The 72089-nt window shown below is 38.3% G+C and overlaps 1 long non-coding RNA gene across 2 annotated transcripts; it reads right to left on the reverse strand.

Moving 5' to 3' along the window:
- Nucleotides 1-22522: 22522 nt before the first annotated feature.
- LOC131279608 (uncharacterized) lies at nt 22523-53551 on the reverse strand. Of its 2 annotated transcripts, XR_009187004.1 has the most exons (5): nt 53381-53551; nt 27106-27208; nt 26933-27018; nt 25327-25450; nt 22523-23274 (listed from the first exon to the last, which is right to left on the reverse strand). It is a non-coding gene; the product is annotated as an uncharacterized lncRNA (long non-coding RNA). The 2 variants fall into 2 exon arrangements; XR_009187003.1 differs by lacking the exon at nt 22523-23274 and having other exon boundaries at nt 25208-25450.
- Nucleotides 53552-72089: the final 18538 nt, after the last annotated feature.

The raw sequence follows: 72089 nt of genomic DNA on the forward strand, positions 1-72089 counted from the left end.
ACCTCTTATATTTTTTAATGTAGCTTTTTTTGTGTGTAATGTGTGTGATCTTCAAAAATAAACCAGTTTACAAAAATGATGGGGTGGGAGGTGTGGAGTCAGGTATATGGGAACCTCTTATGTTTTTTATGTTTTTTAATGTGTTTTTAAAAAAAGATTTATTTATTTATTTCTCTACCCTTCCCTCCTCGCCCCGGTTGTCTGTTCTCTGTGTCTATTTGCTGCATCTTCTTTGTCTGCTTCTGTTGTTGTCAGCAGCACGGGAATCTGTGTTTCTTTTTGTTGCGTCATCTTGTTGTGTCAGCTCTCCCTGTCTGTGGCACCATTCCTGGGCAGCTGCACTTTCTTTCGCGCTGTGTGGCTCTCCTTACGAGGCACACTCCTTGCCCGTGGGGCTCCCTTACACAGGGGACACCCCTGCATGGCATGGCACTCCTTGCATGCATCAGCACTGTGCATGGGCCAGCTGCACATGGGTCAAGGAGGCCTGGGGTTTGAACCGCAGACCTCTCATGTGGTAGACGGACGCCCTAACCACTGGGCCAAGTCTGCTTCCCATTTTTATGTTTTTTTAATGTAACGTTTTTTGTGATCTATTAACTTTAATTTAAAAAGTGTAAAAAAAAAATGAATTTAGGGATTTCTAACCAGCATAAATATATTCTTTTACAAAAACAAAAAACAATAGCATCTAAAGAACAAATATCTAGGAATAGATTTAACCAAGGATGTAAGGGACCTCTACTCAGAAAACTACAAATGTTACTATTAAAGAAGACCTAAACAAATGGAAGGACATCCCTTGTGCATGGATTGGAAGACTAAATATCTTTAAGATGTCAATTCAACCCGAATTGATTTTCAGACTCAATGCAATCCAAGTCAAAATTCCAATAACCTACTTTGCAGGAATGAAAAAGTCAATTACCAAATTCATTTGGAAGGTAAAGAAACCCTGAATAGCCAAAAATATCTTTAAAAAGGAGAACGGAGTTCAAAGACTTTCCTGACTGTCTACAGTTGTCAAAACAGCATGGTATTGACCTAAAGATAGACATATTGATCAGTGGAATCTAATTGAGAGTTCAGAAATAGACCCTCATCCTTACAGTCAATGAATTTTCTTAATCCCCCACCCTTGTGGCTTTTTTTTTTTTTGCTTGCTGTCTGCTCTCTGTGTCCATTCACTGTGCATTCTTCTGTGTCTGTATTTCTTTTTTATTTGTTCCCCCTCCTTGAGGCTTGCTTCTTGTCTACTCTCTGAGGTAACAAGCATGCTACCATCGTTGGGCAGGCCCAGCACGTTGAGATGAGGCCTCGGCCTCGTCTCCTGCTGGGTGAGTGCTTGGCTCGGGTAGATTGTCGCCCCCCTGCTACTCTTGCCCGTAAGGGCTGCCTCCTCTATCTCCACCCAGCATCCGGTCTCCATAGGGGCCGCCCTAGGGTAATCGGCCTGCCTCTCCCGCGCCTCACCAGAACCCAACCCACAACTTCCCCTTATCTTCTGCCCCAGCCCCCATATACCCCCCCGCCAGAATGATAACCTCACCTCTGCCCCTTTACCTAGCAACAGCCTCCAACAACCAATCGGAGGTCACCTTCAGCTTAAGCCAATCCGCACCCCACACGTCGCCCCTTACCCTCGTACCTTACCCCCAACAGTCCCCCAGCCAATTAGCAGCCTCCCCTCACATACATTGCCTTATTTGGCTTAGCCTTGCTACTGCCAGCACCCTAGCCTATATAAACGCTTGTCTTCCTCAATAAAGCAGACGCGTTGCCACCACTCTTCGTCTCCGCAGCATTCTTCGCGCCGCTGTGCGTCTGCCCTTGACACCGCCCGCTGTCCGCCGTGCGCCCTCACTCTCTGTGTCCATTCACTGTGTGTTCTTCTGTGTTTTTGCTTGTCTCCCTTTTTGTTGCATCACCTGGCTGAGTTGGCTCTCCGCAGTGCTTGCAGGTCAGTGGCATGCCGAGGTGCCCGGGCTGGCGGCTCTCTGCAGTGTGCAGGCGAGCCTGCCTTCACAAGGAGGCCCTGGGTTACAAACCCAGGGCTTCCCATGTGGTAGACGGGAGCCCAACTAATTGAGCCACAGCTGCTTCCAGTCAACTGATTTTGACAAGCCTGTGAGCCACCTCAACTGGGACAGAACAGTCTTTTCAATAAATAGTCCTGGGAGAACTGGTTACCCTTATCCAAAAGAATTAAAGTGGACTTCTATCTCACGCCTTACACAAAAATTAACTCAAAATGAATCAAGACCTAAATATAAAAGCCAAGACCATACAAAGTCTAGAAAAAAATATAGGAAAATTCTTCATGATCTTGTGTTAGCTGCTGTTTACTTAAACCCTACACCTAAAGCATAAGCAATGAAAAAAAATGTTGAATGGGACCTTCTCAAATTAAAAATGTTGTGCTTCAAAGAACTTTCTTAAGAAGGCAAAATGGCAGCTTACTCAATGGAAGAAAATCGTTGGAAACCACATTTCTGATAGGGGCTTAATATCCAAGATATAAAATGAGATTCTACAGATCAGCAACAAAAAAGACGAACAACTCAATTTAAAAATGGGCAAAAGATTTGAACATTTGTTTTTGCAAAGAGAAAACACAAATGGCAATCCAGCACATGAGAAGATGTTCAACATCACCATTAGGGAAATGCAAATCAAAACTACAATGAGGGAAGCAGACTTGGCCCTGTGGTTAGGGTGTCTGTCTACTACATGGGAGGTCTGTGGTTCAAACCCCGGGCCTCCTTGACCCATGTGCAGCTGGCCCATGCATACTGCTGATATGCTGCAAGGAGTGCCGTGCCATGCAGGGGTGTCCCCCACGTAGGGGAGCCCCATGTGCAAGGAGTGCGCCCTGTAAGGAGAGCCGCCCAGCACGAAAGAAAGTGCAGCCTGCCCAGGAATGGTGCCACACACATGGAGAGCTGATACAACAAGATGATGCAACAAAAAGAAACACAGATTCCCGTGCTGCTGACAGCAACAGAAGCGGACAAAAAAGAACATGCAGTGAACAGACAACTGGGGCGGGGACGGGGAGAGAAATAAATAAATAAATCTTTAAAAAAAAAAACTACAATGAAATATTTCACACCTAGTACAATGGCCATTATTAAAAAAACAAAACAAAACAAGAAAATAGAAATACTAGGATGTGGAGACATAGGAATGCTTTTTCACTGTTGTTGGTGTAACCACTGTGGAAGACTGGTATTTCCTCTGGAAGATAAATATAGAGCTGCCATACATTCCGGCAATCCCACTCCTACGTAGATACTGAGAAAAACTGAAAGCAGGGACGCAAATAGACATTTGTACACTGGTGTTCATAATGGCATTATTCACAATTGCCAAAATATGGAAACAACCCAGGTGTCTATCAATGAATGAATGGATAAACAGAAGTGGTATACACGTATGATGGCATATTATTCAGCTGTATGAAGAAATGAAGTTGTGATGCATATGACCATTTGGATGAACCTTGAGGACATTATGTTGAGTGAAATAAACCAGACACAAAAGGACAAATATTGTATGATTTCACTAATATGAACTAAATAGAATGAGCAAAGTCATGGAGTTAACAGAAGATTGGTCACCAGAAGATAGAATGAGGATAGAGAATGGGCAGCAGAGGCTTAATTTGTGCAGAATTTGTAACAAAGTTGATTATAAATGTTTGACATGTGATAAAGGTGATTTTAGCACATTAGAGTGAATGTGATTAGCAACACCCATGTGACAGTATGATTGTGGTTGAAATGGAAAGTTTAGGGTTGTATTTGTCACTGGAAGGAAAGCTAGAGGATGGAACAAGGGAATGTATAGCACAGTGAACCCTGTAGTGGACCATGAGTGTGGGTAATAGTACAAATATAAGAATGTTCTACCATGAATCAAGACAAATGCACATTAATATTACAAGATGTTAATAATAGGGTAGTATTGGGGCAAAAATATACCTAAAGCAAACTATGGACTGTAGTGAAGAGTAATGTAGTAATATTTTTTCAATTGTAAAAGAAGAGAATTATCCTAAGTGAGAGAAACCAGACATAAAATACTGCATATTGTTTGACTCCATTTATATAAATTGTAAATATAAATAAATGTTTAGAGATGGAAATAGATTAGCGGATAGGTATGGCAGGGGAAGGATAGAGAGATTGATAGGTGACTGCTAAGGGTTAGGGAGTTTTCTTTTTGGAGTAGCTGAAAGTGCTCTAATATTGATTGTGGAGATGAATACACAATTCTATGATTACACCAAAATTCATTTAATGTACACTTTGGATTGATTGTATAGTATGTGAATAATCTCAATAAAATTACTTTAAAAATTAGAAACATCTGAAAGTAGAGTTTAACTATTCATTGAATATAAGTAGAAGTTCTTTTATATGTTTTTGTTGTGGAAAGATTTTTTATTACAAAGTTGATTAATGTTTATAGAATCATTCAGGTTTTCTAGTTCTGGTCAGTTGTGGTGATATATATTTTTCTAGGAATTTGTACATTTCAACTACATTTTATAATTTCTTGGCATAATATTTTGATAACATAAAAGTTTCTTTTTTTAAATATCTGGTCTGTTTATGAACACTTTTTATTCCTAATCTAGTTTATTTATACTTTTTCTTTATTTGTATTCATCAATTTTATCAATCTCTTCAAAGAATCAACCATTTATTGATTCTCGCTAGATTCCATTATATCTTTATTTTCTATTTTGTTAGTTTTTAAAGATTTATTTAATTAATTTATTTCTACACCCTCCTCCCCCCCCCAGTTATTTGTACTCACTGTCTACTCTCTGTGTCTGTTCATTGTGTGCTTGTCTTTTTTTTTAGGAGGCACTGTTAACTGAACCTGGGACCTCCAATGTGGGAGGGAGGCACTCAGTGGCTTGAGCCATCTTTGCTCCCTGCTTGTGTCTTTCCTTGTGTTTCCTTGTTGTGTCTCTTCATTGTGTCATCTTGTTGCTTCAGTTCACCATGCCATCCTGCTGTGTCAGCTTGCTGTCTTGCTTGTCTTCTTTAGGAGGTACCGGGAACCAACCCAGGATCTCCCATGTGGTAGGCAGGTGTCCAACTGCTTGAGCCATATCCGCTTCCCTGTTTTGTTACTTTTTATCTTTATCATTTTCTTCTTTCTATACACTTTAGCTTGATTCAGGATTTTCCCTAATAATTTTTCAAATTAAGGCTAGGTCATTGTATTTTAGACTTTTTCTTCTTTAATATATGCATTTAAGCCTGTAAGATTTCCTTAAAATGACATTTAGCTGCAGTCCATAAGTTTTGATATATGGTATTGTCATTAGCTTTCATTTGTAAGTATTTTTTTCATCATGTCTTTTTTAAACCATGGTTTACTTAGCATGTTTTTACATTTCTAAATATGTGTTCTTTAACTATTTTTTGTTAATTTATATTAAATAATTATTTTGAAATTGTTATTAGATACATACAAATTTAATATATTTTAACTTGTTGGTATATTGAAAATTTTATCAGTATGCAATGACCTTCTTTAACTCTAATAACACTATCTTCCTTGAAGAGTATAGTATCTATTATTAAATTAGCTAGCCTAGCTTTTTCCATTGGAATTTACCCAGTATGTCTTCTCCTATTATTTTACATTCAAGCTTTCTGAGTCTTCATGTTTTAGGGATGTCTCTTTTAAAGAGTTTTTAACTTGATTTCATTGAGGTCTTAACTGGATTTCATTTTTAAAACCCATCTGACAACCTTTGTCTTTGAACTTTGAAAGCAAATACATTTACATTGATTATGGTTACAAAAATTCTTTATTATTTTTAACATCTTATTTTGTAATTTGTGGTGCTTTTCTGTTTCTTTCTCCCTTTTTTGATATTTTTTGAATCTTGTTTTTCTCCTCTCATTCCCTTTTTAACTCAACTAGTGTGGTGGTTATGCATGAATTTAACATGCAGTGTTATTATTAATCTTATATTTGATTTTTTTTTTAAAGATTTATTTTTATTTATTTAATTCCCCTCCCCTCCCCCGGTTGTCTGTTTTCTGTGTCTTTTTGCTGCGTCTTGTTTCTTTGTCCGCTTCTGCTGCCTTCAGCGGCAAAGGGAAGTGTGGGCGGCGCCATTCCTGGGCAGGCTGCACTTTCTTTGGTGCTGGGAGGCTCTCCTTATGGGTGCACTCCTTGCACGTGGGGCTCCCCTACGCGGGGGACACCCCTGCGTGGCAGGGCACTCCTTGCGCACATCAGCACTGCGCATGGGCCAGCTCCACACGGGTCAAGGAGGCCTGGGGCTTGAACCGCGGGCCTCCCATGTGGTAGACGGACGCCCTAACCACTGGGCCAAAGTCCGTTTCCCATATTTGATTTTTTAACTAAACTCTTTAGTATGCATATTTACTTAAGAAAGTCTAAATTCAGTTTGGATCTTTACTCTCTGTCTGAACATTACAGGAAGCTTAAAATCCTTTAAACTTTAATCACCTCCCTTTCACATATACTATTATTGTCCAGGTTTTCTTCTGCCTCAATTTTTGGAAATCTCCCTATGTTAGCCAGATTGTTATGTTTTAGTTGGTCAATATTTATTTAGATTCTCTCATACTTTTACCATCTTTTTCTTGTTATTCATTCTGCATTTCAGGCCTTCCTTCTGGTCTGAACTCCTGAAGTTCATCCTTTAGAAGTCCCTTTAGTAAGTTACTGTTAGGAACAAATTCTATTTTGGTTGCTCTGAAAACATCTTTATTTCATTTCATTCCTTACCAAGAGTGTTTCACCAGAAATGGAAGTCCAAGTCTGAGTGTTTGAACATATTGTTCCACTGACTTTTATCTTCCAGTGTTGCTGTGGTAGGATACGATGCACCCCCACCTAAAACATCCACGTCCTAAGCCCTGAAACATGTGAACATATTACCTTACATAGTGAAAGGTATTTTACAGGTATGATTAATTTACAGATCTTAAGATAGGGAGATTAGCCTGGATTATCTAGGTGTGCCCAGTCCTAAGGATCTTTATGAGAGATAGGTGAGAGGATCAGGGTCAATGGCAGGAGGCAGATGCAGAGACTGGAGTGACACAATAATGTACCAAGGAATGCTGGCTGCCTCTAGAGACTGGAACGGTCAAGGGACAGATTCTCCCCTAGAGCCTCCAGAAGGAACTAGCCCTGCCAGCCACCTTGATTTTAGCCCTGCGAGACTCATCCCAGACTTCTGAACTCCAGAGCTGTAAGAGAATAGACGTGCATTGTTTTAAGCCATCAAACTAATTGTAATTTGTTACAGCAACCACAGGAAATGGGTACGTTGCTTTTAAGGCATATGCTGTCAATTTAATTATAGTTAATTATAGTTAAGTATAGTTATTTATCATATTAATATAATATTAATTATATACTAATTATAGTTTTTTCTCTTTGGCTACTTGTAAATTTCTCAATTTTTCTTTAGTTATTATATAATTTTACTTTGATACCTAAATTTCAATACCTTTCTATTTATCCTACGTGAGATAGTGTTTCTTATCTGGTGTCTTTGGGGTTGCTAGAAAATTCTCACCCATTGCCTCTTCTAACATCATCTTTCCTCCAATGTCTCTGTTATCTTCTCCTGAAACCCCAGTTAGGTTTACAGTTCTTTCTTACTCTCTCTTCTGTGCTATATCCCCTGTAATTTCTCACATCCACTTTTATATTCCCTCTTCAGCTGTGTTTAATTTTGTTTAATCTACCCATTGATTTTCTAATGGAAATTTCTATATTTCATTTCTAAAACTTCTATTTGGTCCTTTTTCAAACATATCTGGTCAGTTTTTGATAGTCTATTATTTGTTCATCATACTTTCAACATGTTTTTTTAATGTCTGTAAGCATATAAAACACACTGGTTTTAGAGTCTGTGTTTGGTCATGTCATATCTTCAGTTTTTGTGGATGTACTAATATGCTTTGTTGTTTCTCCTGACTCTTGCTCAAGATGGTTTGTTCTCTTCTGTGTTTAGTGAGTTTGTGAAATCCTGTGCCTTGGAACTTTAATCTGTGGAAATTATTTGAGTCTTGTGTATCAAATGTGTTCCTCCAGAAATAATCTGCATTTGCTTCTTTAGAGAATTATAATCTAGAGGAAAGTTTAAACTAAATTTTAGTTTAGACATTTTTGTATCACATAGTTAATATGAATTCACGTCCCAAACCTCTGTGTTTTATGAGTAGCTATTTTAATGAAGGCCTTATTTTCTTTTTTGCTTCTCTCTCAGGGTCAAAGCAGAGACATATCACTACTATCTCCTTCTGTATGGTAGACTTTTTTCTAGGTTATCCACTGAGCATGTCACATTTTCGGTGACTTATGATGGGGAACGGGCCTTCAATCAGACCTCCCACCATTCTCAGGCCTAAAAGGCTTGTGTCCTGTCCTGTCAATCCATTGAAACCCAGGACATTACCCACCAGGAACTCACAGATATCTCCAGAGCAAATTAGGCTCTAGTACTTGCTTATCTTATACTAACTTTTCACTTCTTGTCATTTCTAACCTCTGAGGATACCTTGATTTTCCTGGAAGCTCACCTATACGTTTAGAAATATGTCATCTATATCTTTTGCAGCATTTTAGGTGGGAGGTCTCTAAAACTGTAGAACATCATATTGCTGTAAAACTCCTTGCATTAGTTACCTACTTCTGTGTAAAACGTTATTCCAGTACTTTGTGTCTCAAAGAAAAAAACAGTAATTAAGTCATATTTTCTGCAGGTCAGGAATCTGTGGGCAGCTTAGCTGGGTGCCTCTGACTCCAAGGTCTCTCACACAGCTGCTATCAAGGGGTCAGGCAGGGCCTCAGTTATTTCAAGGCTTGCCTGGGAAAGGATACACTTCTAAGCTCTTGAACATGACTGTTGGAAGATCTCAGAATAGCCTTATCCATTCACATAGCTGTTGGCAAGGCTCAGGTCCTTGCTGGCTTTTGGCAGGTCCTTGCCACATGGGTCTCTCCATAGAGGTACTTTCAACATGGCAGCTTGCTTTTCCCTGTGAGAGTTCTGAGAGAGCAACAGAGAGAGAAAATGAGAGAGGGCAATCACAATGGAAGTCATGCAGTGTTGTGGTAACCTAATCTCAGAAGTGACATCCCATGACTTTTACTATATTTTTATTAGAAGCAAGTCACTGAATCCAACCTATATTCAAGAGATGGGGATTATACAAGTGCACAAAAACCAGGAGGCAGGGATCATTGGGACCCATTTTAGAGTCCACCTACCTCACTTCTATAAGTCAAACTTATTTTAATGAAGTCAAAATAGAAAAAAAAGCTAAGGAAAAGAACAGGGAAGTTTTCAAAGAAATTTAAATGTCTGATAAATATAAGAAAATCATAAATCTCTCTAGTAATCAAAGGAATGCTATTTAAAACAACAGAGCACAATCTTTTACAATCAGATTGACAAAGTTTTCTTTTTCTTTTTTTTAAAATGTCATCCAGTGTAAATGAGAATATATGGAAACTAACAACCCTGTGTAACACCAATGGGAGTGTAAATTATTATCTACTTGGCCATTTAATTTGATACTATGTCTTAAATCCTTAAAAAACTTACATATCCTTAAATTTTTATATATAAAATCTATATAAAAATGTATTGTCTAAAGACAATGCACATTTTTAAGGAAATGTGTAAAAAGATAGGGTTATATATCATTACTTTACATGAGAAATAAAACTAAAAATTAATAAATACTTAGATTAAGTAAAATAAAAACTTGATTTTACCTCTACTGAGAAGAGTCCATGGCCTAATGCGATGGTGGGAGGAGAGTGGTGTGGAGGAGAGGTCACATGGAGTGTTGTTTGGAAGGAGAGTTCCCCTCCAATAGAATGTTGGGCACTTGCACTTCAGGGGTTCTTTCTCTTTTCTGCCTTTTTTCAACTTGCACCACAGGCTCTGACACACTCTTTGTCACCTTCACTAAAAACGTATCCAGTGAGGACTGCTTTCTGCTTCTTTTCAAAATTCCTCAAAAGTGTGAAATTGTTTGGTCATTCAATAAATTCACGTTTCTGCTTGTCAGAGCCTTGTCTGGATTTTACTTCTCCACAAAGTTTTGAACTTCTGCCCACTTTGCACACATTTCTTTTATCAAGGAACTGGGGACATCCTCCCTTATATCCTCCTCACCTGAAGAAATTTCTTCAGCCACCTCTTGTTGCAGCTTCTTTTGTAGTTCCTGCCGCTTCTCCGTGCTGAGCTCTTCATGATGTTCCTTCACTACTCCTTGACATCAGCAGCACTGACCTCCAGACCCAGGGATTAGACCAAAGATACAATATCCTGCACAACTCTACTCTCTGGACCAGCAGACTTGGGGTCAGCCTGAAATCCTTCAAGCCTCTCTGAGTCGCAGCTTCTGGCCACATATTCTTCCATGCTGAATTCATTGTCCTGTAAGAGACTTCATTCCAGGTCTTATCAATAATGTTAAGGCAGTGCAGGATATTGAAATGCTCCTTCCAAAATTCTGTGAGGCTCAACTGCATGTCAGAGGTGATCTCAAAGCACCTCTGGAAAAGAGCCTTGATGTACAACTTTTGAAATTTGAAATGACCTGCTGGTCCATGGGCTGGATGAAAAGAATAGTGTTGGAGGGCAGGAACCTTGCAGTGATGAAGCTGAACTCCTCCAGTAAGACATCTTCCAAGTTTGGAGGGGTAGGCAGGAGCATTGTTCAAAAGTAGGAGATCTCTCAGAGGCAAATCTTTCTCCAGCAAACATTTTTTCACTGAGGGAGCAAACACTACTTCATCTATCCCCCCGTGAAAAATTACCTCGTGACCCAGGCTTGGCTGTTTGCCCTCACATCCTGTGGAGTTTGCTTTTTATGACATTGTGCTTCTTGAAAACTCATGGGCTTTCACTATGATAGACAAGTAGAGGCTTAAGTTTTAAGTCTCCACTAACATTTCCACACAACAGAGTGAGCCTTTATTGGTTTGTGGCTTGGTAATGCCTTCTCCTCTTTGGTGATGTAGGTCCTACTTGGTATTTATTTCAAAAATACTCTGGTCTCATCAGTTTAAAACTTGGTGGGGAATAAAACTCTCAACCTCTACATAGTCTTGAAATTCACTAACAAATTCATTAGCAGCCTTTTTATTAGTACACGCTGCCTTGCCATGACTCACTATGGACGCTGGTCCTCTTTTTAAAATTATCGAACCTGTGTGCCTGGCCATAAAAACTTCAACACTGTCATTACTTGGATCTGGTTTGTTTTTCAAAGGATCGGCGTGCAACACTTTTGCTTTTTCACATATTATGGTTTCTGATACACTGTCCCCCTATAACTGTTCCTTGTTTATCCATATTAATAACAACTATTCAGCTTCTTCCTGTCACAACATCAGCCTTTTTCATCACTTGTTTATTCTTAATGATGATGGAGACCATTGTTGTAGGCATACCGTATTCTCTATCAAGATCAGTAATGCGAATATCGCTCCCTTATTTACCTATTATTTCTTTTTTTGCTCAATGGTGGTGTAAAGTAATTTTCTTTTCTGCTCAGTGCTATCACTGCTCATTTTCTTAAGATCCCTGATGAGAATAAAACGCAAAGATACACAAAATGACCACAGAAGCTAAGATAAGACCACAACAGGATGTGCACAAGGCAAGAACTACAACATGACTAATGTGTGACCCTTTGTTTTGGCTGGAAAGGATAGCAAGTCACGAGGAAACTGACACCAACAAATTCTAACTTATGCATTGGGTACCAAACAAACGATGAGTACCCAGACAAAATTTTCCCATCAAAATTCATCAAGTACCAAATTCGATGAGTTTCAAAGCAGTCAAGTACTACCAAGGTATGACTGTATATGTAAACAAAACATAACAGGTCATAGCTAAAGCTGTTCATGAGGTTGTGTCTCTGGGTAATGGAATTATAGGTGATTTTTATTTCTATTTTCTTGCTTATCTTTATTGTCTAAATTCTCAACAATAAGCATGAATTACTGAAATTACAAAACAAAATTTAAATATTGTTTATAAAATAAAAACAAAAATTATAATCCAAGCAACCTCCTATATTATTTCCTAATTTATTTAGCAATTTCTTTCTGATATTTTTATGAAAGATAAAGAAATACAAATTTGTCACTGCATTTAAGATAAATGTGAAATGCTGGTATTTATTTTGTACCCAGGGTCCATAGATAATTATGGAGTTAATCTAACTTTAACACTGGAGCCCATTTCAGAACTAATAATAGAAATCATCAAGCTTTTCATAATGCGATGTACAATGTGCAAAGCAGTTTTTCCATCACCAGTACATTTATTCATCAACATCCTTCCATGATATGGGTATCACGATCATTATCCATTTAACAAATAAGGAGATTGAGACTCAGAAAGGCCAAATAATTTGCTAAGGACACAATTACTAGCACATGGAAGAATTGAATCTAAGATTCCTGCACCACTGTTCACCAATACGTGATGCTTTTTCAGCTTCTAACACTTGTGTGTCCCTGCTTCATGCTGAGGTGCTCTGCTAGGCTCAGGGAGCACTGAGATGCATAGGACACTACTCCATCAAGAGAGGTTTGCATTAAGGCCTGCAGTGCCCCTTCTTCCTTTTTTCTTTTGTCTTTTTCTATATCAAAGTTTTTTTGTTTGTAGCAAAGTTATGCAAGATAATAATGACACTTAAAATAAATCTGCTTTGGTCTGTGGTTATACTCCCCCCTTATTTTTGTTCATTCCTCAGTCTTGAGGAATTTGGGATGAGGTCCCCTCCACTGCTTCAGGCTGAGAAGGGATACAGATATTATGGGGAAGAGGAATGGAATGGTGGTTCTTGCAGCTGAAGATACTCCTTGCTTTGGGGATGATGGGATCATCTTCATTGTTTTGTTGGTCATCCAGAGAAAGCCTGAAGAACTGAGGAGTAGGAGTTGACTACAACTCTCCTAGATTTCAGGGCTCAGCTGGCATAAGCACAATCCAAAGATTTAAGTCTCTGAGAAATATACTTAACAAGTACATTGAAACTTACAGGCTCAAATAAAAGGAGTAGAAGAATCATGATTAGGGGAATTATAAATGAGTATAACCCTTATGCTGAGGAAATAGATTTTCATGTATTCCCAGATAGAGCCTGCCAAGAGGATGTTGGTTTCATGAGGTCATGTGCAGACTCCCATCTTTCTGAACAAGCAACTGTAAAAAAATATGCACACTGTGCTACTCATCCCTTCCCTCACTGAACACACCTGTGTGCATTCATGTAGAGCTTTCCACAACCACATTTTGCAGCATGCTGCAGAGTCTCAGGGGTGGCAGGATTCTCTGAGTTCAAGAACTTTCCTTAGTTTCAAACACTCTGCAAAGTTAAAGCATCTTCCTTTGCACCAATAATGGGAGTGGAGGATCTATGGTGCCCAACAGGTTACTGTGCGCATCCTGGAACAAAATGCAAAATGGTCCTCATAGGAAAATATAAAATGTGCCCTCACAGCACTGTTCTTTGACTGCAATAAGGAGTCAGGAAAATGGTAGTTGCAACCCTCTGTAGGGCAATCTTAGAAATTTGAATTAGAACCATTGAATTTAGTTATTACTTTAATTTCTATTTGATTTCCACTTTTAATATCTATGCCATTTTATGACTATTAACATGAAGTTCTATTTTCTTAGTTGTCTTGTGTAACATTCCTTATCTAGCTTTGGCTTAAGAGAAAAAAGTGCCAATGTCATTAAAAAGCATACTTCTACATGAAAAAGAAAAATTCTGGGGTAGATGTGAAATCATGCAGTCCATTTTAAATAGTTTATTCAGAAATATGATCATATTAGCTTTAGTTATGCATCTAGTCAATGAGTTAATTATCCCCAACATATTTCATTTATACTCTTAACCTCCATTTTGAGGTAACACAACAATAATAACTGTACTCAACTGCCACCCAGTGGGATGGATTGATCAATTGTTAGAAGCAGCTGTGCCACAGGGAAAAAGGAAGTGGAGTATAATTCAGGTGATTTGATAGGAATAATAATTCCTGTTCCCTAGCCTACTCATTGTGTCTCTTGGATAAGCCATTAAGGCTCCCTAAACCAGAATTTCATCATCTGGAAAAATATCAATAATTATGGTGGTAGACTTGCTGTAAGGGCGAAACAGGATAATTCATATAATGATACTAGCTCACATTTATTTACCATTTATTAATTCAACAGAACAGGTACTGTTCTGAGTCTTTTAGTGAAATATTTCATTTAATTGTCACAACAACCCCTTTCAGTAAATACTACTAAAATCGTTATTAGCTCCAACATATCAATGATGAGACCAAGACACAGAGTTAGTTTAGTTCCTTGTTTAGGGAATAGACACAGCTAATAACAAAGATTCAAATTCCAACAGTTTGACTTCAGCACTCACACCCTTAACACTGGGCTGTCCAGCCTCTTAAGTAAAATCCCTGATAAGATTCCAGATCATAATGGTGCACAGTGAAAAGTAGTTGTTATAATAGAGTCTATAAAATGGGTTTTATTAAAAGCCACCTTGCGGGGCTATTGTAGAGATAAACAAGACCGTGTATATAAAATTAATTGCACAGCACGGAGCAGAATCTCAATATATGCACAGCATTTTTGGATTCAATTCTTCATAGTTGCAGAGTAAACGAGAAGAATCCAGCTGGGGTGAAGGGGAGAGACAAGAGGAAGTGCTGTGGGGTGACAAAGGTGGACTTGGAGCCATGATAGGTTTCAGAGAAGGCTGATGTGAAGGCCTTTGTCACCTGCTCCTTGCTGCCCCATTCTAGGGCTTCAGCGACTGGAAGCCCCAACTTCCACCTAGTTAGCAAAAGTATTATCTTTCCTGACCGGAAATTTCCTCTGAATGCAGGATTCCATGGTAAAAAATGTCTTGTACTAGCAGTGGAGGAAAAGGAAGATGCTAAGGTATGTTTTAATGCTGAGAGGAAAGAACCCACAGAGAGAAAACTGAGAAAGGAAAGGGAGTAGTTGCTCATGCGGTTAAACTGAAGGGCTCTGGTTTTGAAGGGCTTCTACTCTATACCCAGCTCTGCCACTTTTGGCATTGTCACACTCTCTAAGCTATAACTGATTTTTCTGTAAAATGGGTACAATAATAGTTTTCACATCATAGGACTATTGAGAGTATTAAAAGGGATAATTTAGGTAAAGCACTTAGCACTGTACCCAGCACACAGTGAGAACTCAAGGAATATTATCTTGTATCATGCATTTTATTAGAATTGATGGAATAAAGATTGTGTAGTAAAACCAGCACAGTATCTGGTCTCTAAGAGGTGTTTATTACACTGTCATTATTATTAACAAAATGATTGCTATTAGGATTGTAATTACCCTATATAGTCCTGATATCTGGAGTCTATTAACCATTCGGCATGTGATCTTAGGAAAGTTATCTGACAACTTTGAAGCTTGTTTTCTCCATCTGTAGCACAGTGTAGTTGGACTAGACCAGTGGTTTCCAAACACAGACATAGACAGGTAGATCTGTGTTAGATCAAAACAAAGTTTGACTTCTGGTCTGTGTTGGAAGTGTCTATAAAATTGCTAATTCTTTTTATCCTGAGATAAAGTCCTTCCTATATTTTTTGTTGTTATCAATTTATCTCATAAACTGATAATGGTATATAGTAGCCTTTAAAAAAAAATCAATGTTTGGCAAAATACAGTGTTAGCGATCTTTTATTGGTTCCCTCCCTTTTCTGTAAAAAGTACATCTGAATTTCACTGGTCAGTGAAATATAGAATTCTACGAACTTCTGCTGTGATGAGCTTTAAGATATTCCCCCAACACTAGCAGTGGAAAGCAGGGAGCATGGAATGCCGTGCTGATGGTGGATAATGGAATTAATGTTGATAAATGGTGGGGAAGGGATTCAACCTGGTGCCATCAGGCAAGTGGTGAGAACCTTAATGGTAGCTAAAGAAGAAGGAAGCTCTAAAAATGGGGCTGGGGGTATTTGTTGTGCCTTTCAACAAATGTTTATGGATCACTGACCATAGCCCAGACACAAATCAAGGCACTGCATGTGAAATGATCAGATTAGTGGGTTGACTAGTGATCCCAAAAAAATGTATGTCCATATTCTAAGCCCAGGAACTTCTGTCTATTACCTTAGATGAGAGAAGACAGCATGAAAAAGGGATCTTTGCAGATGTAATTGTTAAGCATCTTGAGATGAGATCATCCTGGAGTGTCAGGGTAGATCTTGCATCCACTAACATCCTTATAAGAGACACACAGAAGAGACAGAGAGGAGAGGAAGAAGCCATCGGACCACGAAAATAGAGACTGGTGTGAGCTGCCATGAGTCAAGTAATGCCTGGAGCTGCCAGAAGCTAGAAGAGGCAAGGAACTCATAGAGTGGTGAAGCCTTCGCAGGGAGTGTGACCCTACTGTTTTAAGTCACCCAGTTTGTGGTGATTTGTTACAACATCCATAGGACACTAATGCAGTCAGTAGTTTGGACAAAGTATCTGCCTTCATGGAGCTTAGAGAGAGAGAGATAAATCAGCATCATAATGAAGAGTGGGAAATGTGAGGAGTGATTGGATTGGAAATGAACAAGGGTGCTCTGGGATTCCTGACATCCCAGGTACAACCTGAAATAACTTCCTTGAAGAAGTCTTTCCACCATAAGTTGAGTGGGAGCAGAGGATGTCCCCTATCTTTCTGCTCTTGCCAGTACCATTTTCAGGCCAAGAAGGGGCATCATCTTTATTTCTGAATCCCTACTTCTCCAACAATAAGGTTTATAGGCTGGAGCTACCTGACCTCTGGGCCAGGACTCTGAATCTGCCAATTGAGAATGATGAATCTGAGCACAGCAAGTGGTACAAAACATGGAAACTCCTGCCCAATGTGTAGAAGCCAGCCCCTGTGTGTCCAAGCAACGGGGACGGCCTTTCAGAGGGAAAGTCTGCATGCTGCCAGGTCCAACACATGCTGATTTTGCAGCACACCATTAATTAGCACATTTCTTGACATTTATGAGAGTTGGATAACAATCAAAAGGCTAAGACTTAGTCTCAGCTTAAATTTCAGTAGGTTTATCAATTCAAGCCATGAAAAAAACCACCATTCCATTAACTTCTACTAATATACACATGTAAGGGCAAAATGGAGCCTCTCTGCATCTTTTACACTTTTTCCAGTACTGCAATTTTTCTCCTTTTAAAACATTCTTCTTAAGGTTGTGTGTACGTTGACAAACTAGACAGGAAGCTTGGAGAATATGAATACATGTAAATACCAAATCAGACATTTTTTAAGGCTGTCATTTATTCTAAAGTGAGTAAGAATTACTTTAAAGCCATTAGTGTCTGGAATTCTCTAATGGCAGAGACACGTTTTAAAAACACACTCTTCCTATTAGACTTTAATGATGTTAAAGGCAGAATTTTTTTTCAACAAGAAAGAAACAAAAAATATTGCTTTTCACCTGACAAATGATACCATCTGCCTGTAAGTTTTTCATCAGGATCTCAAACACATCTTGAGGTGTTGAGCCATATGAAGTTGTTCTGGTTAGGAATTTAAAGAAAAATTTTGTGATGCTGACTTGATCCTATAGGTTCCATATTTGGACATAATCAAACTTCGAACAGCAATTTTTGTTTGACTTTAGATTACCACAGATTTTGACATGTTTTTTTAATGTGCCATCTACCATCCTTGGAATAAGAGGCAAGGAATGCTCTTTTCTTCTTTCTTTCTTCCACCCATCTTCTGTTTATGTGTTGAACTTCATTCCAGTGCAGTGACCTCTTAAAGGCCCTGTGGATAACAAGAAAGAAAGATAAAATATTAAATTGTGTCCAATGTCACAGCTTTTAACCAAATCACAAAAATCTATCAGTCTTTAAGAGCAAACTTCTCTTTACAAAAGTACATTTTAAAACAAGAAAGACAATCACAGTAGCTCCCATTTACATTTCATTTCCCGTACTTTTCAGGAACTTCTGTTGCCTCCTGGCACTTCCCTTCCCAAATATTTCAAGGAAAGTCAGTAGTGGTTCTAGACCTACACCTTGCCCTGCTGATTGCATTTTATATTTATCAGCTTTACTCTGTGTATGCTCTCTGAGAAATTAGTCTGATGGCAGTCAACTCCAATTGTGGATGGAAAAAATGGGTTTTGAAGGGAAAGAACCCTTGCTGGAATGAATGCTTTGGTGGTTCTGCGAAATGGTCTGATTTGAAGTTGCAGATCCTTGCCTGGAATACCACAGTCATCTCTCTCCTCTTTTTCAATATGAGAAGGATGTGAAGGAAGAAATTTCTCAGAAAACTCTCCACCATCATTTCTTTACTGTTGGTAGATAGGAGCAATTTTGATTCATGACATCAAAAATGAGGAAAGAAAAAAGCCGGAGTGAGTGGAAAGAAATGAACAAGCAAAAAAGAGAAAAAACAAAACATTGTGCAGATTCTGTGTGTTCTCAGTCTCTGTCTCAATGACATATTTGCTCATTCATTTGAACATGTACCTGGAATTAATATTCGTTCCTGCAGACAAAGGAGAATGATCCCTAAGCTGTTTCAGGCATTTATTTCACCTTCTCCATAGTCTGACTTGTAGAATAAACAGAAACTAACTTTCAGACCCAGAAATGTGTCGGAGGTGACAATTTCGTGATGTTGAAAAATATGAACTTTCCACTTACCCCTCCAGGTGAAACACTGTTCCTGTCAGCAGGTAACCAGTTTGTGAGGTGAGATGATAATTAAAGGGTACTTCCTATTGCTCTGCTGGTATGTTGAAAGATTTGAAAATATGGTACATCCAAAATGATCCCAGAAATGAGCAAAGATGTATTATAATTATTTCTACATAAGTTTGATATAACCATCTGAAAAACTGCTTGAGTTACAAATGAATTAACCCATGGGAAACAGAATAGAGTCTTGCAGGAAGTGTTCCATAATACCATGATGATGACCTAGCCTTTCTCTTCTTGTCAGAAATGTTATTTTCCTGTAAGAACTGTATATTTATACTATTAGAAGAAACTAGATAAATGAGTTGAATTTGAAAGGAATTCAAATGGTCTAAGAGACAAAAATAAGTTTTACCTTCTCCACACTGGAAATCAAAGTAAGCATGCCTCCTAATCTAATTTCTGATCCATATTCAGTGAAATGAATATTATGTTAGAGTTATGGTGAAAAGAATTATAGGATCTGGAGCCAGACTCACATTAAAACCCTACCGTGCTCGTTGTGATTGGGGGTAGTTACTTTACACATAATCCTCAGTAGCATCATCTGTGTAATGGGAATTAATTGCCCTTGTGGTTGGAGAGAAGGTAACATAAAAATGAATGTGAAAATTTGGTATGGTTTTAAAATGTATTCATTTTAACCCGTTATGACATACACATTTATTTTCTGAGTGGTAAGGAAAAAATTATTGAAACTACTAGGAAGGTAGTTCTCAAGACCTTGACTTCTAGTCCTTGTTTTTTAGAACCATTAACAAATGCACTGACCCATTGGGTCACCCTTCCATGAGATAAGGCCCTTACCTTCCATAGTTTCCCTTTCTCTTTCCATATTACATAACAGGCCTTAGGGATTTAATGATGCACCAGACAGGATCCCTGCCCTGGGTGCTAGGGAGTCAGGTCACATTCTGACGTGACAAGAGCTCTAGTCTGGACAGGAGCAAAGAGACATTGGGGATGAAGGAAAGAGTCACTGAAGCTGCCTGGGGCAGTCTGCTCAAGAAATGAGTGAAATTTCTCCCAGGCAAAGTTGGGGATCATAGGGGAAGGACATTTTCTATTGAAGGCATAATAGGTAGCACACATAAAGGCACAGAACTGACACCTGCATGCACCTATTTCCTATCATGAATATTAGACTAAAAATAATTTTAATGAAAAGCTGTATATCATATTTAGATGCTATTAGTATCACTCAGAAGCAACACTGAAATGTTTAGAAACTTCACTTCCAATATAATAATATTTATTGCATACTATTTACCAGACATTTCTCTACATACGTCATATATTTTAACTCACTTAAACCTCATTATATCCATTTAACAGATGAGAACATGAAGGAGCAAAAGGTTAAGAAATTTGCCAAAGATTATATAGTATATACAGTGAGTGGGAAAACAGTAATTTGATCCAAGACAGTCTGGCTTCAGCATCTAGGCTTATATCCACTACACTCTACCACCTCTACAGAAACAATCTGGAAGTTGAAATATCAAGATGTTATTTCCAACGCTTTAAACTATTATTTATACTACAAAGTCAGGTGATTTCCTAAAAACAGGCCTTCACAGTTTTGCAGACATTTGCCAAAGCCACGTAAAATGTGAGTTTAGGGTATTTGCTAAGAATTTGAAAATAATTTACAGATCCCTGTATAGAATTCCATGGGAAATGGAGAAGTGATTCTAGGTTTGTTGTTCTAGGTGTTTAGCATAGCATTAGTAGGGAAGACAGTCAGCTAATATCTTTCAAACTCACCCCAGTCATTTAATCATTCAATCTGTAGTGCGTGTTACAAAGAGCAATATGTTTGGATTTATGTTTTTAAAAAGTAGCATTAATGAAAATCAGAAGGAAGAGGAGCAAACACTTTCCTCTGCTCAGTGACATCATTTTCCTGGATGATATCCTTCTGGCCCTCTTCCCATTTATAGCTGAGGAATTTGGTTTGGCTGTTGTGGCTTCAGGTTGTCACTTTAAAAATCATTATTGCTTTTAATGAATTCCTAGCTCTTAATTTCTGCTTACTCTAACTCTCTGCTCCAAACAGTCTTGCTCTGGCAAGCTACCATCCCTTTGCTGGTGCCTGGGATCCCCTGGGGAGTCACTTCTCTTTCTCCCTTTCTTTCTCCCACTACCTTCCATTCTCTTCCCCTCTCCTCTCTCTCACACACCCCACCCAGAATGCTCTGATCTGCCTTTGGCCTTAAGAATGGTCTTGATTACAAATACCCATTCAGACAAGCCCAGCCTCCCAAGAAGAAAACCTATCGCGGATTCGGCTGGATCTTAGGTGGCACTTTGAGCTGTACCATTGACCCTTGCAACCGGCTGCAGCTCTTGTCTCTTGATTAGGCTTCAAAGCCAAGCCTTCCAGGCGAAACCATACTTGTCAGCTGTCAGTCAGGAAGCAGCCTGCCCCTCCCAAGCGCTGCCCTGACACAGAAGGGTGACCAGACTGTAAAAATGAAATAGACTTCAGTGGGATGCCTGAAATTCATTTTCTCCCTCAGATGCCTTCATCTCACTCATTTCACTGTGTTTACAGGCCCACAGGTTTCCTGAGGGCAGCCATGATTTAGATTTACAGTTCCCCAGGCAGTCTGATTCCGAAGAAAAGTTATAACACCTGTAATGTATTACTGTCTCCCAGAGGAACAAAGAATGTCATGGGCTGTGGAGGTTGGCTACCCCAATAACTGCAGGATTTCTCTGCATTGCAGCACTGAAAAATGCGGGCTGGGCTGGACGAGCCTGAACCTCTCTCATTACCCATGTGCACGTAAGCATAAGCCCACGACACTCAGATTCTCCGAGACTTGGGGGCGTGGGGGAGAGTTAACTTCAATGTGTAGTTTAAGAGACTCTGCGTAACAGAAGTCCAGGCAGCACTCCCCAGACAGTGGACAGGATAGAGCGAGTTGTTACAACGCACCGAAAGGAGACTGGATTTAAGTGGGGAGGGAACCGTTAGACAATCCAGCTGGGGATGCAGGGAAGGATTGCTATTAGCAAAAACAGAAGCTCCCTACAGAGGCTTGCCTCTCTAGTTGATCCCTTGCCCTTAAAATGTGGCCAATCCTTGCTAAGAACTGGTAGAATCCACATTAAGCGGAGTCCTGAGGGGAGTTGTCAAACGGGTGCGTGCAGGGCCGCTAAGCCAGATGAAGGACGGGTGAATAGACCCAGGCCCCCGAGGTGCCAACTCTGCGATGACTCTCGGGCAGGAATTCCGCCTCCTTGAGCATCTGGATGCTGCTACTCATCTCAGTACCCACTTAGGAAGCAATGCTACAACAAAATCACTTTGCGACACAGAGGGAGGCGGCAGGCATTTGAAATGTTGAGCCGGTTTATTCTCCAGCCTGCCTCCAGCACATGCTCTTGAACACGGACATGCAGAGGCTCCCTTGCCCTTCCTCTTGGAACGCTGTCCTTGTTCTCAAAGAGAGAATCTTAGTTAGTTTCACTATTCCCAACACACCTGAGTTGCTCTCGCCTCCCTAAGGGCGGATGACATACTGAGACACAGATTTGCTTCTGCGCAAATTTGCTCAGCTGTCTAGTTTGCCAGAGGGGCTGCTGGCTCTCAGTAGGGGCTGGCTGTTCAGGTCAGAGGATGTGTGAGGGTGAGGTCAGTAAGGCATGCTGGAATCACTGGGCTTACATCACTTAGGGCTACAGAGTCAAAAGTGTGGTATTAAGAATAAAACTTTATTTACCTCTAGGAGATTGTATCTTTCAAATCCCAATGTTAACATCAAAACCTGAAAGAGCGTGGTGGGCTCTACCATTAACGTTCATCATGCCCCTCCCCCAATGCTGATCTTTAGGGGGTGCCCACGGTTAAAATTTGGGTAAATAAAGTTTTAATTGGTATTAGACCCTAAATGTTGACATGATCTGGGATACTAAAGGGAAAATTCAACAACCCTTTAAGTTTTAGCATTTCAATCAGGATTCTTTTTTTTTTCTTCTCTCTCTCTCTTTCCCCTTCCCTCCTCCAGCCCCGGTTGTCTGTTCTCTGTGTCTATTTGCTGCGTGTTCTTCTTTTGTCCGCTTCTGTTGTTGTCAGTGGCATGGGAATCTGTGTTTCTTTTTGTTATGTCTTCTTAATATTTTTTAAATGGAGTTCTTCAGAAGGACTAGCCAAAAGAAAAGGACCAAAGACCAGATGTCAAAGTGAGTAGCAAAAACGGTCCACTGCCCTCAGCAATCTCTGTCTTCTTTGCCTCCTGGGTGCATATCTCCAACTTGCCCGGCAGGTAAGTGGGGTCAGGTGATTGTCTTTTGGCCAGCTTCCAGATCTGGTTCCAAAGCACCTCTACATGATCTTGCACAGGCCTATGTCCCCTTCTGCTGGATGGATGCAGGGGAGAGCAAGGCCCTAGAGGGTGAGGAGTTACTTGATATAAGGAGTCTGGTATCTGAATGGCTACATGGACCTAGGTGAGAAATAAACAAAGAGTCAAGCCGTGGAGACATAGAGGCTCATAAGTTTTAGCAGTTAATGTTACTTATCTGAATACATCACTCTTTTGTCATCTAGCTTCTAGAACATTAAATGTATACAAAATACTTTGTTTCAGTGAATTATTTTTATACTCTAACCTTGTACAGTATTGTTTTAATGATATATTAGCAATGTATAACCTTTAAAATATAATTTTTTAATTTATTCTACTCTAAAGCTCTATTAGGTCATAAAAACAAAACATTCCAATTGAATCAGGTAAGAGGGTAAATATTCACACATTCATTTACATACTAACATGCTAATAACATGCCAGGCATTGTTCTAGATGCTGGAGTTAGTGGCAAACATGAATCTTAGACTAGGACAATCTAATAGAGGAAACAAATAATTTGAAAAAGTAGTAAATTAACAATTTTTAAAAGTGACAAGTGCTATAAAGAAAATTAAATGGAGCAGTTTAATGTGATAGAGTAGACCAGAAATAGAAATAAGAGCAGCATTTTGTCACCTTTCTTCCAATTGGCTGAAAGTACATTGTGGGATTGATAAGAGATTTCTCCATATCAATGGTAATTTCAAGATCTTCTTTCCCTGCAATATTCCAAAGATCTGGGATCAAGCAGAAACTGTATCTGTAGTCCATCAAACATAGGTGTGCTCTCAGGGGAGTATCTCTATTGGAGTAAGCCTAGGGCATTGGTTTCTTCTGGAATGAGCCCAGGAGATGGGTTAGTTCTTAGATCATACCTGGCCAAACAGGCTGAGGAACATGAGTCTGTTTCTAGAAAGCACAACAATTTCTTATGGACTTGCAGACCCAGCTGAGAGAATGGTAAGAGCAAGGCCAGCTGGGGCAAGCAGAGAAAGTCCAATATGTTTGACCTGAGATTAAAGATGCTGCAAAAGATGAAACTCCTTTATTTAGGCTCTCGCCTTCTTCTCAATTTTCAATTTTTAGGAAAGTAGTAAAAATGACCAGAATCTAAGATTTATTAAAAACCCTAGCTATCCCACCTGCTTAGTCAAAAGGGCGACTTTCAAGCCTCAATTAGCCTCACTATGAAATTAAACAAAAATACCTCTTTTTTAGGGTAGTCTACTTAATCAATATTTTAATCTAACCAAATTCAGAAAGAAAATGTATTGAAATAACTAGCTTAGCATTTACCTAATACAGGGATGATATAGGTAAAAAAATTTTAAAATACAGTGAAATCAGTGTTGTTGTTTTTGTTTAAAAACCAGTACAGGTACTTTGTACCTTGACAAACTTCAATATACTTTCCCCATTTTCTCCATGCTCCATCGCTTTTTGCAGACAGCCTTTAGTACTCCCACCAATGCTCTGTTTTTGTTGAGCATGTTCAGTATGCCAAAGAAGACAGCCAAGATGGCCAGTTTGGAAAAATACTGGCAGAAAGCCATGCTGATTATCAAACACTTTACACAAAGAAAGTATTTGGTAGAAGAAAGTAAGATAAAATTAGATATGCTTTTGTTTTCATTCAATTCAGTTTTCAATTTTAAATCTTAAGGAGAGTCTCTCCTTTTTGCTTGTTACCAAAAATAAATTAGTTTGAAAGCTATTACAGCATTCTTAAGGCAAAATTATAGGTAGGGATAATATTAATAATAGTGGGCTTTAATTTGGGCCAAGCACTGTGCTAGGCACTTTACATGAATTATTTCCTTTAGAGATAAAAAAACTGAAGCCAGAGGTCATGCAATTTGCTTAAGTTACGTAAAGTGGCAGATCCAGGAATTGAATAATCCAAGACAGCCTGGCTCCAAACACCATGCTCTTTGATACCATATTTCTCCTAACGAAAGATCAACAAATGTCAAGTCATCATAATGATGAATGGTGCATTCTGACTATCTTTAGTGAAAAAAAATCCATATTTCCAGACCAAAAAATCCACTTTAATTTGCTTTCATAACAAGGCTCTTTGAAATGGCAAGTGCATGATGACCCCTCTGTATAGGACAAGCAGGCTGTCTAATCACTTTGAGTCCTCACTTTCAATTTTCCTTCCCCATTGGTGTGTTGCTTGGGATTCAGGTGATTTTTCTGTACTGTGCTCTGTTGTGACCAGATCCTACACTCCCCACCTTGTTCTCCAAGGAGTATCCAGGTCAGCATCCTGTAACAAGAGCAAGCCCAGAGAGAAAGAAATGTTCAGAGAGTGGTGTAGGGCAAGTTCCCTAAAGATTTAGCTTGATTTTTTGTTCCTCTACAAGTTGCTACTGCATGATAGCACCCTGGCATGGCTCGGGACAGCAACACCAGAATGTCTTGCTGTTCCTATATTAAGAATGTGTTCTCAGAAACAGCTGGTGTGTTACAAATGCAACTTAGTGCCTTAAGAAGTGGGATGATTGGAGTTCTACTTCTAAACACACAGGCTGTCGATATTTGAGGTTGGTAAATGAGATGGTAGGGCTGGGTGTGACGGAGAACCAAGGAGGTTGAGCGTGAGAGGGGGAACCAAGCTCCATGTATCTGCTGGCTCTGTGAACCATGGCCATGTAGTTCTATGAGGGAAGTAGTTTATATTTGTAAGTCATTTCTCAGATCTTTGCAGTAATATGTTAGCCAGGAAGAATACTTTTTTGACAGACTTCATGGGCAAGTGTGGATGGCATATTGGCAGCTGTGAGCAGTCATTCTTCATTTCTTTAGAGAAAAACGGTCCATTAGTATGGTATTTTTTTATTTAGTTAAGTATTTTGTTATGTCCTAACATTAAGGGACATACTGACTGTAGAAGCTACCACAATCTCTTTTTAAAAATAATTACACTAACACAGAATGCTATATAGTTTGCAATTCCTTTTTACATATATTGTCCCACTTGATCTTTCTGAAAAAGAGTTAAGTGGGCACAGCAAGTATTACTATTATCTCCTCCACTTTGAAAATGGAGAAAGTAAAATTCAAAGAGGTTTAATAATTTGCCCAACCTACTCAGCTAAGAAGTAGAGCTGCCTTCATTACTATTTTGCCCTCCCTCCTTTTTGAAAATCTACTTTTGGCTTCCAGCATATGTGTCCCTGGTTCTTTTATCATTCTGATCACTCTTTTTTCATTTCCCTCTTTCAATTATTTTTCTGTCTTCTCTGAAGTACTGGGATTCCCAAATCTTCATTTATCTCTTATTTACCTCCTCTCCTTTCCTTATAATACTCTTTGGGAAAACTCATCTACTTCCTTTGGAATAGCTATTGCAGATTGATGTGACAGTTTGAGATTATTTTATGAATCCCCCAAAAAGAAAGACTATGTTTGTAAACTGATCTATTCCTCTGGGTGTGATACCCTTTGATTACATTGGATTCAGCTGAGATATCTTTGACTGAATTACCTACTAAGATTTGACTTTTAGATTTGACTATGTCAGAGGATGTAATTCATGTTGGGTTCCCACTCCCTTGCTGGATCTGACATTAAATGGACATGCACTGAAGAAGACACATGGGAAGAGAGAGAGTGCTGTCATTTTTGATCCTAGAGCCCCAGGGAGAGATGAGCCATTTGCCTGATAGTTTGCTGTTGACCCTGGGAAAAGAACATTACCACTGAGACAGATATAGAAAGAAAAAAAAGAAACAAGCCCTATGCCAACCTTCAGCTGATAGAGTGGAAGCCCAGAGGGGAAGGCTGAAACCGTCAGAGATCGCATGGCATCAAGCTTCAACACGTGGCACCTGGCTTTGGAGAGAAAGTACCTATTTAGAGTACCTTTAGTTGGATTGTCCATAGCCTTGGGATTAAAAGCTTTGTACCCCAAATAAATACCTTTTATAAAAGCCAACAGATTTCTGGTACAAAGATCCTCTTTGGCAGACTGATGCAGTTGGTTTGTTCAATATTCATTGTGTCCTTTTTCTAGTATGTTTTCCTATACAGCAGAAGTTGGAAAATTAAAACATACTTTTTACAAACTCTGTTGCAGTTAGGGTTTGAAGTACAAAATAAGTTCTGCCAATTAGAAAATATGTACGTTTCTAACAGCTTTACTAATATATAATCCATATACCATAACACTTACCCATTTAAAATGTACAATTCAATGGTTTTTAGTATGTTCACAGAACTGAACAACCATCACCATGTTCAAGAAATTATGTAAGTTTTGTAAGACAAAGAAGAACCAAGGCCATCTCTGCTGATTTTGATTGTTACTGCTAGCAAGCAAAATCATGGAAGCGTTGGTTTCTCTGCAACAGTTTTGCACCATCTGGTCACTATCCTCTTATATGTCAAGTGGTGGATGCAGAAGTATTAGCAGTGGTTTTCTGATTCCTTGATTATCCTCCAAATTATGGTGACAGCCATGGTGCTCCTAGCACATTATTTTAACAGCCAGTATTGGGGAGTTATTCCTGGAAGTCTATCTTAGGATCTGCTCCTTCAGTCTCTCTCATGATTTTATAAACACTTAATTCCCTGTATTAATTCCCTTGCTGAAGTAAAGTGGTCTGGGCGATCTGTTTCTTCTATATGGTTAGTTTGGCCCTGAATTTTATTTCTTTAACTTCCAACTTCTTACTAAACTTCTCCTACCTTGAAAGGAACCTCATAGGTAACATGTCCAAAATAGAACTCATTGTCCTTCTCCACAAGCCTGATCTTCCACCCGATTTTAACTTAGCGAATGGCTCTCCCAACAGCCCAGTTAATAGGTCAATAACCTTGGAGCCATCCTTTAATAATTTCTCTCCCAATGTCTCTTTCCTCCCACACAGTTACTAAATCCTAGATCTTGAGATTCTCCATCCTCTCTGCAACAGCCAAGGCCTTCATCCTGTGTTGCTCCTCTTATTACTAAGTTAACAGTCTGGACTCCTAACTGGCTCCCTCCTAGCCTCAGATCATCCCACATAGAGCCCAGAGTGATCCATCTAAAGCAAAAATCTCATCATGCCATATTCTTCCTTAGAATCCTTCAGCAGCTCTCTCTAACTACAGAATAAAATGTGTAATTTAAGTTCTTTAATAGTGTTCAGGGCCCTTCATGATTTGGCCTATGTCTAGCAATCTAGACTCATTTTCTGCTGGTTGTTTTCTCACATTTATATGCCACCATATTAAACTTTACACCATGCCTTTTCACATGTTCTTACTTTTAAGTATGCAGTTCCTCACTCTAATTTATTGGTGAAATTTTATTTATACTTCGAAGGCCCTATTTAAGTGTTATCTCTTTGGTTGTCAAGTCTTTACTGACCAACCTCCCTAAATGCCCCACCTCAGTTCAGTAGAATCAATCACTCCTTTCTCTTTTCCATTTAGTGTATTCTAGTATTGCTCATATTTCACATTCTGCATTTATTTATCCTAATTCTCTCCCACTAGTTTGGCACTGTGTCTTAAACCTGGGCATTCCAAACACCTAGCACAGAGCCTGACGTGACACAGATGCTCAGAACATATTTGAAGAATGTAACTGAACTGGAACCCAGTCCTAGATCTAGTAATCTTTCCACTGAACTCAGGAAAAAGTGGTGGCTAATAAGTATTGGGGTCAGTGTGGGTTCCAGCCTGCTTTGGATTTGAGACATTTTAGTGTAATCAAGAAAACAGTCTTCTGGTGGTTAACACATGTGTGCTATTCCCAGATCTCCCATCATATAGCTAAATAAAATAGAACTTGACAATCTGCTTTCCCAGGCCTATTTCCTCATCTACATAATGAAAAGTCTAGAATAAAGTCTTCAAGGTCCTTATAGATAGAAATTTATCTTGTCACCTATTGGAAGATCCAGTTCCATTTGATTGGGGATCCTTGCCAGTAACCATGCTGTGGAAAAACCACCACATTACAGACCTAGAGAATCATTAGATCCTTTTTCCCTGCAGTCTCATGGGGACAGCTAAACTTCAGCAGAAGTTTTCAGCAGTGGTTAGCCAGAGAGTGATACTTTCTTTGTGCTCATGAAACATAACAAATGGAACAGAATATGTATTAAGGATTCAATTTACCATATTTTCATCCATTTGTTCATTCAGCATTTTATTAAGTACCAGGACTCTATTAAATGCTGAGGGTATGCCAATAAGACATATGTGGATCAAAGCATTCACACTATAGTGGGAGAGGCTGGTATATTAACAAATGCTTAAAATAAAAGAATTTTGCATTTACAAAACCAAAATAGAGGTATGTATGAAGAACTATGGGATTGAAAAGAGAGAATCATTGCCTGAGAGAAGAAAAACATCACAGAAAAGGTAAATTTCAGCTGGTCTTAAAGGATGAGGAGTTCATGATTTGAGAGTTTGTTTTCCTCTTTCTTGATCTACCCTCTGTGTTCATGTTACCCTAACATGACAACTTGGGTGTGAGAAGAATTCTGGAATGTTTGCCACATCCATGCCAGGATAGTTGGTATAATAGTATTTTTCCTTAAACCTGATCTCTTCTGATATATTCTCATATATATACCCTTTGTTAATATCCTTTAAAGGAGTCCTTAGGCAAAAAGAAAATATTACTCTTTGCTATTCTTTTAATAGCTTTGCCAATGTTTGCTGTTCCAATGTCAACAGTCATTATATGGCTTGGCTTTCAATATAGGATTAAGCCTCTTTTATTATTGCAATAATCAGAAATGCAATTGGAAAGTTAGTATGCTCTTTGGAATCCCATTGCAAAAGAATGAGGTTTTGCCAGATCCTGTCATGGAATAGAAAACAGACATGAAAGGTGAACAAAAGAGCTCCTGAAAGGGAAGTGCTGACAGGTTACACCAATCACAGAACAGATATGCAGCACCCAAGGGTCACTGACTTGAGAGATGTGCCAAAGTTGGCCAGCAGGTCCCAGCATGCAGGGGCTGGAAAGGAACTAATTAATTAAAGGGTGTCAAACATGTTGTCAGAGTGCAGGCGGCAGAAAATAAAATGAACTTCACATGGTTTAACCAGTAGGAGAATAGTGTGCTCTTACTGAATTCATACATAATTTCTTCAGAAAAAGATGAGTTCCTACATATTTTGACTTCATCATGGTTAGAAAACAATGTGATATTTCAAAGGCTTCAGAGAGAGACGGTGGGGGGAGGGAGAGAGGGAGAGAAGGAGAGGGGAGAGGGGAGAAAGACAGAAAGTTAGGAAGGAAGTTGGGAAGGGAAGGGAGGAAGGAAGGAAGGAGGAAATGAAGAAAGGAAGGAAGATGGAAAGAAAGGGGGAATATTTATTGAACACCTACAGTGTGCCAATAAAAGAAATCTGAGAAATAGTTTGGCACCTCCTATTTGCACTGTATTCAGTGCTAGTGCCATTTTGTATGTACCTTTTTAAATTCTTGCAAAATCTTAGTGACGTAAGTGTTATTTTTATCGATGAGGAAACAGGTACAGACCTGGGTCTTAAATCTGGCTCTACCATGTACTAGCCATGTGACCTTTGAAAGTTATTTAACCTTACTGAATCTGGAAGACCACCCTCTTCCTACTACTCCATTTGGGTTCTGACAGACATTGCAATATGAATGGATTTCATGGGAATGAACAACTAGGGAAATAGCCCAAATGCCTCTAGGCTTTGCTGACCTAAGCAAAAATGCTGACACGGGGAGAATTTGCCCACAACCTTTTCTTTTTCCTTCTTAAAGATTGTCTCCTCAAGGCATGAGCTTTCTGAAACTCTCATCTCCCTCCTTTCATAAATCTGATTCAGATTCTGCCTTCACACGAAGACGTAAAGTTCCCAAGAACGTATTTGGTGTCAACCCTCTCAAGAATATATGTATGTTAGCAGAAAACTGAGCATTACACTGAGGTCCCCAAGCAGCCACTGGCACCTGGCAAGAAACCTCAGAATATTACCTGGGAGAGTTCTCCTGCCAGACTTTTAAAACCCATTCCTCTTAGGCACTCTATACTACTACACTCTATACTACTCTTAGGCAACCTATACTACTAGGCTAATTTTCTATTTCAAAAGAAAAGGTTCATAAGTACAGTCACCAAAATCAAGGGCCCATCAATGGTCCATCCTCCTTTGTTAGTCAGTGCCCCTATACTCAAGAGATTTCTTGCTCTCCCATTAGAGAATGTGGCAGAACTCCCCAGGGTGGGAATTGGATGTTCTTTTGGTTATTGTGTGCATCTCCCCCCACCCATGACAATGCCCCATAAACAATTGAATTCATTCATATGCCAATGATAGGTATGCCCCATGTGAACCTCCTCCCATGCATCCCCTAGTACTGACAAAGCACACCAGTGATCCTCCCCTACCACAGTTGTAACCCTTCTGTGATCCAAAATTTCTTCTAAAATGAAGCCAACAAAATAACCAAATAAAATTCATAAGAAAATGAAATAATGATAGTTTTAAAAATGACAAAATACAAAAAATTAAAAAGAATTTGAAATAACAAAAAAATAACTTAAAAATAAAATAAAACTTTGGCATTATGTCTTTCATCACTGTAAGATCTGTTGTCTTGTATGTACAGTGATATTTTCTTCTGTTTGTTCCCCCAGTGTCTTATTCTTTTCCATTTTATTTTCAAAGAAGCTTTAGGTTACAGAAAAGCCATGTACAGAATACAGAGGATTCCCATATATCCAACATCCTCCCCCTTTTCCCCTTTCCCCTGCTCAAGGGTGGCCTCTCTCTTAACCAAACTCCGCGCACAAATGCATTACCTTCCCCCCAGTGTGGGACATGACTCCCAGGGTTGAGCCTCTCTGGCACTGAGGGATTACTACCAAGCACCAACTAGCAATGCAAGTGGAAAAAGATATGGACCAAAAGGGGGAAAGGGAAAAGACAAATGAGTTTATATGGCTAAGAGACTTCAAAGTGAGTTGGGAGGTCATTCCAGAGGTTATGCTTATGCACATCTCAGCAAGATCTCATTGACTGCCACAGTAAATACTGCCTCAAATAGTGGGGCTCCTGAGAGCTCTGGAGACATCCAGGCTGGGCTGGCAGCTCAGGAGTTTGGCACCCTGCCAGTGGGCCCTAGTTTGAAACTTATGCTCACCAGTATGACAGAGTTGGACTCAGTTGTGGTTTCCCTAAAACCCCTTTTATTTGAACCAATAATTAGTATAGAGTTGATAGGTTTATGTTCAAGAGACTTAAATCTTTGGGCTTTCCATGTACCAGTTGGGCCCTGAGTCTCAACAGATTTGAAACACTACTCTCCAGTTCACTGGACTCACCGAGGACAACAATGAGGAAATGATGATGGACAATGACCATCCTAAGGAACAGAGAGACTATAACTGCAAGCAAGATAGTTCCATTCATCTGCCCCATGGGACCTAAGCCCCCTCTCAATTAGGGCAGAGTGGGTATCACCATCCCAGAGTCCTCAGGATTGGAGAGTGAACAATGGACTAGAGTAGACTTACTGGTATTCTATTATAGACTTACTGTTATTCTAGAAATGGAAGAACTTTTATCATTAATATGGAGGTACTGGCAACCAGAGATTGAGGAGAGAGATGGGAAAAATAGATATAATATGGGGGGCATTTTTGGAACATTGGAATTGCCCTGAATAACATTGCAATGATAGATATAGGCTATTATAAATCTTGTCATAACTTATAAAATTGTGCTGGAGAGTTCAAACTATATTGTAAGCTATAATCCACACTTAATAGCAATGCTCCAATATATGTTCATCTGTTGTAACAAATGCACCACACTAATGTGGAAAAGTGTGGGAGGGGTAGGGAGTGGGGCATATGGGAATCCCCTACATTTTTAATGTGATGTAAGTATTTAAAAAATTATTTTTAAGTATTAAAAAAAAATGTACAACTGGTGTGGTGTCTCCATCCATGGTTGCTGCTGGAATATAGGCTCCTAGATTGGTTCCCTCACCAGATAAAGGAAGCTGTGGGGCCTCTTATATTCACAGGCAAGCTCTGAAGGCTGTCATCAGATTGTCCTCTTTGATATCTTCACATTTCGATGTTGTCTTTGAAAGCACTGCTCACCATACAAAAAGATGAAAGATGGAAGAGTGGTACCTCTTCCCCAAATGATCCAGTTGTCCCAGTCTATTGCCATGTCTTATCTTTATGATTTGTTGAGATTCCCAGAAGGAAGGAGAGAAACCAACATTGGACTGGATGCCCTTTCCTGATCAAGTCATACTTGGTCATTTCTCCCAGTATACAACCTGATGCCAACTGATCTTATACTTGCAGGAATAAAAATAAATGGATAAAATAGTTGCCCCTTACAAGAAATTTGGACATCTCTACTTTCAGCAAGAACAAAACAAATATAGAAGATAGATATATAGGTTTTAGGAAATTGTTAAAGAGGGAAATAGGGCTGGGAGCACATGGTATCTTCTCATGCCCTGAAATCCCTAGTGAGCAGTTATCTACTCCATTTACCTTCAAGACTATTCTTGCTTAGATTTCAATAATAATTTCTTTCTTAACCAGGAGCTAACATTGCCACTTATTTAAATCATCTCTACAGGAATTCATGCCTTCCCACAAATTGCTGCCCTCTGCATTCTCAGAAATAGAGGTTTTCATTTTGTTTCAGACCACTATCGTGAAAGTTGAGAAAAAACTGGAATGAGAAAGGGACAGACTTTATATTCCTTGAGTTTCATTTACATACTAGGCCCTTTATTTAAATTACTTCCCTCAAAAGAAAGAAAAATTAATAAATCCCTCATAGGAATACTCTTATGTAGATTTGACTATTGCCTTATCCAGTTGGGTATTCTAAGACTCACATAATTTATTGAAATTGCCAAAGTAATTCACTATGAATGGCAGACATGTAAAATGAGCCATTCCATCATAGTACCTCCATGTACTATTTTCCATGTACAGTCCCAGTCTTAGAGTCTTGTTGTAACTTATATAACATGAAGAAATTGGAAGATCCTTATTCTTCTATGGCAGTCACCTCAGGTAGCAATTTTACTGCATTTGACTCTGGAAACCATCACTGATCATACCCCCCAAGCTACAAATCATATTTGACCAAAGGGAAACAATGTAATAGCTATGAATCAGTATCACAGAGTCACAGCACTGGTTGACTTGATAATCATCTTGGTCTTTTTCCAACTTTGAATAAGGACTTCTGAGGCTCACTGAGAAAATGTGCTGTATACACAATCACACAGGAGTTAAGATGAGCTTAGAACCCAGATCTTCCAAGCCTAGTGCTTCAAGAGAGTTCTCTATGACCACATACAGAATTTATTTCTCCTTGTAGCCCCATGGTCTCCTGCCCAAATGACAAGGTATGAGTGATGCCTCTGGGGGCATGCTGAGAAAGAACAATTCCATACACTTCCCTGTGCTTCAAGGAAATAAGTCATTCAAGGAAACAGTTAATGATCTTAGATATTCACAGAGCAATCAACCCCAATAGCAGGATACAACTTTGGCTAAGATCAGACTCGGCAGCACAATTCCTAAAACACCATACTTCAGTTGTTTTGATTTATCAGTTGTCTAAAAGATGATCCAGATGTTGGGTGCTACTGCTAAATCACCAGGTTTTTCATCGTAAATGACAACTTTTGCATTTTTTGAGCATAGTCTACTTTTTAATAAGCCTTTACAGGGCCAATATATCATAACATCATTAAAATATTCCTCCCTACTGGTTATAAATTGCCTTGATGGCTCTATGACTACATAAACAAGAGCATCTTTGACAAAATGATCTTAAGATCCAGGCATATCATTGTCACAACAGAAGAATGACATTGTAGTTCACCCCCCTTCCTTGAGAAAAAAGCATATGGTGGCACAATTAAAAGAGGCAGGTAACTATCTAGGGTGCCAGCATTAGGGCTGTCACTGATGAAAATCCACTTAGCTTCACTGGGCCTCTTCTTATTTATAAAAATATCTTTCTTACCTAGCTCTCAGGGTTACTGTGAAGAGCAAATAAGATAATATATATGACCAGAAAACACAATCTGAGGTGGATGAGGTGGATTTTAACAGGATATTTATTGGATAGTGGCCTTGGGAGTATACCTCTGAAAGAGAGGAGAATAAGGGAGCAAGTTTGGCCAGAGGGAAAAATCCAGTAGCTATGCAGGCCTAATGACAACCTTAGCTACCTCCTATAAGAATATCTAGAGATAAAATGGCCTGTTACTGGGTCCTGATTTGGGCTGAAAAAGCAGGCCTTCATAGTAAATATCTGTTGATTATTGGATGTCATCTGCCTCAGAAAGGAGTGTGAACTTGGGCTAGGTGACTCTCTGCAGCTGAAGAATGACAGGTGAAAGCTTCCTCCTGAAGGCATTCCTACCTGCTAGAGGAAAATTTTTGTTCTTAAAGAGGGAATCTAGATGGCTCATCACAGTGTCTTCAAAAGTCTACCTCTTGTGCTGCTCAGATCCACTTCATATGCAAGCAGAGAGAAGTTCTTCCAGAATTCCAGTGAGCTTCCTGTCCTTGGGGGAAATTTAGTGGGACAAACTGCCATTCCTGCTGCTGCAGCTAGACTCAGAACTACCACAGTTTACTCTTCTTCATCCTCCTCTAATCTCCATTTCAGCTTCCATTCACCTCAGTTAGCACTTCCACTCATCTTGGTTGCTGACTTGATATGGTGACTTAGACCTTCAAGCCTGATGTTCTTAACATCAGTACCCTTCTCAGGCCCAGATTGTTTTACTTGTCCATTTTCATTTATCATTAGGCAATAGAGTACTAAAATGCACCCACGTGGATCTCCTAGGTGAAAAAATAATCTCTTCTGCTCATAATAGTGTAAAAACATCCTTCTATATGAGTCAATTACTGCCAAGATGGCATCTCTTCTTCTTTTCTGCTGATCTCTAGATACAAGAATCCCCAAATAAGCAGATCACAGCTATGTCTTACAGTTCAATATCTTCTAGCTATGTTTTCTGGCTGACGTGGTTCCCCTTAGTTTGACCAAAACTACTAAACCCACAGAGCCCAATTTTTTGCGATGGGAAGCAACAATTTCTAAAGTGGGTTATTGAGCATGATGGTTATAGGACCACTTCTGCTTCTGCCCTTTGATTCATAAGCCCATGAATTCTTATTATTGGAGATAGCCTCATATACAGGTCTCTGATTCTAAGTATATAGTGTTTCTAGTGGTTGGCACAATATCCTTGTAAACTGTCACATTTGATATAGTGCTTAGCGATGTCTTTGGTAAGCCTTGTTACCACTCTGTCAGACTAGGAGTGTCTAGGTATTGAGATATATTGCATGACTAGTGGATCCCATGGTCATGAATATGCTCTCTCGCCACCTTTGCTGTAATGGGTCCTCTGGCTGACTCCAATATAGGTGGGGTGCTGGGGGTCAAACAGACTGTAAGCCCTTGGATAGTGCTGTTTCCTGATGCCTTCTGGGCAGGAAAGGCACACCCTTACCTGATATATATGACAATTTTTATCAGAATGAACCTCTGCCATTTCCAGAATGGAAGATACCCAGTGTAGTCAATTGCCACCAGGTGACCAATTGATTTTCTCAAGGAATGGTACTGTACAGAGACTCAGTATTCGTCTCAGTTTCTGGTGGATTGGATGGTTAGTGGCAGCAGTTGCTAGATTACCTTTGAAATGGAATCCCATGTTTTTGGACAGTGAACAATCTCTGTCCTTACTACCATAGCCACTTTGCTCATCTGCCCATCATGCAAAAACCAGTAACAGAGTGACTGACATTCCCTGGTCAAGTCATTTTTTCTACTTGGTGGTTTGTTGTCTCTTCTATGGTAGAAATTCTCTGGTGAGTGTTCATATGCAGTACAAATATATTCACCCTTTGAATCTACTCCCATGTGTATGCAGCAAATTTCCAAGGCTGATCTGGATACATGGTCATCTAATGTCCCATGGTCATGTGCTCTGTATTTAGCAGGGATTGAAGTTCCAGAAGTTATTTTTCAAAAAGTATAATTCTCTACTGAAGAGGGCAAGGTCTTGCTCCAGAATTTCAGGAATCTGTGCTGTTATTCTCCCATTGGAGCTTTCCGTAAACTCTATAAGGTATGCTTTCCATGGTACCTCTAATGCCATAGGGTCTTCATGATGCTTACATTGCATGCTGAAACTGCTGGCAGGGTCCTTTCCTACTTAGAGTCCCAATAAAATCTGGCAGTATTCTGTATATGTGTTGAAGCAGTATTCCCAGGCCTAGAATATTTTGCCTTCAGAACATGAAGAATTCTCACAGGCACTGTGTTTCTTATTTTCTTATTTGTGGTGGTAGAAACCTGATGAAATACTTTGACTTAATTTGGATGGGATGTCCCAGCAACCCCTAACCCTTGGACCCGTCATTACTGTGGCAGGCCTTTAAATGTCTTTGTAGGATGTATCCACATGTTGGAGCACCTGTGTCTTGTCAAGGCCTCCAATGTACTAGCTACTTCTTGTTCATCTAGCCCAATAAACATGATGTCATAAAAGTTGTGGATTAATGCAAATTCAATGAGATGTTTAGATGGTCCAGATCATTTCAGACTATATTATGGCAGAGAGTGAGAAGAGTTAATATAACTCTGGGGCAAAACTATATATGTATATGTTGTCCATTTAATGCAAATTCAAACTGTTTTGATCCTCTTTTTAATAGAGAAAGAAAAGAACACATTTGTGAAATCAGTGGTAATAACCATGTATCTGGGAACATATTAATCTGCTCTTGCAATGATGTCAGATCTGGCTCAGAAGCTCTAAGGGAGACCACTATTTAGTTGAATTTAGAGGAGTACATTGCCATTCTTTAGGGTGCATATGGTTTCTATATGAGCCAGACTGTTAAATTAAAAGAACATATGATGAGCACTATCATTCCTGCATCTTTTAGAACTTAATGATGACACTAATCTCTGCCACTCTCTCCCTTACTTGATATGTAATGTATTATTTATTTATTATCTTCTTCAGGGGAAGCAAGGGGAAAGCAATTTCAGAGATTTCTCTTTGGCCTTTATCACAGAGGCAACCCTTGCTCTACAAGACAAAAGATACTCTGTGGGGCTTGTACTAAATTAAATCTGTATCTATCCTAATGATGTATTTGGAGAATGGGGAAAAGACAAACCTGCTGAGTTCAAGGACACAGTGGTCCCATTGTGCACTGAATTTTGGCCAGGATTCAATTTATGAACTGGTAATTCTAACAGAGAAGCCATGTTAACACTTCAGTTCTCCAGCAGCTCTGATTCTGTTTCCAACAGTTCCAAGAAATGTTTGGATAACTTCCTTTCTCCAGATTTCAGTTACCTGAGTAAATAGGTATAGATCTTTTTGGGGAAAGACTGGGAATGAATAGTAACTGTGTATATTCATCATTGTGTGGCATGTGTCCTTCCTATGAACTTAAACATCTCTTTAATCAGTGGGTTCAAGATCCAAAAACTGGATCAGGTGTAGAAACTGGTCAAGAGACATGATTTTTTATTGACATAACTACACTCAGACTTCTTATCATCCATCTTTCTGAGGGTACAAGTTGAATAGTGTCCCTGTTGGCTGCCCATCTATTTTTTTCCTCTAGGGATGTTATATTCTTTATACTATTCAATATATCTGTGCATCAGCCCCCCCTTGGTTACTACTCTAACCTTGCTGCTCATTATAGTAATCTCATCCACCTGTCTTCTAACTGGTAGGCACTGCCACTTGCCTATTATTATTTTGGGGTCCTAGAATGCCCATTGCTATCAGTAAGTTTAGTTCTGTAGTGGGTTCACATACCAACAGCTCTGGCCCATAACAACAGACACCAGTGAACTTACTAATGCTGGCACTCCTCTCAAAGAGCATTCCTTATGGCTTTGGCAAATAGTGTTTCCTTCTGTGTCCTGGTCTGAGTCTTTTGTGGACCCCAGAAAATTATGTTCTTAGTTAAGCCATTCCTGTGCTATAAACCTCTTGTATATGGTGGGACCTTTTGGTTGTATCCCATTAAGGAATATTTTTATTAGATCACTTTGGTTAAGGAATTTGATTAGATTATGGGGCCCTTTGATTGGATTGAATTTAATTGAGTGCTTTCATTGGAGTGCTTCAGTGAGGTGTGACCCAGGGAGGGTCTTGGCCCTCTTACTAAAGTCTTACATAAACAGGAGAAACATGCAGAGATACATAAAGAAAGAGAGCTGCCATTTTTAAATTCTAATCCTGGTATCAGCCTTCTTTGCCCTTCTATTCCAGAAGATAAGAATGCTTTATATGCTACCAAGATAGCCTTCAGTTTTTCATATTTGACCTTCAGTTGTCTGTTAATGATTCCCAGCTTTTCATTATTTATCTTTTTTTAGAATATTAATCAAGCTTAGCAATGGCCATCAAAATCTATTGTTCTTACAGTTATCCCCCCACCCATGATGACCTAAGAGACCTGTGGGACACCATCAAGTGTATCAATATATGCATTATGGCAGTCCAAGAAGGAGAAGAAGGAGAAATTGATGGAAATCACCCAAGTTTAACAAAAGACATGAATATATACATTCAAGAACCAAATGAAACCCAAAGAAGATAAACTCAAAGAGAACTGATTCACACAGTAGTAAAACTGTTGACTGTAAGGACAACGAGAGTACAAGAGAAAAGCAATATGTTGTACACAAGGGCTGATAAGATTAAGTGCTGATTTCTCATCAGAAACCATGAATGTGCAAGAAGGGAGCAGGGTGAAATATTGAAAGTGCAGAAAGAAAACAATTGTCAGCCAAGAATTTTGTCTGATATAACTGTCTTTCAAAAATGAGGGGGAGATTAAGACATTCCCAGATAAACAAAATCTGAGGAAATTTATCAACATTAGTCCTGCCCTACAAGCATTGCTAAAGGGAGTTTTTCAGACTGAAAGGAAAGGACAGTAGATACTGGATCTAAGTGACATAAAGAAATAAAGACCTCCAATAAAGGTAACCATGAGTCATTATAAATGCCAGACTATTGTATTGCATTTTTGATAAGTAACTCCACTTTTCACTTCTTACAGGTTCTAAAATGCAAACACATAATAAGTAATGATAAATCTATGATTTTGTACATAAATTATATATAGATATAATTTGTAACAAGTGCAACAAAAAGGTAGGGAGATGAAGGTGTATGGGAACACAGTATATGTGTACTACTTGTTTTATTTTCCTAACTACTAAAACAAACATCATTCAACTGATTGATTTAAACAATGGGAATGTATTGGCTCATGGTTTAGAGGCTAGAAGTCCAAAATCAAGGCATCAGCAAGGTGATGCTTTCTCCCTGAAGGCCATATCATTTTGGAGCTGGCTGCTAGTAATCCTTGGTCCTTGGCTTTTCTGTCACATGGAATACACATGGCAGCACCTTTTCCTTTCTCTTCCAGATCCCACAACTTAGATCTCCCATGTGCTCCCCATAGTTTTCCTCTGTGTCTGATTTTGACTATGCTTGCAGAGGATTCCATTTATCCAGATTAAAGCCCAACTTGATTCAATTGGACCTCACCTTAACTGAAATAACTTGAAGAGATCTTATTTGCGATGGGTCCACACCTACCAGAATGTGGGCCAAGACTAAAACATCTAAAGTAGGGTATGCAGTTCAATACAAAACACCAATAAAGTTAAGATGTTATAAAATAAGGTTATTATAGATTTAGAAATTTAAATTTAAGCCCTGTAGTAACCACAAAGAAAGTATATGGGAAAGTATATATATAAATGAGAAGGGATTCAAATGGCATAATACACAAAATTAAATAAACATCAAAGTAGGCATTAATGGAAGAATTGAAGGTCCAAAAAGATAAAAGACTTACAGAGACCAAATAGTAAAATGGCAAAAGAAAGCCCTGCATAATCAGTGGTTGCTTTAAATGTAAATGGATTAAGCTCTCTAGTTAAAAGGCAGAGATTGGAAAAATGGATAAAAAGCATGACACAACTATATACTCTTTATGAGAGATTCACCTTAAATTCAAACACACAAGTAGGTTAGAAGTGAAAGGACGGAAAAAAATTCCGTGTAAATTATAACCAAAGGAGCGCTGGAGTAGCTATACTAATATCAGATAAAATAGACTTCAGTCAAAAACTGTTACAAATTACAAAGAAGAACACTATATATTGGTAAAGACATAACAATTATAAATATATATGTACCTCGCAGCAGAGGTCCAGATTACATGAAGCAAATATTAACAAATTTGAAGGTAATTAGATGGTTATAACTTAATAATTGGAGAAAGTGAATTTTGCAGTGTTGTTGGGTGAAGTCTTCTATATAAGTTTATAGTATTATTTAAATCTTACATTTCCTTACTGATCATATGCCTATATTTTACTGAAAATGGTGTATTGGTGTCTCCCACTATTAATTTAAGCAAGAAGAAATAAAAGTCATCCCAATTGGAAAATAGGAGGTGCAACTTTACATATTTGCAGATGACATGCTCCTATAAAAAGAAAATGCTGAAAACTCCACAGCAAAGCTTTTACAGCTAATAAATAAATTCACCAAAATGATGGGATAAAAATCAGTAGCATTTCTATATACTAGTAAGAAACAGTCTGAAGAGGGAATTAAGAGAAAAATACTATTTACAATAGCAACTAAAAGACAGAAATATCTAGGAATACGTTTAACCAAGGATGTGAAGGAGTTTTTCAAGAAAAACTACAGATAATTATTAAATGAAATCAAATAAGAACCTAAATAAATGGAAGGACATTCTATGTCCACGTATCTGATAGAAGACTAACTGTTGTTAAGATGTCACCTCTACCCAAAATGATTTACAGATTCAACACAATCCCAATCAGAATTCCAAAAACTCACTTTGCAGAAAAGGAAAAGACAATTATCAAATTTGTTTGGAAGGGTAAAGGTCCCCAAATAGCCAAAATTACCTTGCAGAAGAACTAAGTTGGAGGATTCACATTTCCCTATTTTAAAACTTATTACAAATCTATAGTCATCAAAACAATATAGAACTCTCACAAGGACAGATATATAGACTAATGGAATGGAATTGAGAGTTCAGGAAAAAACCCCTCATATTTATGTGCAATTGATTTTTGACAAAGCTGCCAACTCCACTCAATGAGGAAAGAATAATCTCTTAAACAAATGGTGCTGGGAAAATTGGATATCCATATGCAAAACAATGAATATGGACCCCTACTTCATGCCATGTAAAAAGTTAACTAAAAATGGATCAAAGACCTAAATGTAAGAACCAAAACTATAAAAGTCCTAGAAGAAAATGTAGAGAAGCACCTCCAGGAAATTTCTTAGGCAATAGTTTCTTGGACTTTACACTGAAAGCACAAGAACCAAAAGAAAAAAAAAATAGATGATGGGATTTATCAACATTAAAAACTTTTTTGCGTCAAAGGACTTCATAATGAAATTAAGAAGATAACATGGAGAATGAGAGAAAATATTTGAAAACCACATATCTGATAAAGGTTAAAATCCAGAATATATTAAAAAACTTCTACCACTCAAAAAAAAATCTGACTCGATTAAAAAATGGGCAAAATACTTGAATGGACATATCTCCACAGAAGATATACAAATGGCAAAAAAACCCACATAAAATGGTGTTTAACATCATTAGCTATTAAGGAAATGCAAAACCAGATGAGATACAATTCCACACCCATTATAACGGCTACTATTCTTTTAAAATAGAAAATTGCAAATGTTGGAGAGTAAGTGGAAAAATAGGGATGCTCACTTATTGGTGGGAATGTCAAATGGTATAATGGCTATGGAAAACAGTTTGGTGGTTCCTCAGAAAGTTAACTATAGAATTACTATATGACCCAGTAATTTTTGAGGTATATTCCCAAAAGAATTGAAATCAGGGACTCAAACATATATTTGCACACCAATGTGCCTAGTACATTATTCACAATTTCCAAAAGATGGAAGCAAACCAAGCATCCATCAGTAAATGAATGGATAAACAAAATATGGTACATGCCTTTAATTTTATCTATTCTGCTATAAAAAGGAATAAAGTTCTGATACATGCAACAATATGGATGAAACTTAAAGACATAGTGTTTAGTGAAGTAAGCCAGATATAAAGTAATAAATATGATATGATCTCACTGATATGAAATTAAATAGATATAATAAGCAAATTCATAGAGTCATAAACTGAAATACAGATTACCAGGGACTGAGGTGGGGGGTTGGGAATGGAGAGTTAATACGTAATTGGGACAGAGTTTCTGTTAGGTGTGATGAAAAAGTTTTGGTAAAGGATGATAGTAATGGTAGTACAATATTGTGAATGTAATCAGCAGCACTGAATTATATATTTGAATGTGGTTAAAAGGGAAAATTTTAGGTTGTATGTGTGTAGAATAAAAATTTTAAAAGAAATCATAGGTCTATACAACACAAACAGTGAACTCTAATGTAAACTATAGATTACAGGTTACAGTATAATTACAGTAATACTTTCTCATCAGTTGCATCAAGGGTACCACACAAATGCAAAATGTTAATAATAGGGAAAAGTGCATGTGTGAGAGGGTACCTGGGAACTGTGTGTTTTTGCATGACATATCTATAAACTTAGAACTTCTGTAATTAAATGAACAATGATGGAGATGAAAGGCTACATAAGTTATAAAGCACCTTACAAATGCTAGGAAGTATTATTATCATTACCACCTTTGACAATTATTGAACATTAAGAAATATGTTTTAAAAATACAAGCATAGTCCCTATTTCACTTGTAAATATTCTATACAAAACTATTAAAACCTAACTTCTAGGTTGAGAGTTACAAGTTTTTACCCCTAGGGGATGATGTCATAATTTGCTGCTCAAAAATACCAGGTCTTGATAAAGCTATTTTAAATATTGCAAACCACCTTTATTCTTTATCATGAAACTTTCAAACCCTGAGTAACAAAGATCTGATATTTGCTGATGGAGATGAGAGGGCAACTGTCAAGCAAAAGCAGGGGCTACTATCTATATTGAGTTACTTCTTGCCAGATACTTTGCTTGCTTTGCTGGTTGCCTTTTTTCAGTTCTCACATCAACCTCCTGAAGTTTGGAAGTAGGGTCTTCTAAACCCCAGGCCCTTTATTTTCATTTTAAGAAGTTCTCTGTTCTCCTCTATGAGGCAGGAAGACCCACAAGCCCTATCACGCCATTCCTGGTGTGCAGTCTCTGAAGTCAGTTCTTGCTTCATTTCTTGGAAAAATGAAGTTATGACGGCAGAGTATAAATCTATAAAAACGCAAAATTAATACATCATATCCATCTCCAAAGTATGCACATTTGGGAATTGGGAAACTACAGCAAGTATTTTTCCTGCAACAAATCAGAGACTAAGCCAGACACTGAAGCCCCAGAATGCACCTGTGCTAGACAGTTCTATCTGGGGAGTAACCCTGCATGATCTACTGCATTGGCTCCTTCACAGAGAAGCCTCAGAAGGGAGGAGAAGAATGTCTGAGGATTTGTCTGGGGATAAATAAAAGAAATAATTGTTCTTAAAAAACAAAAAATTGGTATTTCACTGGCAGCCCAGGTTGCACAGGAGCACTTTAAACCTCTGTGACTGGTATCCTTCATCTGAAAATCACCAGCTTGTTTAAAAATCCCTCATCTGGGATTTGTCTGCCTGCAATCACACTGCCTGAAACTGTGTGTCTAGACACCCATATGTCCTCAGCATGGGGCCCCTGGGGTTCTTTGGTGGGCTGTGGCCTGAATTCCTCTCACCAGCACATGGAGGGGAAGCAGCAGAACAAGAAACCCATATTCCAGCACAAATTATCAGTCATGGAGTAGAAGGCACCATGCGGGACAGAGGTTTTGCCATCATGATTTCAACAGGCCCCATGGCATAGGGGGTGGGGAGAGTAGGGATTTCTACCCCAAGGCACTCTACCTCACTATGCACTGTCCCACATTCTGGCTGTCTTAACATAGAGACAAAATGTTCCTGTCAGAAAACAATGGTCATGGCCATAGTACACCGGGCTTTGGTGTATATGTGTGCCTATGGGTAATAAGTCTTAAATCCTCCTTCCAAATTGAGTTTGGTTTAATGTTTTTCTGTCTGCACCTACAGTTTTTAATTTCCATTTCCCATTATCTAACTGTGAAATTGTACTCTTTTACTGGTAAAGTGTTTTGGCATTGCTGCAGGGCTGAATGGCATTATGGGAAAAAAAGCCAATTTACATAGTAATAATATTAAAGTAGCTCAGAGAGGGCCTTAGGCATCACGCAACGTAGTAGATGGCATTGTGGACTAGAAGTCAGGAGCCATGGACTCATCCTCATCCTACCACTGTACCAATGTATGATGTTAGCCATGTCATTTATCCCCCTGGAGTCCCTGTCTCTTCAACAGTAAGATGTAAGAATTGTAGATGGTCTGCGAGATCTTTTTTCCATTTCTGCAGATTCTGATTGGCATCATTTTGCATAAATCTTTCATTCCCCTGTAAACATTTTCTAACTATATTGTGCCATATACTGTGCTAGGTATTAGGGATTAAGGAGTAAATAATCTATAGTCCTGCTATCATAGAATTCAAAGTCTAATGCGGGGAGGATGTGCAGTGGAAGAAGGATATAAACATGTTAAAAATGGTTACAACACGGTGCTGTCAGAGATATAGAACAATAAGGACAGAATAATTCAGGTGGTGAGGAAAATCATGAGATGTTTTGCAGAAGAGGTGATACATATCTGGATGAAAAGCAGGGAGTTCATCAACTGAGAAGGGAGGGGTAGGAAAAAATCACTCCAGACTAGAAGAACCCCGGGTACAAAGGGATATAAGCAAGACATAGAATGGTATGTTGACAAGACAGCAAAGAGATGAAAGGGGAGATGGGTGGCCCATGATGCTGACAAAATATACATAGGGTGTTATATCATTCACTGCCATATGTGAAATAGGGAAATGAGTTTAATTATTTCCCTGTAGTATATGTAATGCACATTAAGAGGAGCTATCATTTATAGAAATTCTTGGACAATAGAAATGGATCCAGTGGTTGAAGGAAAGGAAAGAAATGATTTCTGATTTCCAGCCTGGTGAATAGATGTGTAGTAGGAATCTTTTCAGTTTCAAGTGGCAGAAAATCCAACTCACAGTAATCCAGGCCATTGTGAAATGCATTGCCTTCTTAACAAGAAAAATGGAGTGAGGTAGTTTGGGAAGTAAGGTATGTTTTTGGAATCAAGGTCTAAAGCACTTTCTTCATATATTTGAAGGTATAGTTTAGGTGCATATAGATTAACTATTGTGATATCTACTTAGTGTATTGACTCCTTTATCAGGAGTCAATAGAATAGGAAACATCCCTCTCTATTCTAGATTTTGCTTTATGTCTAAATCTAGTACTATATCTATTTTTGCCTTAGAGAACAATCTGATATGATATTAGTGTAGTTATACTGGCTTCTTTTGCTAGAGTTTGCTTGTGTATCTTTTTATTTTCAAAAATTCTGTGTTTGTATATTTAATATGTATCTGTAGTATGGAGCAAATAATTGGGTTTTGTTATCTTGTCCAGCTGACAATATTAATCTTTTACTTAGAGTATTTATTTCATTTAAATGTAAAATAATAATATATTTAAGGGAAGTGGACTTGGCCCAGTGGTTAGGGCATCCATCTACCACATGGGAGGTCCGCAGTTCAAACCCCGGGCCTACTTGACCCGTGTGGAGCTAGGCCACATGCAGTGCTGATGTGCGCAAAGAGTGCCATGCCACACAGGGGTGTCCCCACATAGGGAAGCCCACGCACAAGGAGTGCGCCCCGTAAGGAGAGCTGCCCAGCACGAAAGAAAGTGCAGCCTGCCCAGGAATGGTGCCGCACACATGGAGAGCTGACACGACAAGATGACGCAACAAAAAGAAACACAGATTCTCATGCCACTGACAACAACAGAAGCGGACAAAGAAGAACACACAGCAAATAGACACAGAGAACAGACAACCGGGGCGGGGGGATGGGGGAGGGGAAAGGGGAGAGAAATAAATAAATCTTAAAAAAATAATAATAATATATTTAAGATTTTGTCTATCTTCTTATTTTTGTCTTTTGATCCACTTATTTTATGTTCCTAGTCTTTTCTTTTCTTAATTTCTTTTAGAATAATCAAATATTCATCCCCTGCTTTTAAGTGGTTAGTTGTACATTCTCTTGCAATTCTGTTAGTGGTTAGTGGTTACTCTAGTGATTACAATATTCGTCATTGACCTAGTCTAGACCTAGTCTAAACAAATTACTTTTACCTTTCCTGCCTTTCATGTTCTTTAACACCATTTTACCCCCTCCTGCTTTTGTGCTATTATTGTCATGTATTTTAATTCTACATTTATTATAAAAATCTGACTATTTCATATAGTCAGGACTTATTTATATTTATACTGATTTTACCCTTTCTGTTGCTCTTCATTATTCCCTGTAATTCATGTTTCCTTCTGGCATCATTTTCCTTCTTCCTGCATAAGTCGTTTTGCTGTTTCTCTTTAGAGTAGAATCACTGGTGGTTTATGTTTTTCTTCAAGTATCGTTGTTTCACCTTAAGATTCAAAGGATAGAATTCTAGAATGCCAGTATTTTTCCAGCACTTTAAAGGTGTTTTTCCACTTTTTTCTGGTTTTCATTATTTCAGTTAAGAAGTCATCTTTAAATTTTGTTGTTGAATATTCTATATTATTTTATGCTTACTTTATGATATTTCTCTCTCTCTTGGTTTTTGCCAGTCCTTCTATGATGTACTTGGGTATGGTTTAATTTTATATTTATCTTATTTGAAAAAGCTTGTTGAAGTTATGAATTGACAATGTTCATGAAATTTCAACAAAATGGTTTGTGTTTTACCTCTTTAAATATGGCTTTGGCCCCATTTTCCCTCTCCTTTATTTTTGGAACTCTATTTATAAGTATGCTAGGCCTTTTCACTTGGTTCCTTATGTTTCTGGTGCTCTTTCCTGTGTTTTCCATTCTTTTATTGTGGGCTTTAGGTTTATATTTTTATCAACCTGTCTTCCAGTTCACCAATTATGCCTTTTGCTATTTCTCTGATCCTATGTAACCAATCTAAATGAATTTATATGCTTTGGTTCTAAAATTTCCTTTTATTGCCTTTTTATACATTCCATTCTCTGGTGAAATTGCAAAACTTCATTTTTCTTCTTCATCATCTATCTTCTGTGTCTTTTCCTTTATTGTATTGAAATATTAACCATAATTATATTATCAATTAACTATAATGTCTAGATTATCAATGAGTCTGGTGTATGTGTGTATGTGTGTGCGTTTCTCTCTTGATTTTCAGTCCTGTGGTCCTGTTTCTGTCAAGCAAACTAATTTCAGATTGAATGCCAAATATTATATGTTAAAAACCTAGACGTTCCAGATGATCTTATCTTTCTAAAGAAGAAATTCACTCTTCCCACTGCCAGTTAGAATGGTGGTTCATTGCCTATCTTAAATCAATGAGAGGCAGGGGTGAATCAAGGTTGGTATCCCTAGTAAGACCCAGTCTATCGCTCATTCCTCCTGGTCCTCCACGGCTTTCAACTTAGAACTTTGTGTCTTTTCAGTCTCCTCCCTTTGGTGGGCCCTAAATTCCAATATTTGTCTTGTGAGACTATTGAAAATTCTTTTCTTCAGAGGTTTTCTCCTTAGATTTTTAGCCTCCCTACCTATCCAATCCCAGAATTCAAAAAATGTCCATAAGGGAAAACTAGCTGCATATTAAGAGCTACACAACTCTCAGTCAAAAGCTCTGCCCGTTTCTCTGTACCTAGCAACAGTCAGATCTCAGAATCTAAACCTCCTGCCCAAGCCCAGAATCATCGAATGCCCCATAGTCAAAAGAGCTGCAGAATTCAGCTCACCTCTGTGAGGTTCTCCCATCTCCAGAGTTTTAGCCCATACAATTCTCATTGTCTCAGCAGCTATCCAATGCCTTTAAAGAGATGATTGCTGTATTTTCTCTGACATTTTTGTCTGTCATCAGTGGGAACACTGATCTGATGCAAGCTATTCTAACCATCCAAAAGTGGAAGTTCCTTTATATACTTTTCCTCTGTCAGTCTTAGGGTGATAGCTTTTATCCTTGTGCTTTTTGTCTTATGGCTGCAATCTGAGACACTTCTTACACAATCATCTCAGTAGGAAGGAATAAGATGGGTAGAAAAGAATCCTCCTTTTAACTTTAGGAAAACATCATACACAGAAGCTTCTGCACAACTCAGATAAAAGTACTAGGTCACGTGCTCACTTCTGGTTACAAGAGAGTCTAGAAAAGTGAGTATCTTGCAGAGAGACATGAAATTGCCCTTTCGGTTTATACAAATTATATTTTATTTCTGAGCATTTTACCATTCCGTTCCAAACTAGTGCTCCATCATCAAGGAAGAAATATGTTATGGAATGGCTTTTTTTAAATGTATTTTTTATTTTTTAAAAAAGATATTTAGATTACTTAAATGTTACATAAAAATAAAGGGGATTACCTTATGCCACATTCCCTATACATCCTACCTTTTCCCACATTAACGGCATCCTTCATTAGTGCGGTACGTTCGTTACAATTGATGAAAATATTTTGGAGCATTGCCACTAAGCATGGACTATAGTTTATATTGTAGTTTACACTCTCTCCTGCACAATTTTGTAGGTTATAGCAAGACACATAATGATCTGTATCTGTCATTGTAACGTCATTCAGGACAATTCTCAAGTCCCTCAAATGCCCCCATATTTCAGCTGTTTTTCCCTATCCCTGCCCTCAGAACTTCCAGTGGCCACTGCCTCCACATCAGTGATATAATTTTCTTCCATGGCTATAATCACAGTAAGTCTATAGTAGAATACCAGTAAGTCTACGTTAGTCCATAGTTCATTTCCCAATCCTGAGGATTCTGGGATGGTGATGCCCACTCTACCCCTAATTGAGAGGGAGCTTCAATCTCATGGGGTAAATGGATGGGACTCTCGCTTGCAGTTGCACTCTTTCTTCCTTGGAATGGTCGTTGTCCATCATCATCTTGTTAGTTTGTCCTGGGTGAGTCCAGTGAACTGGAGAGTAAGTGTTGCAACTCTATTGAGATTCAGGGCCCAGCTGGCAAATGGACAGCCCAAAGATTTTAGTCCCTTGGATGTATACCTATCAACCCTAGTAGTAATTATAAGTTCAAATAGAAGGGTCAGAAGAGCCATGTCTAGGGAAACCACAACTGAGTCCAACTCTGTCACATGGGGGAGCATAAATTCTAAAGTAGTGCCCACTAACAAGACATCAAACTCCTGAGCTATCTGCCCTGACTATAGTGTCTGGATGTTTCCAGGGCCCTCACAATCCCCACTTTTGAAGTAGAATTTACTTTGGTAGTCAATGAGGTCCTGCTGAGATATACTCACTTTGAAGTCCCTTAGCCATATAAACTTAATTTGTCTTTACCTTTTCCCCTTTTTTGTCAAGGTCTTTTTCCAGTTGTATTGCTAATTGGTGCTTGGTAGTAATCCCTCAGTGCCAGGAAGGTTTATCAGCCAGGAGTCCCATGCTGGGGGGAAGGTAATTCTTGGTATGCTGAGTTCAGTTTAGAGAGAGGCCACATTTGAGCAACAAGGAAGCTCTCAGGTGGTATGGAATGGCTTTTAAATGAACAACCACATCCCATTTTACCAAAAATAAAAGAAATGGAAATGAAAGCAAACCATATAATAGGTAGTCAATGCCAATAAATGACAACTACATGACCAGACATTTCTGTTTGATTGGCTGAGTACAGGGAAAAACACAAGTTTCTGAAGTTGGTCCTTCCATTTCCCTCACAGAATTATATGTCTGTGCAATTTACAAAAGTCAATGAGGGAAGATATGGTGTTACATCTCTCTTTGTAGTTAATGTATTGTCATAGAAAAGGCATCCAGTTGTCATTTGTTGATTTGAAGAGAACTTTAACTATTGGAGAGAAATTGGTTACTTCTAGTGGGGGGTGCAACAGCAAAAATAATGGCATGACAGTGTACATGTGTGTATATGTGCCAAGGTCTACGTAAACATAAGGTGGGGGATGAGGCATGAGAAGCTGGACAGCACAGAACAGCCTACCTCTGACGGAAAGTTCATTTAGTAGTAAATGGGGAACCAATCACCAGGACTAAGCTTTCAAGACCTTTTATACAAATAGAGTATGGAATGATAGGTATTTCTTTCAATGGGCAGAAAAGGAAAACAAAGCTATAAAGAAATAAACTAGCCCAAGGTCATTGAATCTAAGAATTTATCACATAGTCCAGACAGCAACCCCAACTATCCAGCCCTCCATTAAAATGAATTCCCTCCCTCAGAGCAAGTGTAGCTCAGTGACTGAGCACCTGCTCTGCGTGTACAAGATCCCAAGTTCAATCCCTGGTACCTCTTTTAAATAAAAGAAAGAAATCCCTCCAAAGAATTTTAGGGAGTTTTGAAAGACATTCTTTGACCTAGACACCAGATAAGTTATACACAGCTGAGCTCCACTTAATTGCATAATGAATGAATCAACTACTTTAAATCACTTTACAAAATCCCATACAGTATCACATTTCTTTCCTTGTTACCAATACTTGTTAAATGCAATCCTCATAGAGAAATAATTCACTTCATTGTATTAAAAAATGCCCAATTGGAGTCCTTAAGTGTTGCAGTTCTCAATTATCTCACCCCAAATCCACTATGAAGTGATAATTAGGGGCTAAAAGCTAAACCGATTACTGCAGAATTTTCTCCTGGCAGCCGTTTAATAGCTAATCAGGTGTTAAGTCCCCAAATTATGCATTCTCAGCAGCACACAGATAACAATAAATTTTTAAAGTTTGCGGTTATCAACTTGTCTTTCACAACTTTGCTCCAACACACCAAAAGTAAAGGAATGACAGACGACTTAGAGTTTTCAAAATCATTGACAGTTTATTCAATTTCTCTATATAGAGTGTTTATTTTGGTTAATAATGGCTCTTAAATCCCAGGTCTGGCCACAGCATGTTATCATAAGAGTTGCTTCTCTCCAGGGAAAGTCACCACATCTTATTAACATTAATATGTTAGGGCTGCCTAATATATACATACTTGAAGTCTACAAGCAGCTGGATGAAGGTAGTGGAGTCAGTATGTGCACTAATCATATATAAGACCAACATGTATGGCTTTTGCTAACTATAAAATCCCTGTGCTTTCACAGTTAGATGACACATGGTTCTGCCTCTGGAGTGCAAACTATTCTGCTGCTATTTTAACCCTGGAAAATTAAGTCTTTGGCTGGAAACTCTGGATTTCACTTTGATGAGAACACTCCTACCACATCCAATCCAGAGTGATCACCTAGGCAGCAACAAGAGAGAGATAAAGAGAACATCTGTAGCCACACGGCAATTAATGAAAGTAAAAAATCACACCAGTTGTGATGCCTGGACCTTCACAGACACCTTCCTAGATGTTAAGGTGCTGTGGTCTTCTCCCATACTCCAATAAAATGTGCATATAGGCATACGTGGGGGTGTATTAAATAGGAAAGTTTTGCTTAGATTCGATAGTTGTATTGAATAATTCTAAAATAAATATAAGTGATCTACACAGGCTACCTGTAGTCAGTATTCACATTATTACACTAAAGCCAGTTGAATGAATGTAATATGTTTCACTCTAAGTCCATGGTTCCCAAACCAGGGTGCTTTTGCCTCCCCACCCCTTAGGGACACTTGATAATGTCTAGAGACATTTTTTGGTTGTCACAAGTCACAGGGGCTGATGATAATAGCATTTAGTGGGTATAGTCTAAGGATGCTGCTAGACATCCTACAATACACCAAATAATCCCCACCCCTGCTCCCAACAAAGAAATATCCAGCCAACAGTGCTAGGTGAGACACTCTGCTATGGGTCTTAGAACACCATAACTTTTACACTCTACTCAATGTGTATTCTCCAAGGTTGCAGAGACAAGTATGGAGGATGATGGGGCATAGGGTCAATGTGCCGAGTTTACTTCTGTTCCCCATCTCTTAAAAAATATATCTCTACTATCTAGCCTCATAAGCTTTCTACTCACTTTTTCCTGGACTCCATTAATTATCTTCACTCTTCATCAAACACCTCCTTATTGTTGAGGTACCTTTTTAAGTTGAGTACATATTTACAGATTCATTTAGCAAATGAATGTAGTGAATGGAAATAAACTAGGGATGAAAATAAAATAGGGGATATTCATATTGTCCTGCTGCCCAGTATTTCTGACCCCGTCTTTAGTAACCTACCAGGGCTTTGCCTTGTCATAAAGCCTCAGCATCTTGGATCCTATTGTTAGGTCACCCAGTGACCACCCCTGACACCTGCTTATACAAGATAAACTGCTTTTCCCTCTCCTCTCCAGGTCCTACCTAGGTTTGTACCCCCATGAAAGTCAAATACAAACTCTTCAATCCTCACTCCTGCTTGAGCAACCACTACAGCTCCACCCATATACGTTATACAGGCATGGTCCCCATATCCACTGTAACCTTTTGCTCCCCATCTGCTTGGTTTAGCCTCATGTTCCTAACATGTTTCTCACGTGACCCTGCAGGGGTATGCTGATCTCTCTGTTCTAGAAACTGTGAATACTAATAACCTTTTTTTCATACAGCTCTAGCATCACTTGCCCTGGCTGCACTGTTTATCCATATAAAGATCCTTGCAACACAATGTCAAGTGCCCACTCTGCTGTTTATGGTGCCTGTCTTCATAGATCTTAATTAGACATTAAAGGTCAATACCAAGAAAGATGTGATGAAGATAAAAACTAAGAAAACTGACACATATGCAGGTCATATATGAGGGTCCTAGTGGCAAGTACTTTAGTTGAATTGGGACTTTATTGAGGAATAAATGGGGGGAAATTACATCAAAGAAACACTAGGGAGAATGACCTATTTAAAAGGAATGGTTTTAGAACTGGCTCAGCCTGTAGAGGGGAAAGCTAAGGTATAATGTCGTAGTCATAAAAGTCCCAATCATTTTCTTCTCTTTTTACTTTCTCTTCTAAATCAAAATAATGTACTTAATTTCAAAAGTCAAATAGTAATTACTGAAAAACAGCAGTTCCTTGCTCATGCTCCCCACATCTTGACATCTGATTGCCAAAAGCATCCACTTTTGCTTATTTTATGTGTCTTTAGATATTTAATCTGACATTGCTAAAAACCATGCTTATACTGCTATTTCTTGGTTTCTCATTTAAACTCAAGAAGGAGGGACCTCTCCTATAATCTTCATACATTAGAGGATCCCCATGTCACTAAGACACAAAAACAACCCATGCTAAAACAGATAGTCATCTCTATCATCAGTCTCCGGTGGTCAAGATTGACATGGCACAGTATTGTTCTAAACATTCCCACTCATGACCAACACTACTCATGCTCTAGGAAACACTCCTCCACATTTCTCTCCCTATGTCCTAAAATAAAAAAGCAATGGCATTTGTTGGTTCGTGACACTGCTGATACATAGACATTACTTCATAGGGTGCAATGATTTGAGTGTCAGAAACTCTTAGGAAAGAGAAAAGACAAATTAATTAACTTGTCAGGTCCTTCCACTCAGATTCTTGACTATAGAATACTCATTTCCCAGGAGTGCCTAGTGCCCATTTTCTAGTTTCCAATTCATATCCTGGAAGTAATCACACATGATCAGCACAATATTCACAACGATTGCACTTGGGTACTAAAGAACATTTTGCATTATTAAGCAATTTATATTACTCTTGAACAAATTTGGGAAGTTTTTCTTTTCCCTTTTAATTTAATGACTTTATTTTTTCGAACAGTTTTAGATGTACAGAAAAATTGAGCAGGTAGCATAGAATGCTCTTTAACCACTTCCCTTCACACAGAATTTCACCTACTGTTAATATCTGCCATTAGCGTGGCACATTTGTCACAAGTAATGAATGACTGATACATTATTATGAACTAAAGCCCATAGTTTACATTAAGTTCTACTCTTTGTGATTTTAGTTCTATGGGTTTTGCTAAATGCATAGTTACATATATCTACCATTACAGCATCATACAAAGTAGTTTTATACTCCAAAAATCTTCCCGGGCTTCACCTATTCATCCTTACACCTTCCCTGAACTCATGCCAACCACTGATCTTTTTATTGTCTCTATAGTTTTGCCTCTTTCACAATGTCACTTAGTTAGAATCATACAGTACATAGCATTTTCAGACTGGCTTCTTTCACTCAGCATTAAGCATTTAATATCCATCCATGTCTTTCAATGACTGATAGTTCTGTTTTTAATCACTGAATAATATTCCATAACAGATGTACCATGGTTTGTTTACAGTCACCCATTGAAGGAAATCTTGGTTGCTTCTATTTTAGCAATTATGTATAAAGTTGCTATAAATATTTGTATTCCAGTTTTCATGTTTCGAGACATTATTCCTTCAGACATTTTCCTGCCCATTTTTCCACTCCATCTAGCATTCCAGTTACATGCATGCTGAATGGCTTTTTGTGTTCTACAGGTTTCTTATGCTTTACTTACTTTCCTTCCATTGTTTTTATTCTCCTTTTTCTACACATTGGATAATTTTCTCCATCTATCTTCAGGTTTACTGATTCTTTTCCCTCTCAAATCTGCTGGTGAATGTGTCCAGTGAACTTTCTTAGTTCAGTTATTACACTTTTCAGCTCTAGAATTTATATTTAGTTCTCTTGTAGTTTCTATTTCTTTATTGAGATTTCCTATCCTTTCACCTCTTTGAATTTTTTCATCATATTTTCTTTTACTGCTATGAACATATTTATAATATCATCTTCGAAGTCACTTCAGCTAATGATAACATTGGGCCCACTTGATGTCATTTCTATTAACTACTTTTTCCTTATATATGCCACACCTGTTTCTTTGCAGTCAAGGTGATTTTGGAATGCAAACTAGACATTGTAAATAATATGGTATAGTCACTCTTGAACCCCTATTGTTCTCCTGAAGATTGTTGGGACTTTTGTCCAAGTAGGCAGTCAACTTGCCAATACTCAAACTACAAAATCTTACCTCCCATGTTGTACAGCAGTTCATTTTACTTTATTTACGCTACCAGCTGCTCCTTTTTTAACTGGTATCTTCCCTGTGCCTGCATGGTTTAGGGACCAGCCAAGAATTTGAGAAGATTTACACTTAGATTTTGTGAATCACTTTCTCTGTGGTTTCTTTGCTTCGGTGGATCTAGTTGGTCTTCTAGCCCCAAATTCTTCCCTCTAACATCTCAAGCCATTAAGTGTTCTACTTTCTGCTGTATATATATATATATATATATATATATATATATATATATATATATATATATATATATATATATATATGAGTGGGGAATGCACTCAAACACAGAAAATTCACAAATCCCATCAGGAGCAGTACTATATTTCAAGTGTAAACCATGCTCTAGTTCAGCATTTTTGCTGCATAAATGCATAATCCTGCATTTGTAATTTGGCAGTCAAACAGATTTGGGCAGAGTTTATACTCAGATTTTAGATCTCAGCCTGGCTAAGGCTCTCTTATTTCCAAAAATTGCCCTTCCCTTAAATTTCCAGCTGTTCTGATGATGTGAACGCTGCTGTTTGCCACTTCAAACTGACAAGGATTCTATTGTCTTCCACCAGAGCTGGTATGGAGAGTTGGGGAGGTCTCTCAGCAACAAAGGCACAGAGTCATAGTTTTACCTAAAGCACTAGAAATCTGTCAAGAGAATATGTTTCTGTAATCTATGCCTGCCATTGGTCATTTTCCAGGGTCTTCAAATAATTGATTTATTTTTAAATTGTTATGTCCTGGAGGATTTCCCTAGTTTCTTTATGCCAGCATTACTGGATATCTTGCCCATATTACTCTTAAATATATATTTTAAATATATACATTTGGATCTAGATGCCATATGAATGAAATATACTGATTCTATACCTTGGTGATTACAAGAATTGGATTCTAGAATTGTGAATAGTATTTTAATAAAATACTACAGAAAATTAATTAAATATTCAAAAAATTAAATTGTAAGTTTCAACTTCATTTAAATTATTTTAAAAATCTTGATATTCAGTGATTTCAACACTTATTTGACTGATAATCTTAGTATTTAACTTCGAATATTGTAAGGAAAAAATCACACTTTGAAAACAACTATGAAGAATTTTAATTTTTCTACTGTTAGCATTCATTTTATTTGTATGAAGTTATCTTGTATACTTTGTGTACAGTTGAATTCATCTTTTACTCCTTTAATCTCACCACCAATACAACACAAATTATGCAAAAATGTGTTTATATAATTAGTGATCTTTACAAAATGAAGACAAGCAAAATAAACTTTACAGACTAATATTTAAGAATTTATAAATTACATATATCTTTTATTATTCACCCAAAGTTCACTCGCCCACCAGGAGAATACCTACATATGCTCAATAATTTGATTTAGTTGCTTTTTTTTTTAAGATTTATTTATTTACTGTCCCCCTTGTGGCTTGTTCCATTCTTTGTTGTCTCTTCTCTGTGTCCATTCACTGCATGTTTTTTCTGTGTCTGCTTGTCTCCCTTTGCTGTGTCATCTTGCTTCGCCAACTCTCCACAGTGCACAGGCCATCTTGCCTTCACAAGGGCGCCCTGGGACGTGAACCCAGGGCCTCCCATACGGTAGACAGGAGCTCAACTAATTGAGCCACAGTCACTTCCCTGATTTAGTTGGTTTTGATATTGAGTTGACTTTTAGCCGTATCTCTAGCTTTAACTTACATTTTTCAATTTTGTCATTATGAATGTATATATGTCAATTTAAACAGGTAGAATATATTTTACTTAAACAGGTAGAATATCATTAGCTTTATTATGACTTGATTTTATTTCTACTCTGTACCCCATATATGTAAAAGGCAGGGCTGTCTCCAATTCAGATATTACCTATTGACTTCCTACCATGCACACTTCCACCTCAAAAAAAGAAATCTTTCCCCACTTGTTCAGTGTTGTTTTGTCATAATATCTGGTTAGATTATCATTCAGCATTTGCATTATTGTGGCCATGTAAATATTAATCATAGTTGAGCCATGTAGTGTGCTATGATTGCATTTCCTTTTTTTTTTTTTTTACAATTTTTTTGGTTTCCCAGCAATTATTAATTGTCTTAAAATCTACATATTTTATTCATCACCATAACTCTATCAAAAAAGAAGTCTCTCTTAAGACATTCAAACATCAGATAATCTACCTTTTGTTTGTTTGTTTTTTAAACATCCATTCCCCTGCTCCAGTATAGATTAGTTTATCTTTTAGACTTGCTCAACAGCTGTTGTGGAACTCTCCTTTGACATAACCTGGTAGAATCCTGTCACTGGTGTCTTTGTATAAGCATCTGGTTAATGGATTCTTTGCCTTTCTCTTTTAGTTCACGGCATAGTTTGGTGGAGCACCTTCTCCAGTAACTTCCTGAAAAGAGTTGCATGAGAGGTTAATATTTTAAGAGCTAGCATCTATGAAAATGTCATTTTACCATTCTCACATTCAATTGATTATTCAACTGATTTTGGAATTCTACGTTGAAACCCAGAATTTTGGAAAAACATCATTTTTCTTTTCTTTAGCGGAGGAGTTGGAAAATCCATTGTTATTCTGATTCCCCATTCTTCTGAGACTTAAAAGAAACATTTCTGTAAGCTGTAAGCTTTGAGGATCTTTTCCCTGTTCTCAGTTCTGCTGGCCTTGAGTATTGAAATTTCAGTCATCTACCTTGGCATGGGTCCATTATAGAGTTCATTCAGTGTGCACTTTGAACATAGAATCTCATGTTCTTCAATTCAAGGACAAATTCTTGGATTATTTCTTCAATGAATTTCTTTTCTTCATTTCCTATATTTTATGTTTCTATAACACTTATCATTTACATGTTTTATTAATCCTCCTGTTTTCACTTCTATTTTCTATCTTTTTTACTTCTTTTCTGGAGAACTTCTTCAACTTTATATTCTAAGCATTGTATAGGATTTTTCAATAACTGCTTTCATATTTTAATTCCAACTACAAATTTATTATTTTTTTGTTTTCTTATGTTCCCTTTTTTGTAGCTTCTTGTTCTATTTTTTTTTCAACAATCTTAAGAGTACTAATTATTTGTGTACTTTTCTTCTGCTCCTCAGACTCTTTGTGTTACCTTTGAGTTCTTTCTGTTATATTTGTCTGGGTTTTTGTTTGTTGGTTGGTTTTTACGTCAGAGGCTTTCCTCAAATGCCTAATGATCCTTCGTTGGCCATTGATATTTAAAAGTAAGGCACTAAATACTTAACTGAAAGTCCCATCTGCATATGTTGGCATATATCTTAGTAAGCTTCATCTTACTGCTATCAAGAAGAAACCTAGCTCTTTTGGTGGGGACCACTGAATATCAGGACCCCTTTAGCCAGTGCTTATCTCTAGAAAGGTCAAGAAAGGGAAGCAGGCTGGTGGTGTCTATTTTAACTTAATCCTCCTTTTTATAACCCCTTGCCTTACTTATATTATTTTTTGCTACGCCCGCCATCTACAACTTAAAATCACTTTGCTTCTAATACATCCAAAGCCTGAACCTAGGGTTGGAGAGAAGATCTGAGAATGCTTTTCATGTAGACATTAAATTAATCCTCCCATTTTCAAGCTCAACTACACTCTTACTTTCATAGCATCTTGATTTTTCCATTTCCTGAATCTTTGTGGATTCTGCAGTCTGAATTTTTGACTTTTGGGTCTCTATTTTAGGTTTGCTGCAGGCATAATTATCATCTGTCTTTGGTCTTCTAATTCAGCTAAAATTCATCTGCCTTTTTGCTTCCACAGTTTTTATGTTGATGCCTCTTACACCACTTTCCTTAAGCTTTTGAAAAATAATTTTAGGTGCATTTTAGGAAATAGTGGAAGTGAAGCATGTGCTCACTGTTGTAATTTCATGATTCTCATTCTTAAATCACTTTATTTTGGCCCATCCTCAAAAATAGAATTGTCTGTACTGAGCAGTATTGTTGGTTTTTTTCTTTATTATTGTCCACTCATGTTTTCAGCACCTTCTACATGTCAGGCTTTCTATCAAGCTGAACAAGACATTAAGGTACATTGAAGAAACAGTCCACTCTTGAGAAACCTATTCCTGCCAGTGTTGAAAGAAGGTTGTTAAGGAAATTACTCACTACATAAGCTTCTAAATAAGCTATTTTGCCTTCACACACTGAGAAAATCTTTCTTTCTCCTAAGGAATAAATGCTTTGTCTCTTTCTTCCAATATAAACTATACTATTCACTTTTCCTCACTTTGGACCTAGGCTGCCAGGAAGCTCAAAATCAAATGTAAGCTTCAACTATGTATTTATAAATAATAGGCTTTCTTTTCACCTCCTATTCTAGAATTTCTATTCTTATATCTTCACTCATATTTATTTTCAGTTCAAATATTTTGTATAAGTTTTTGTTTCAAGATGTCACATATTCTTTGTTCAATGGCATATGCATTTCTGTCTGCATTCATAAAAAAACACAGTAGAGTTTACAAACATTAATGAAGCACCTCTTGAAAAGAACTTAAAGTGAGACCTCAAGTGAATAATTCATTCAAAGAAAATGACAAGCTTTTATTCTTCTCTACTACAGGTAGAAACAGAGATCAAATACTTAAATAGTACCTTATATTACTGCCAGCACAGAGTAGGTCCTTTGAAGTGTTCACTGAATGGGTGAATAAAAGAATTTCTTAGCAGTGAGGTTTGCTGATTATTAGAATGCTATCAAGTGCCTTTTTAAATTATTGTAATGTTAAATTTAAAAGACTCACTTTTTCATCTGAAAAGAGAATAAGCTTGGTAATCTGTCAATTTTCCTACCAATTATAAGAATTGATGATTTCTGTTATTCTATAGCACTACTAGTTGTTTGGTTTTATATTTTACATCAAGTCCCTAAGCATAAAGCTTAGACCTTCACTCAGATCAAAGCATTGAGCCTCTGCCGATTGGATTTTGTTTCCTTTAATATTTCAGAATCATATGAAACAAAAACCAAATCATTCTTGGTCAAACATAGGTGTTCTTAAACGTGTGGCTATATTTCTGGGTGTTAGAATATATGGCCATACTCTAAGAGTCATACCCATTGCCTCTCACGAGGTTCTCTAGCATAGATGCTTTACTCTCCCCCAAAAAGGGTAAAATTGATGACTGGAGGGGTGAGACATCAAGAGAATTTTCAAACTGTAAGTAAAATCTACAAATGCCCTGTCTTGAAGAATATTTTCAAACAGGCTTCTGAAACATTCTATTGTTGTTGCTATTGTTGTGGTTATTGTTGTTATAAAATTGATTTGTTCTCCTGGTGAACCCAATTAATATTAGCTAGTTCATGGTATCTCCAAAGTATTTACGCAATGCAATGATTCATAATTTAGTTGAATGGCTTACATTTCTCCATAAGGAAAAGATGGAAGAAACAAGATTGACCAAGTAAATATTAATATTCAGAACGTGATTTAGAGTGTATGGCTCAGATTGGCTTCCCCATTACACTGAAGGATTATAGAGAAGTGCAGAAACACTGTTGGTTCATCATTACTAACACATGCATGCAGGGACATACGGGCAGGTAGAAGGATTGAAAATCAACTAGCTTACCTCTGAATTCCTGAGAGTTTATAGGCTTAAATCACAGAGACTTGACATCAGGCAAATGGAGTTTCTGAGACTGAACAATAATTTGGGAGCAAAGGTATTTGAGATTGCCAGTTATTAAGAAAAATTTTCTTAGGATCACCATGGCAAAGCAACTCCTACAAATGTAGTTATCCCGGGGCTTGCCTACCATATTTTGAGCTGTCTGTACCTTTCTGCTTTGAAATAAGTATTTTGACCAGCATGGTTTTACATTACAGTCAGATCTGTGAAGGGATGGGGAGGTTCTAGAAGAAAAGGAAAATCTGAAACCTGTGAAAGGGCAGGTCAGATTCACCTTTAAGCAGGATTATGTACTGTTTGTTCAAGGATTGGGGCACCTTGCAATTCTCTTCTTAGTGGGAAAAGACCATTTGACCCTATCTCAATTTTCTCCATTCTTAGGTAAGAAAAGAAGCAATTTCGATGTGATAAATGTTGAAATTTGGTGATGCAGTCAGGTGGTCTCTTTTTGATAATGATGTGATGGGAGAATCACACTCTCATACACACACACAGAGCTCGGATCTTGTTTGTCAAGAAGATAATTGTAAGACTGGAGGCAGCAACTACGCTATTTATTTTCTGACGCTATTTGGCACTTCTAGGACCATTACTTAATATTCCCATGTATTCTAACTCCGTCTAGATCGTAAACCCCTTAAAATTATGAGATAGCTATTTGCTGCTTTGTTTCTCTCCATAACAGTAACACATGGCCTTACACTCTAACCACTTTAATGTGAAAGTCTCAGATATAGGAGGAAAGTCCTTGGCCTAGAGAAAAAGGGAACTCAAACAACCTACATGATCATCCATGAAGTCACAGGTTTAGACCAAAGAAAGATGTTTTGGTGGGGGAAATAAGCATGTGATAGGGCAAAAAAATCCATAGGTTCCTTTTGTCATGCTCAGGTCTGGATTAAAAACTGGTTTGACTTTATTTTTTATTCTCAAGACTTGATTTTCAACCAGATTGCAAGCTCTCCTATCTAGCTCCATCAACCTTTTTTTCCCACTTTTTTTTCTGGGCTTCATTCATTTTCTTCACTCTTCACCAAAACACCTCCTCATGTATTTACATATTTATTTAACAAATAATGATCAAGTGCCTACTTGGTGCTGTGTATAGTTCCAGACTTCATGGATCTTAACTAGATCTTAGTGTCTAATACCAAGAAAGAATTGATAAAGGTAAAAATTAAGAAAACACATGCATATACCACATCATACATATTTAGAGTATGATGGGAACCATTTTAGTTGGACCAAGACTTTCTTGAGGAATAAAGAAGGGAGATCAGTTGGTCATTGGAAAATGACCAATTTAAAAGGAATGGTTTTGGAACTGGGACTGTCAAACTATGGAGGGAAAAACTAAGTTGTAATGTCATAAAGTCATCAAAGTTGCAATATTTTTCTTTTTTAATTTCTCTTCTAATCAAAGTAATACAGGTATTTAATTTAAAAAGTCAAATAGTAATTATCAAAAAATAGCAGCTTCCCACCCATCCTCCCAGCAGCTTACACTTTTGCATATTTTACCTGTTTCTTTAGATATTTAGCGGTGTATCATGCCCAATTCTGAATTAAAAACTGTTTTGGTTACCTATTTTTTCATTCGCAAACTTGTGTCCTCAACCAGATTGCAAGCTTCTTGGACACAAGGACTAAAGATGGTGCTCTCTCACAAGTGGTTCCTGTGCCACAATGCCATGCACAAAGCAAATGACCACCTCTTGTTGCTTGATCAAATTTGGTAACCTTATTTGAGGCTTCTCACCATCCATAATTGGTAGTGAGCATCAGCACTTCCCTACACCAAGTCAAACTGAGGTCGTTTTCAGTTTTAGAAGACAGGAAGTAGAAAATACAGGATAGACTCAGAATTGAACGAGTCGGAGTTTGAGTTCTGGGCAAGTCACTTTGCTTCTCTGGGCTTCAGTTCCTATCTGTAAAATAAGTTTTCAGCTTCTGCTTTTCTTCACAGGGGTATCATAAAAGGAATTAAGTAAGATTTACCTAAGCACCTATGAAATGCTCCATATATTAAGCATCTGTCATTGTTATTGTTACTGTTGTTAAGTTTCAGTAGTCAATATCCTGAATTCTGTTGTTTCCCCCTCAACTTCCTTCTGTTATTTCTTATTTTCATTTGCTAGACTTGACCCTGTGACTTTCCTTTGAGAATACATGTCTATTTAAAACAGACTTTCTTCATAAAGACTGTTTGCTTTTTCTATGCTTGTCTTTTTAAAAAGCCCCCTCCAGTTTTCTGTTAAGTTAAAAGGAAGATGATGCACTGATTTATAATATGTTAGCACAATCATCTAGTCCTGTGCTGTCCAATAGAATGTTTGGCAATTGCTGAAATAGTCTGTCTGCTGTATCCAATATGGTAGCCACTAGCCACATGTTGCAGTTGAACAGTTGAAATGTAGCTAGTGTGGTTGAGGAACTGAATATTATGTTGTATTTAGTCTTTTTTTAAAGATTTATTTATTTATTTGTTTGTTTATTTCCCCTTCCCCCCACCCCACCCCGGTTGTCTGTTCTGTGTCCACCTGCTGCGTCTTCTTTCTTTGTTCGCTTCTGTTGCTGTCAGTGGCACGGGAATCCGTGTTTCCTTTTGTTGCGTCATCTTGTGTCAGCTCTCCGTGTGTGCGGCACCACCCCTGGGCAGGTTGCACCCTCTTTCACGCTGGGCGGCTCTCCTTACGGGTGCGCGGGACTCTCCCACATGGGGGTCACCCCTGCATGGCAGGGCACTCCTTGAGCGCATCAGCACTGCGCATGGGCCAGCTCCACACGGGTCAAGGAGGCCTGGGGTTTGAACTGCAGACCTCCCATGTGGTAGACGGACGCCCTAACCACTGGGCCAAGTCCGCCTCCTGTATTTAGTTTTAATGAATTTCAATTTCAATAGTCAATTTGCTTCAAACAGATCTTATCCAACAACCTGATTTTGCAGATGAGTTAACTGAAGTCAAGAGAGGTTATATTGCTGTGGTAAGGTCACTTGGCTGGTCTTTGGCAAAAGTAGAAACAGAATTCATATAAATGATATTTTTCATGTGGCAAGTTTATAGTTATTGTTGAGTGACCTTCATGACCTTCCCATATACATTCAATTCTATTTCACTATAACCAAGAAAGAGTCTGCTGTGACAATTAGGGTGGGCAATTCAAGGTGTTAGAAAGTTCTGCTGCACTGACGTTAAATGTTTTCCCTGAGATTGAGTAGGGCTTAGTGACCAGATGCTAAATGCGGGCCAAAATAATAGTTTCAAGACACAGAAATCAAATTATAATTTAGATGAGAATTTTTGGCCTTTAATTTTGAAACTAAGTGAAAGATACAAAGGCTCTTAGAGGTCACCCAATTATATTTCATTTGTAAATCAGCGTACTTTGGCCCTTCAGAAGAACTAAGACTAGTTGAGCCCTATGTTCCTAAAGTTGAACACCTAGCACCTAGTTCAGTGACTCTTTCACAGAACTCTTTTTTTTTTTCAGGATAACACTGTTTTTGTCTCATAAAAGAATTGTATTTTCTTTGTGGAAATTTTGGAAAATATATTTTTACAAAAGAGAGAGATAAAAATCACTTGTATTTCCACCACCCACATAATATAAGCATTTTTAATATGTGGTAGTTTTTTTTTTCTTATCGAGGTGGCATAGCTAATAATTGACAGAGCTCTTCTTTGTACATAGGCAGTCTGACCCGAAGTCCATACTCTTTTAACAACTAGAATGTAACAACTTCTCTATAAATGTTCAAAACAAGACACTTGGAAAAAGAATAACTGGATCCCCACAATAGGCACCATGGTTGGTGATTATGGAAGTAGTAAAGCCTTTCACTAACAAGTGCTTTTGTCCCTGCTGGATGGTTTATATCATCTTTGGATAACTGCTGACTACCACAGGTTCTGATAGAGAGGTCCAATATATGATGGTTAAATGCATAATTAAATTAATGAATTACTGAGTTAATGAATGACACCTATTGGGTGGTGTGCATCTCCTGCCTCAGTCAGAAAGAGAAGATTTGGGATATTATTCTGCATGCTCAGCTTGAGAATAACACTTCCTTTCTATTGAGTCTGTATGGAAATGGAAACAGGTGTTAGAAAGCTAGTGTTACATTTCAACAAAATCCATTTATATAATAAGCATGCTTTGGCTTGCCATAGTTCACTGAACTTGGAATGTAGCCCAACAACAGTCAAAAGCATAGAGTGAATGTTACTGGTGGTTCAACAAAAAGCTATTTGGAAAGGGGAATCTATATATCAGCAACTTTTCCTGCAAAAGTACGATTGGGAGATCATAAGCCAGATTTTAAACTAGGAACTAAGCAAGATATCATAGAGATGAGAGACCTTCAACTGTCCAGGAATCTACTAAATGGTCACATTTATCCTCAAAAAGAACATTGGATAAATCTCTGCCTTATTCAGAATTTCATCTCTCAGAAGGTAGAAAAAGTAATGAGGGGTGTGACTCTTCTATCCAAAAAGAATGATGGCGATTTAAGAGACAGGTTTTTATCTTCAAAGTATATGATTGTGTAAAAATGGAATGCTGAGACTTTTGAACATGCTCTCTGGCTTGAGGAAAACAAATCTGAAAAATATTATCTAAAAGATGAGCTTGAACCCACGAGGAAGGACTCTTCTTCAATACAGCACTTTTCTATCTTGTGCCAACTGTATTTATGTACATGCCTGTCTCCTCGAAGAGACGTAAGCTCCTGGAGGGCAGGCATCTCACCGATCTTCTTCTGTCTCCCAATACTTACAAGAGGTTTTACACATAGTTAGAGACCACCGAAAGATGAATTAGTACAAATCAGCTCTAGAAGAATTAGTATGTTAAATGTAAAATCCCATCAAGCCAGTTATGAGTGGTCTTGATGACTGTGGAAGGGCAAAGGTGCCAGCTTAAACCCTTGCACCCTGTAGACTGAGTTCTCTAATGAGCTCTAAAGAGCAGACACGAAATATGGAAGAAGCAAAGACTAAGAAAATAGTGAGCATGGCTGGCCTAGTATTAACAACAGTTTTTACCATTTTGCTCCTGTGGACACTATCAGCTCTAACTGCCTTTAGTCATAGCAGGAATAGGTTGAAGTGCACAAGTTAGTTGGTACTGGGGAGCCTTGTTACTTAGCCAGAATGGCTGACCTAACATCCATGACCACAGTTTGATTCAGTCAAACAACTATTCCTGCTGCCCCCGTAGAAGTGGCCTCTTGAGAATCTGGGGTAACATAGGAAAGGGAAAGATCAATCTGTCTCAAGTGAACTCTGGACAAAATTCTTGCTCTTAATGTAAGTTTGGCCACTGTATGGTTCACGAGGTTGGCTCTCCCCCATGGCACCCATTCTTCCTTGCCTATGGTGGCACATGCTTCAAACCACTCAACACATGAGGCTATACTACCACAGAACTTATTTCTTGCTGTTGTCTTTCTCTGGATTCTGTATGCTTAGTAATCTTTCTTGGATTCAGATTCACTAATTTCCATAGTTATGATAAGAAGATGGAAGGGGAGGAGGATGCCATTAGGGGCTGGGGACAAAAGATGAGCCAGGAAGGCTGAAAAGCAGAGCTCTCCCAGAGGTCTCCAAGAATTGCCCTCACTCTCTTAGACAGCATAGTGCCAGACCAATTCCTTAACTATGGCATTGAGAATCCTCCAAAGAAACCAGGCAAGAATGTTCTCTTGGCAGTATAATTCTCAACTTTTATAATCAAATTCTAGGTTTAACAGTATTATTTTATCTCTAGTCTTGGATGATAGTCTCTTTCTTCATTTCCAAAACTAATTCCTTCACCTAAAGGTCTTGCACCATCAATTTTTTCCACTCTTGCTTATGTCTGTCCCCTCTCCCTTTCTGCTGATTCTCTCCCCTTAGTAAATACATTGCCGAAGTCTTTCACATCATTAAAAATAAATAAACAACAAAATAAAGAGTTTCCTCAAACTATAGGTCTCTTTTTAACTACAACTATAACTTTTATTTATATAGATACAATGGTCTACACTCACTGACTCCATTTTTTTACTCGTCCATCTCACCTCAATCCATGTTATTAGAACTTGGAGGATCAAGTTTAGGGAAGTGCTCAATTCCATGTAATAATTCAAACCTTTAATTCCTGAATTTAAATTACAATTATTTTCTCTTCCAAGGCAAGGGTTTGTGACTAAGGCATGCTAGGTCCCTGCTCAGACTCAGTCCTTCCTTCTCTTTTTTCCCATTCATGACTCTCCTTCTTCCTATTCTTCTGGCCATTGTGGTTCTAATACTACTGTGGCTAAAATCAGAGGGAAAGAAGGGAAGCTAATGGGATGTAATATTCTTACATGGTTTTAGGGAGTTAAGAAAGCTTTGTGCTCTCTGTCCTGATAGAAGCTTAAACTGGCCCTTTCTCTCGGGGACTTTTGGGGCTCTTCACAGGCCCTACTGAGAACATGAGCTGCACTTTTCAAGTGATGTCTAATTTTTCTCCTTGTTTTTCCAGTCCTCCTCCAAAGATCCTATCTTCTGGGGTTCCATTGTCCCTCTACTTGATTCCCTTGGGCAAGATCTCAGACACCTTCATGGCAGCTTACCCTCTCCCACAGGACCCCTGTGTACTCTATGGAAAATCCTCCTGCATCCTTTGTCCCCCTCTGGAATGTGGGCCAAGACTCATGCAGAAGCAACTGTCTTTCCATTGGCTGCCAAAGCAGCGCCTCAGCCTCTCTCCTGCTTTCCAAATTACTCAAATGGGTGTCAGACATAAGGCCAAGGTGTCATAAACACGTATAAAACTCTCTGAATTGTCCTTTTGACTTAAAGTATCAGGGAAGCATCCCCTCCCCACTATCTTTTGCACAAGTTATCTCTCTAAAACACCATTCTTTTAGATCCTCGATACATGTGAATTTTAAAGCATGTGCCTCGCACCTTTAGGGCATTTCTGAAAGTCCATCTTAGCATCCTATTGGTGAGTTTTGGAGATGCTGGTACTTGGGAACAAACTGACATGCCTTGATGCTCAGTGGTCTTGTTTATTGGAGAGACTATTACCTTGATAATACCTTCACCAGGAGGAGTGACTCCTTCTAAGTATATATGTATTTCTAGAGCCTTATCACCCAAGGGGGTCTACTTGTCTCAATGATCTCCCAAAGGCATGATCTTAGCCCCATTAGACTCCCCTCTCCTATTTATGATAATCCTATATGGAACATGTCCTATCAGAAGGCTCTACTTGATATGAACTTTGAAGCATGCTGAAGAGAACAGGAATAGGGATGGTATTCCAAAATGAGATAGCAACTAGGTTTAGGTTAGATGATCTGGTGTTTTTCCAGGTTAAAAGGTTTTTACTTTACTATATAGAAAACCTGGATTTCTTCTGTCCAATTCTATATCATTTATTGTCAATCAATGATAATTTAAGTATTTTGGGGGACTGCTGGGGATGCTGCAGAAAGAATTTTCCATGAATCCCAAATGATAAATTCCCACCACTAGAGTACACTGAACTTGTCACCTTTGCAATCTTCGAAGTCCTAATTATCAACATAAGTAAAAGCCCAGACTCCATATTCTGGTAGACACGTGACTTCACAACATGACACCATGTCCTGGCCTCATCTTTCACATATGCTTTAACCATAGATACTTGACAAATTATACCCTATTCATGTTACCATGGTTTTATTTGTTGCCATCCTTCTTGCCCTTACATCCTTTCCTCATTTGGTTAATGCCTCAACATTCCTTAAAGCTCATTTCCCCAACACCCTCATCACCATCTCCTCCAGTCTCCGCAATATTCCTAGTGCACCTGGGCTTAATTCTTCATTCCCACTCATCACGCTGAGCTTACTGGGCAGTGTGGTGGTTGTGAGTCAGATAGAACCAGATTCTTACTGTCAACCTGCCACCTACTAGTGTATGACCCTGGACTACTCATGTAAATTGTGAAGCCTCTTTTGGTCATTTTGTTATCCAGAAAAACGAGAATCATAATATATACATATCTTACAAGGTCATTATGAGGATTAAATGAAATAATGTATATTCTAAGCAGAGCTTAGAATATTAAAACTTTCATTAAATATGACTTGATATTAAATCATAGCATTTCTGGTGACTCATAATGGACCAGGTTCAATAAAGAAACAAAAACATGTACATTTTCTCTCTCAAATTTTCAAAGCATTAGCAACATTGAATTTAATTCCATTGAATAATTCAGTCTTTGGGAGGAGGGCTGGGAGGTGCTACCAATTCAGAGATACAACAAGAAGACACAGAGACACAGTCATTCCATAGAGTTGGGGGCTGCTTCCTAGTGACTGTCATGCCTTCCTCTTATTCTACCATAAACTGGTCATTTCAGACATGGGCAGCTAAGGGCCAGCCATGCCAGGGGTAAGAGGTATACCCATTTAGGCCCAGAATGTCCCCTTTTCTGAAGAGAAAATGGCAAATAAATAAATAAAATCTGTGTAAATTTAAATAATTGGAAGGCAGCTTGACTGAAAAAGACACTTTTCTTTTTCACCACAAATGTCACCATCTGGACTTTTCCTTTTTTAATTTCTTTGGGACATGACAAGTCACTGGGCTGATATAGTCACACCCAGTCAAAAATGACAGACACATCTCAGCAAGTTAGGGTAGGCAGAATTCCAGGGTGACCAGAGAGGACCCAGAAACTTGAGGAAGGTGGTTTTAACACCCCTTCTCAGAATACAAGCACTCCCGAGGTGTGATCAACCCTAACACACACACACACAAACATGTGCATGAGCCTACCACATAGCATTCCATTAACCTACTAGTTAACTCATTTCCCAGCCAAAAAATAAAGGGCAGGAAAGGCCAGTCAGCAGACTGTGCTACTATTAATAAACTACATGTGGCCACACTATTTCTGTACTTGTGTCGACTTCTCCCAAGCAGTCCTTCAACCAGCAAGGCAAGAATAATCCAAGGGAACCAGCAAAGTACATCTAAGGACCTCCAAGGACCTCCGTTTCAATATTGGTTCCCTTGGAATTGCCATGTGGCCACAAGCCCACAGACTGATTCATGGCTGCCACATATGAACACTCTTACCTACATTACCTTATTTAATATTTTATTTTTGCTATTTCTACATTATTCTAGTGATGGGTGTTTGAGGCATACAATATTTGTCATGCAGATCTTGTGGACAGTATTTTTTCAAAACAGGAAAATGCACCATTTTGCAAATTGTCCTCTAAGATAATTTACAAAGCTTCAGTATCTGGGAATATTTGCCTATGTTTGCTTTATTTGCATAGGCCTTAATGTGTGTGTGTGTACACACACTCATGCACACCTATGTATATATAGACATATATACATACACACATAGAGATGAATATAGTTTTATTTGATGATATAAGTATATATATATTCATTTGCCAAATTTTTACAGTGCTCTTATGTACCAAGCACTGTACTAAGATTACAAGCTTAACGTCTAAAAGGACAGTGCTTCTCAGAATTGAAAGTGCATATGGATCGCCTGAGGAGTTGGTCAAAATGCAGATTCTTATTCAGTGTACCTGCATTTCTAACAAGTACCCAGGAGATGTGATGTTGTTGAACAAAGAGTCAGGGTAAATAGGAATAGTTTTCATACTAGAAATGTTTAAGTTCTCCTTGGCACATCCCTCAGCTTCACCCCCCACACCCAGTCACGGACCAGGGCAGGCACTTCCTAAATAGTCACCATTTGGTCTGCTTTCCCCACCCTTACTACCCCTCCCCTGGCCCATCTCCATCACAATCACTTGTTCCCTGGACCTCAGTAGCAGCGTCCAGTCCCAACAGCTTCCCCATATCCACATTTGGCTCCTTCTCATCCATACTCAACAATGTGGCCACAGTGATATCTTTAACATGCAAATCAGATTATGTGCCTCTCCCGCTAAAAATTCTTAGATGGCTTATGTCATCCTAGGATAACATCCAAAATTCTTAATATGACCTATAAAGTTCA

The sequence above is a fragment of the Dasypus novemcinctus genome, chromosome 8 (genome assembly GCF_030445035.2).
Source record: "Dasypus novemcinctus isolate mDasNov1 chromosome 8, mDasNov1.1.hap2, whole genome shotgun sequence".
In the NCBI taxonomy this organism is placed as follows: Eukaryota; Metazoa; Chordata; class Mammalia; order Cingulata; family Dasypodidae; genus Dasypus; species Dasypus novemcinctus.